This window comes from Triticum aestivum, chromosome 2A, assembly GCF_018294505.1.
Source record: "Triticum aestivum cultivar Chinese Spring chromosome 2A, IWGSC CS RefSeq v2.1, whole genome shotgun sequence".
NCBI lineage: Eukaryota > Viridiplantae > Streptophyta > Magnoliopsida > Poales > Poaceae > Triticum > Triticum aestivum.
In genome coordinates this window covers 18422450-18483397 of record NC_057797.1, presented here as the reverse complement: position 1 = coordinate 18483397, position 60948 = coordinate 18422450, and the positions used below count along the sequence as shown (strand labels likewise).

At 46.3% G+C, this 60948-nt stretch overlaps 4 protein-coding genes across 4 annotated transcripts in view; 2 read left to right on the top strand and 2 right to left on the bottom strand.

Moving 5' to 3' along the window:
- The first annotated feature begins 8403 nt into the window (after positions 1–8403).
- LOC123187053 (glyoxylate/hydroxypyruvate reductase HPR3) lies at positions 8404–10771 on the top strand. The gene is made up of 2 exons (XM_044598814.1): positions 8404–8940; positions 10108–10771. The coding sequence occupies exons 1-2, from the start codon at positions 8473–8475 to the stop codon at positions 10642–10644; spliced, it is 1005 nt and encodes a 334-aa protein (XP_044454749.1). The 5' UTR covers positions 8404–8472; the 3' UTR covers positions 10645–10771.
- Positions 10772–15491: 4720 nt separating this feature from the next.
- LOC123187051 (glyoxylate/hydroxypyruvate reductase HPR3) lies at positions 15492–17781 on the top strand. Its single transcript, XM_044598813.1, has 2 exons — positions 15492–16015; positions 16919–17781. The coding sequence occupies exons 1-2, from the start codon at positions 15560–15562 to the stop codon at positions 17453–17455; spliced, it is 993 nt and encodes a 330-aa protein (XP_044454748.1). The 5' UTR covers positions 15492–15559; the 3' UTR covers positions 17456–17781.
- Positions 17782–21345: 3564 nt separating this feature from the next.
- Positions 21346–22974, bottom strand: LOC123187050 (chalcone synthase 2). Its single transcript, XM_044598811.1, has 2 exons — positions 22690–22974; positions 21346–22589 (listed from the first exon to the last, which is right to left on the bottom strand). The coding sequence occupies exons 1-2, from the start codon at positions 22874–22876 to the stop codon at positions 21592–21594; spliced, it is 1185 nt and encodes a 394-aa protein (XP_044454746.1). The 5' UTR covers positions 22877–22974; the 3' UTR covers positions 21346–21591.
- A 35620-nt stretch (positions 22975–58594) lies between these two features.
- The window catches only part of LOC123187049 (proteoglycan 4), a 2892-nt gene continuing 538 nt past the window's right edge, over positions 58595–60948 (bottom strand). Inside the window, exons 1-2 of the mRNA XM_044598810.1 lie at positions 60824–60948; positions 58595–60718 (exon numbers count right to left, since the gene is read on the bottom strand). The exon at positions 60824–60948 is cut by the window's right edge and continues 538 nt beyond it. Coding sequence (XP_044454745.1) covers positions 58971–60718; positions 60824–60948 — 1873 coding nt within the window. The 3' untranslated portion in view covers positions 58595–58970. The remainder of the gene's footprint in view (positions 60719–60823) is intronic.

The following is a 60948-nucleotide window of genomic DNA, read 5'->3' as shown; positions in this document are numbered from 1 at the left end:
AGCTAAAAGATGGAGGAGAATCGCTCAACTAGTGAGCATGTACTCAGATTGTCTGGGTACTACAATCGCTTGAATCAAGTGGGAGTTAATCTTCCAGATAAGATAGTGATTGACAGAATTCTCTAGTCACCATCACCAAGTTAGTAGAACTTCTGTTGGGGAACGTAGTAATTTCAAAAATTTTCCTACGCACACGCAAGATCATGGTGATGCATAGCAACGAGATGAGAGTGTTGTCTACGTACCCTCGTAGACCAGCAACGGAAGCGTTGACACAACGTAGAGGAAGTAGTTGTACTTCTTCACGATCCAACCGATCCAAGTACCGAACGTACGGCACCTCCGAGTTCTGCACACGTTCAGCTCGATGACGTCCCTCGAACTCCGATCCAGCCGAGTGTTGAGGGAGAGTTTCGTCAGCACGACGGTGTGGTGACGATGATGATGTTCCACCGACGCAGGGCTTCGCCTAAGCTTCGCAACGGTATAATCGAGGTGTAATTTGGTGGAAGGGGGCACCGCACACGGCTAAGGAAAGATCTCAAGGATCAACTTGTGTGTCATGGGGTGCCCCCTGCCCCTGTATATAAAGGAGGGAAGGGGAGGGGCTGGCCGGCCAGCAAGGGGCGCGCCAGGGGGTCCTACTCCCACTAGGAGTAGGATTCCTCCCCCCCAATCCTAGTCCAACTAGGGTTTGACCAAGGGGGAAGGGAGAGAGAAGGGGGCGCCCCCTTCTCCTAATCCTAATAGGACTAGGGAAGGGGGGAAGGTGCGGCCAGCACTTGGGCCCCTTTCTCTCCTTTCCACTAAGGCCCATCAAGGCCCATTGACCCCCCGGGGGGTTCCGGTAACCCCCCGGTACTCCGGTAAAATTCCCAATTTCTCCCGGAGTGATTCCGGAGTCCAAACATAGGCTTCCAATATATCAATCTTTATGTCTCGACCATTTCGAGACTCCTCGTCACGTCCGTGATCTCATCCGGGACTCCGAACAACCTTCGGTACATCAACATCATAAAACTCATAGTAACTGTCATCGAAACGTTAAGCGTGCGGACCCTACGGGTTCGAGAACTATGTAGACATGATCAAGACACCTCTCTAGTCAATAACCAATAGCGGGACCTGGATGCCCATATTGGCTCCTACATATTCTACGAAGATCTTTATCGGTCAGACCGCATAACAACATACGTTGTTCCCTTTGTCATCGGTATGTTACTTACTCGAGATTCGATCGTCGGTATCCAATACCTAGTTCAATCTCGTTACCAGTAAGTCTCTTTACTCGTTCCGTAATACATCATCTCACAACTAACTCATTAGTTGCAGTGCTTGCAAGGCTTATGTGATGTGCATTACCGAGAGGGCCCAGAGATACCTCTCCAACTATCGGGGTGACAAATCCTAATCTCGAAATACGCCAACCCAACATCTACCTTTGGAGACACCTGTAGTACTCCTTTATAATCACCCAGTTACGTTGTGACGTTTGGTAGTACCCAAAGTGTTCCTCAGGCAAACGGGAGTTGCATAATCTCATAGTCATAGGAACATGTATAAGTTATGAAGAAAAGCACTTAGCAACAAACTATACGATCAGGTGCTATGCTAATGGAATGGGTCATGTCAATCAGATCATTCAACCAATGATGTGACCTCGTTAATCAAATAACAACTCTTTGTCCATGGTTAGGAAACATAACCATCTTTGATTAACGAGCTAGTCAAGTAGAGGCATACTAGTGACACTCTGTTTGTCTATGTATTCACACATGTATTATGTTTCCGGATAATACAATTCTAGCATGAATAATAAACATTTATCATGAAATAAGGAAATAAATAATAACTTTATTATTGCCTCTAGGGCATATTTCCTTCAACTTCGTGATGAACTATAGTATGCAAGGGATGACGAAAACGACTCCCGAGCTTTTCATGATGATGAAATCGATGAAGGTAGAAATCAAGAAAAACATCAAGTGTTGATGGTTAACGAGACCACTAGTTTCAAGAAAAGGGCAAAGGGAAGAAGAGGAACTTCAAGAAGAACGGCAAGCGAGTTGCTGCTCAAGTGAAGAAGCTCAAGTCTGGTCCTAAGCCTGAGACTAAGTGCTTCTACTGCAAAGGGACTGGTCACTGGAAGCGGAACTACCCCAAGTGATTGGCGGATAAGAAGGATGGCAAAGTGAACATAAGTATATTTGATATACATGATTATTGATGTGTACTTTACTAGTGTTTATAGCAACCCCTCAGTATTTGATACTGGTTCAGTTGCTAAGAGTAGTAACTCGAAACGGGAGTTGCAGAATAAACAGAGACTAGTTAAGGGTGAAGTGACGATGTGTGTTGGAAGTGGTTCCAAGATTGATATGATCATCATCACACTCTCCCTATACTTTCGGGATTAGTGTTAAAACTAAATAAGTGTTATTTGGTGTTTGCGTTGAGCATGAATATGATTTGATCATGTTTATTGCAATACAATTATTCATTTAAGTTAGAGAACAATTGTTGTTCTGTTTATATGAATAAAACCTTCTATGGTTATACACACCAACGAAATGGTTCGTTGAATCTCGATCGTAGTGATACACATATTCATAATATTGAAGCCAAAAGGATGCAAAGTTAATAATGATAGTGCAACTTGTTTGTGGCACTACTGTTTAAGTCATATTGGTGTAAAGCGCATAAAGAAACTCCATGCAGATTGAATTTTGGAATCACTTGATTATGAATCACTTGATGCTTGCGAACCATGCCTCATGGGCAAGATGACTAAAACGTCCTTCTCCGAAACAATGGAGCGAGCAACAGATTTGTTGGAAATCATACATACTGATGTATGTGGTCCGATGAATATTAAGGCTCGCGACAAGTATCATTATTTTCTGACCTTCACAGATGATTTGAGCAGATATGGGTATATCTGCTTGATGAAACATAAGTCTGAAACATTTGAAAAGTTCAAAGAATTTCAGAGTGAAGTGGAAAATCATTGTGACAAGAAGATAAGGTTTCTACGATCTGATCGCGGAGACAAATATTTGAGTTACGAGTTTGGTCTTCAATTAAAACAATGTGGAATAGTTTCACAAACTCATGCCACCTGGAACACCACAGCATAATGGTGTGTCCGAACGTCATAACCGTACTTTATTGGATATAGTACAATCTATGATGTTTCTTACCGATTTACCAATATCGTTTTGGGATCATGTATTAGAGACAACTGCATTCACGTTAAAAGGGGCACCATCTAAGTCCGTTGAGACGACACAATATGAACTATGGTTTGGCAAGAAACCAAAGTTGTCGTTTCTTAAAGTTTGGAGTTGCGATGCTTATGTGAAAAGGTTTCATCATGATAAGCTCGAACCAAATCGGAGAAATGCGTCTTCATAGGACACCCAAAGGAGATTGTTGGGTACACCTTCTATCACAGATCCGAAGGCAAAATCGTTGCTAAAGATGGATCCTTTCTAGAGAAGGAGTTTTCTCTCGAAAGAAGTGAGTGGGAGGAAAGTAGAAAACTTGATAAGGTAATTGTACCATCTCCCTTATTGGAAAGTAGTTCATCACAGAAATCTGTTCTTGTGACTACTACACCAATTAGTGAGGAAGCTAATGATGATGATCATGTAACTTCAGATCAAGTTACTACTGAATCTCGTAGGTAAACCAGAGTAAGATCCGCACCAGAGTGGTACGGTAATCCTGCTCTGGAAGTCATGTTACTAGACCATGACGAACTTGCGAACTATGAGGAAGCGATGGTGAGCCCAGATTCCGCAAAATGGCTTGGAAGCCATGAAATCTGAGATGGGATCCATGTATAAGAACAAAGTGTGGACTTTGATTGACTTGCCCGATGATCGGCAAGCCATTGAGATTAAATGGATCTTCAAGAGGAAGACGGACGCTGATAGTAGTGTTACTATCTACAAAGCTGGAATTGTCGCAAAAGGTTTTCGACAAGTTCAAAGTGTTGACTACGATGAGAGTTTCTCACTCGTATCTATGCTTAAGTCTGTCCGACTCATGTTAGCAATTGCCGCATTTTATGAAATCTGGCAAATGGATAACAAAACTGCATTCCTTAATGGATTTTTTAAAGAAGAGTTGTATATGATGCAACCAGAAAGTTTTGTCAATCCTAAAGGTGTTAACAAAATATGCAAGCTCCAGCGATCCATCTATGGACTGGTGCAAGCATCTCGGAGTTGGAATACACGCTTTGATAAGATTGATCAAAGCATATAGTTTTATACAGACTTGCGGTGAAGCCTGTATTTACAAGAAAGTGAGTGGGAGCACTACAACATTTCTGATAAGTATATGTGAGTGACATATTGTTGATCGGAAATAATGTAGAATTATTCTGTAAAGCATAAAGGGGTGTTTGAAAGGAGTTTTTCAAAGAAAGACCTCGGTAAAGCTGCTTACATATTGAGCATCAAGATCTATAGAGATAGATCAAGACGCTTGATAAGTTTTTTCAATGAGTACATACCTTGACTGAAGTAGTTCAAAATGGAACAGTCAAAGAAAGAGTTCTTGCCTGTGTTACAAGGTGTGAAATTGAGTAAGACTCAAAGCCCGACCACGGCAGAAGATAGAAAGAGAATGAAAGGCATTCCCTATGCCTCAGCCATAGGTTCTATAAAGTATGCCATGCTATGTACCAGATCTATTGTATACCCTACACTATGTTTAGCAAGGGAGTACAATAGTGATCTAGGAGTAGATCACTGGACAGCGGTCAAAAATTATCCTTAGTGGAATAAGGATATGTTTCTCGATTATGGACGTGACAGAAAGGTTCGCCGTAAAGGGTTACGTCGATGCAAGTTTTGACACTGATCTGGATGACTCTAAGTCTCGATCTAGATACATATTGAAAGTGGGAGCAATTAGCTAGAGTAGCTCTGTGCGGAGCATTGTAGACATAGAATTCGCAAAATACTTACGGATCTGTATGTGACAGACCCGTTGACTAAGATTCTCTCAGAAGCAAAACATGATCACACCTTAGTACTCTTTGGGTGTTAATCACATAGCGATGTGAACTAGATTACTGAATCTAGTTAACCCTTTGGGTGTTGGTCACATGTCGATGTGAACTATGGGTGTTAATCACATGATGATGTGAACTATCGATGTTAATCACATGGTGATGTGATCTAGATTATTGACTCTAGTGCAAGTGGGAGACTGAAGGAAATATGCCCTAGAGGCAATAATGAAGTTATTATTTATTTCCTTATTTCATGATAAATGTTTATTATTCATGCTAGAATTGTATTAACCAGAAACATAATACATGTGTGAATACATAGACAAACAGAGTGTCACTAGTATGCCTCTACTTGACTAGCTCGTTAATCAAAGATGGTTATGTTTCCTAACCATGGACAAAGGAGCTGTCATTTGATTAACGAGGTCACATCATTGGTTGAATGATCTGATTGACATGACCCATTCCATTAGCTTAGCACACGATCGTTTAGTATGTTTCTATTGCTTTCTTCATGACTTATACATGTTCCTTTGACTATGAGATTATGCAACTCCCGTTTGCCGAAGGAACACTTTGGGTGCTACCAAACGTCACAACGTAACTGGGTGATTATAAAGGAGTACTACAGGTGTCTCCAAAGGTAGATGTTGGGTTGGCGTATTTCGAGATTAGGATTTGTCACTCCGATTGTCGGAGAGGTATCTCTGGGCCCTCTCGGTAATGCACATCACATAAGCCTTGCAAGCACTGCAACTAATGTGTTAGTTGTGAGATGATGTATTACGGAACGAGTAAAGAGACTTACCGGTAACGAGATTGAACTAGGTATTGGATACCGACGATCGAATCTCGGGTAAGTAACATACCGATGACAAAGGGAACAAACGTATGTTGTTATGCGGTCTGACCGATAAAGATCTTCGTAGAATATGTAGGAGCCAATATGGGCATCCAGGTCCCGCTATTGGTTATTGACCGGAGACGTGTCTCGGTCATGTCTACATTGTTCTCGAACCATAGGGTCCGCACGCTTAAGGTTTCGATGACGGTTATATTATGAGTTTGTGTATTTTGATGTACCGAAGGAGTTCGGAGTCCCGGATGAGATCGGGGACATGACGAGGAGTCTCGAAATGGTCGAGATGTAAAGATCGGTATATTGGACGACTATATTCGGACATCGGAAAGGTTCTGAGTGGTTCGGGTATTTTCGGAGGTACCAGGGAGTTACGGGAATACGGGGAAAAGTATTGGGCCTTAGTGGGAAGGAGTCAGGAGGTGGCGCGCGCCCCTTCCAAGCCCAGTCCGAATTGGACAAGGGGTTTGGGGGCGCAGCCCCCTCTCCCTTCCTTCCCCTCTTTCCCCCCTTGACCTAGTTGGACTAGGAAAGGTGGAATCCTACTCCCGGTGGGAGTAGGACTCCCCTTGGCGCGCCCAAACAAGGCCGACCGCCCCCTCCCCCTTGCTCCTTTATATACGGGGGCAAGGGGGCACCCCATGACACACAAGTTGATCCTTGAGATCTCTCCTTAGCCGTGTGCGGTGCCTCCTTCCACCATATTCCACCTCGGTCATATCGTTGCGGTGCTTAGGCGAAGCCCTGCGATAGTAGAACATCAAGATCGTCACCACGCCGTCGTGCTGACGGAACTCTCTCCTCGGAGCTTTGCTGGATCGGAGCCCGAGGAGCGTCACCGAGCTGTACGTGTGCCAAGAACTCGGGGGCGCCGGAGTAACGGCGCCGGGATCGGTTGGATCGCGAGGAGAACGTATGACTACTTCCTCTACGTTGTGATCGCTTCCGCTTCAGGTCTACAAGGGTATGTAGACAACACTCTCCCCCTCGTTGCTATGCATCACCATGATCTTGCGTGTGCGTAGGAAATTTTTTGAAATTACTACGTTCCCCAACAACCTCAGCTACGATCTTGTGCCCATGGCAGGATCTGGTAGATAGTCAGGCTTCTCAGCCTTTTTCATTTGTAGATGTCTGTACTCAGACATGTTAAGCTTCCGCATGTGCTTTGACTTGTATGCTCTGAATGTTGGGTCATGAGACCATGCTTGTAATATCTGGCTCTTCCGAGCCTAATGAATAAATACTTGAGTCGTAGAGTCTTGTTGTGATGCCATGTTGTATTTACACATATCGAGCATATTGTGTGTATGATTGAAATGCTTGGTATGTGTGGGATCCGACTATCTAGTTGTTTATCCTTGGCAGCCTTTCATATGGGGAAATGTAAGTCTAGTGCTTTTGAGCGATAGTAGTCCGCTACAGCCCGGTTCACCGGAGTCCTGCTAGCCCAGCACTACTGCTCGGAACACTTGACTAGCCGGCATGTGTTTCACGTCGTTCCTGTGTCTGTCCCTTGGGGGAAATGTCACGCGCTGTTATCCGGAGTCCTGCCTAGCCTGCTACAGCCCGGGTTACCGGAGTCCTGTTAGCCCAGCGCTACAGCCCGGATAAATACGTTGATGACCGACATGCTCGATGTGATTCATGTATGCCTGTCCTCATGGGTTAGCGCCGCTTTGGGTTCACGACTAGCCATGTCGGCCCGGGTTCTCTGTCATATGGATGCTAGCGACACTATCATATACGTGAGCCAAAAGGCGCAAACGGTCCCGGGCCAGGTAAGGTGGCACCCGTGGGAGTACCGTGCGTGAGGCCGCAAAGTGATATGATGTGTTACATGCTGGATCGATGTGACTTAGGATCGGGGTCCTGACACTGGGAGACTCCACTGTGGATTTTGGCGGCTTTCACTTCAGTCCATTGTCTTTGATGATGTGATGCAATCTATGGACTGTGGCTTGACGCACAGGGTTGTTGGTGTAGAATTGTGGTGGGATTTCAAGCCTAACACACTTGTAATTGCTAGGATCACGGAAAAGTGATGGAGACAACACATGATTGATTTCAATCGCAACCACAGCCCCCCACATCTCTGCAGCAACCGTTCCACTCATCGCCTGGGCCTCCTCCTATTGGAGTGACGGGTAGATGCCAAGGGTTCGTGGTGGGAATGAGCGGTGCGCCTCCTAGATCCGCCAGACAACAAAGGGTGCCCCCGTGACGGCGGATGAGCCGCGCGTGCAAGGCTCCGGCGCAATCACCCAAAGAGGAATGTGCAGTGGTGAGATGTAGTGAGGACGTGTGATGGGAAATGGAGACGACAGACGAGGAGGGAGCGTCGGCCAGTGGGTGGAGGAAGTAGGCTGCGTTGCGGTTCGTTCAACCAGCACCTCCCCTCCGCGAAGGCGTGCGTGCTGCCGATGTGGCGGGTGAACGTGCGCCAAGATTCGTGTTTTTGATCCATCGGCCATAGGTTAGTTCGTTGGGAATGTCAAAAGAAAACTGACGTTCTGCAGATAACATTTTCGTTTCTTTTTTTGTTACCTGCGGAACAGACCGAAGAGGAAGCTTCCAACTCTCAGCTATGGCGTCGGCCGGCGGCAGCCTGCTGGTCCTCCCGGCCGTCCTCCACCTCCGCCGGTCAGACGCCGACTTCACCGCCGCGCTGCGCGAGCGGTTCCGCGTCCTCGACTTCTTCGCCTCCGGCCAGCCCCTCCCGGCGTTCCTCGCCGCGGCCGCGGCCGCGCCGGAGCCCCCGCGCGCCGCGGTCGTCGTGGGCGGCGGCTCCGTGCGCGTGGACGCCTCGTTCCTCGACGCCGTCCCGTCCCTCCGCTGCGTCGTCAGCACGGGGGCCGGCGTCGACCACATCGACCTCGACGAGTGCGCGCGCCGCGGCGTCGCCGTCGCCAACTCCGGGGAGGTCTACTCCACCGACGTCGCCGACTACGCCGTCGGCTTGCTGCTCGACGTGCTCCGGCGCGTGTCGGCGGCGGAGCGGTACGTCCGGCGCGGGTCCTGGCCGGCGCAGGGCGACTATCCCCTCGGATCCAAGGTCCAGTTCTTGACTTCTTGGCCTGTTGAGCTTAGGCATACCTTGACACTATTTTGTTTCTGATTCCTCCAAATGTTCTTAGGCAAAACTATCTTGGTAGAAATTAACCTGTCTGAGAGGAATTCAGAGATAATATAGTGTCAATGATTTGGATTGAATTCAGATTCTCAAATGTGGCAAATTAACCTCCTTTGCCAGTTGCTGAAGGAGAAGGATGAACAAAGCTTTAACCTTGTGGAGTTTACATCTGGGTGAGCAAATTAAAACAAGCATTATATTGTGGCTGAGCAGACCGTCCACAAACTGAACTAGGGGTTGACAATGGGCATTTGTTGTTACTCATCTCAGATCCACTTCCATTTTGTCACTTTCTGAAGGTTAATATCAACATCACAAACCCAACAGTTAGCTATCCTGTTGACATCCTAATATTTCCAATACGAAATCAACCCAAATCCATTGCATAGGTCTGTAACACATCATCATCATCGGTCCAAACCGCTGCAGAGTCTGAACTGAATATTTCAGAAGGCGTCGGCAGCAGCACCCTTGCTGCTTAACCGCTTCTATGACTCTACTCCCTCCGTAAATAAATATAAGAACATTTAGAACACTAAAGTAGTGATCTAAACGCTCTTATATTTCTTTACAGAGGGAGTACACATTAGGAAACTCAGGGTGGAAATCAAGGGCGATTACAATGTAATGCGAGAGAGAAAGAGGGAATGCCTCTCTAGTCTTAATTAGCAATATAATGCTACAAGCGTCATATGAGTATATATCGATTAGACATTGGAGTACGAATTACACAAACTCCTTGTCATATATCCAGGCACTGAATTAGCCAGCATATTCATCCTGTTATGAATTGAAGGTTGCATTCTTCTGTATGTTCTCTGCTCGGTTGATCTCATTTCCTTATTTTTTTTGTAGCCTAAGTCCTACTAGTGTGCAACACTGCTACTGCTACTGCTTCCGCCAGCTCCATATTGACTTATGTTTTAGTGATTGCGTCCACTATCCGTGCACTTCTTTGTACTCTCCTCATTCAGTAATTGGCACCATGTATGTCTATGGCTCGAAGGCATGTTTTTCCCTTTTCTTATTCCTTTTTTGGCACTAATAAAAACTAAAACAATATTTTTTGTGTTATTTTGATGATATCAGCTTGGTGGCAAGCGTGTTGGCATCATCGGCTTGGGGAACATCGGCTCACGGATTGCAAAGAGGCTTGAAGCTTTCGGCTGCATCATCCACTACAACTCGAGGAAACCAAAGGATTCAATATCTTACAAGTACTTCGGAAATGTTCACGATCTTGCTGCTGAATCCGACGTGCTCATTGTCGCATGTGCACTAAACAAGGCGACGCGGCACATCGTGAACAAGGATGTGCTGGAGGCCCTAGGAAAGGGCGGTGTGGTCATCAACATCGGCCGAGGAGCAAACATCGACGAGGCGGAACTGGTCATTGCACTCAGGGAGGGAAAGATTGCAGGCGCGGGCTTTGACGTCTTCGAGCACGAGCCCAAGGTGCCAGCAGAGCTGTTCTCCATGGACAATGTGGTCCTGTCACATCACGTGGCGGTGTTTACGGAGGAGTCCAGGTCGGACCTGCGCGCACACACCGTGGGCAACCTTGAAGCCTTCTTCTCCGGTCAGCCGTTGCTCACTCCAGTGGATGCTGATTCTCTAGTGCAGTGAACGCAGATCACTCATATCAGATATATTCAAAGTGATGTAGTACAGATTGCCACAAGTCCCTGTATAAACAAAACACGTAAATCAGGGAGAAGATATTCCATGGAAAAGTACAAATGATTCAGCACCAGGAAACTAAGCAAAGACCATACAAGTCTTTGAATTTGCTAATACTCCCTCTGGTCACCAATATAGGACGTTTTAGATTGACCATACAAGTCTCTAAAACGTCTTGTATTTATTAACAGAGGAAGTAGTATATATAAAGATTAATAACCCCCCCCCCCCCCCCCCTCCAACACACACACACACAGATGCTACTACTTGTATATCTCATCTTTCTCTCTAGATCTCTTTTCTTGAATAGTAATAAAAATTATATATTGGGTTGCTTGTGTTGATTGCGGTGTCCCATTTCCTAAATAAACTTTGACATATCCTGTGTTTTATAACCAAAATCATATGTTGCATTTGGCTCATAATGTATTTTATAACCTTCATTTGTTTTTGTTAGTTTCTGAGTTGTGACTAAAATATGCCTAGCATAAATATATGATACATCCGTAAAACATTTTATGAAAAAATATTTTTTTAAATGTTTAAATCCTTGTTTTTAACAAAAGTATAACACTTTCAGCATTGTGGCGTGCTGGTGGTGGTGCTGCTAGCGGACCAATATATAATTTTGTTAAAAATTGGGGTCCCTGTGTCCCTAGGGTAATAAGAGCATCTCTAGTAGAACCCTCAAACCCTTAAATGTAAAATCAGTTTTAAGGGTTGAGAATTGCCCAGTTTTGACACTTTTACGGGTTGAAAAACAGAGGCAAAGACTAGAACCTTCAAACCAAACCCTTATATCGGAATATTCCGTTCTAAGGGTTGGGTTTGAGGGTTCTAGTCTTTGACCCAACCCCAACCCTTAAAACTGTCATTTCATATATCACACATTTCATCACATTTCATCATATGACATATCACAAATTCAATCACATTTGACATAAAACAATAATCATTCTAGTTATTATTACAGCACCGAATAAAACAATAATCATTCAAATTATTACAACAATTGTTCGAATCAAATAGGACATAGAAAAGTAAAACAAAGATACATCATGGGCCAGTACGCCGTCCATCCAACTGCCAGTGGTGCTCAACTAGATCATCTCGGAGACGACCATGAGTGCTTGCATCCTCAATCTCACGATGTGCTTCAAGAAAGGCGTGTATGCGAGAAGGGTTTCTTTCCGGTTGCACACGCGTACCAACATTGTCATAGAAACAAGGGAGGTTTAACCCTCTCTCATCCTCTAGGATCATGTTGTGTAGAATCACACAACATTTCATGATGTTCACCAAGGTTTTCTTGTCCCAAAACCGAGCTGGACCCCGAACTATGGCAAACCTTGCTTGTAAAACACCAAAAGCTCTCTCAATATCTTTGCGGGCTGCCTCTTGTGCCTTGGTGAAATGAGCCTCTTTTCTTGTTAAGTGCACCAAATTTTTCTCCTTGATGGACTTCACAAGAGTTGCCCATTCGGGATAAATGCCATCGGTGAGATAGTATCCCATTGAATACTCATTGTTCATGATTTTGTAGTTGCAAGCTGGAGCATCCCCAGAAATTAATCTTTTGAACAATGGAGATCTATTGAGGACATTGATATCATTGAGTGTTCCCGGCAACCCAAAGAATGCATGCCAAATCCATGTGTCCTCCGATGCTACGGCCTCAAGCACAATGGTAGCATCACGGCTTTTACCGCAATACATTCCATGCCATGCCTTTGGGCAATTTTTCCACCGCCAATGCATGCAATCAAGACTACCAAGCATCCCCGGCCATCCCCTTTTTTCATTCATTTCCATTAATCTCTTTGTATCTTCCTCGTTTGGTGCCCGAAGATACTTCTCACCATACAACCGGATGACCAACTTGGCAAACCTACGGACGGACTCCGTGGTTGTATCTTCCCCAATGCGAAGATACTCGTCGGTATAATCCGCGGGTATGCCATAAGCGAGTACCCGCATTGCCGCCGATATCTTTTGATATGCACTAAACCCCATGATACCGGCGGCGGATCTACGACGCGTAAAGTAATAGGAGGCAGCCTCACAATCGTTGACAATCTTCACAAACAAACTACGACGCATTCGGTACCTTCTGCGAAAGAGACGAGCAGGGTATGTAGGTACCTCCGCGAAGTAGTCTTGCATCAAATGCTCGTGTCCGAGAGCACGGTTCCGGTAGATGGTGAGTCGCCCCATCGTCGACCCTCTCCTCTGATCCATAAGTTTCACGCGATCTTCAAACGCTTGCACATCGACGAGGAGGCTCATCATCTCAACGTCGTCGTCTTGCAACAACTCGTCAATGTCCGAATCGTCGGATGACGACCAATCCGACGCATCGGACAACGAATCCATGTCGACGTTGTTCAACACCATCTACAATGTGAGTGCCAAAATGTAAAAATGAAGCAAAAAGCAAAAATGTAAAAATGTAAGAAAAAAGCTAAAATGAAAACCTGGGCGGGGCGGCGGAGGGCCGGCTTCGCGGCGGCGCTGGGAGGGGCGGCCGGGGCGGGGCGGCAGCGCTCAGAGGGGCGGGGCGGCGGGCGGGGCGGGCGGAGGCGGGCGGGGCGGGGCGGGGGCGGGCGGAGGCGGGCGGGGCGGGGCGAGGCGGGCGGGCGGGGGCGGGCGGAGGCGGGCGGGGGCGGCGGCCGGGGGCGGGCGGAGGCGGGCGGGGCGGCGGGCGGAGGCGGCGGGCGGGGCGGGCGGGAGCGGCGGAGGGCGGGCCGGGCGGGCGGAGGGCGGCCGGCGCGGCGGCGGAGGGCGGCCGGGGCGGGCGGAGGCGGCGGCGGGCGGGCCGGCGGCGGCGGATCGAGGGCGGGCGGGCGGAGGGCGGGAGGAAAATCCTTCCCGCGCTCGGAGGGAAATGGAGTGCAGGTCGGGGGGAGAAACTCCCCCAACCCTCACTTCTACAGGCTGCTGTTGCGTTTGAGGGTTGGACCTCTAAAAAAATTTACGGGTTTAAGGTTTTAAGGGTTCTAGTCTACGACGTTTTTCGAACGAAAACTGTAAAAAAGCGGTTATTTTTAAGGGTTTGGGGGTTTGAGGGCTCTACTAAACTTGCTCTAAATCCGGCTCATCTGGTGGTGCTGCTGCTAGCGGACCAATATATAATTTTGTTAAAAATTGGGGTCCCGGTGTCCCTGGGGTAATAAATCCAGCTCATCTGGTGGTGCTGCTAGCGGCGAGCATGGGCATTGCCAGTGGCGGGGACTCCATCGACCAGCATCGGTGGCGTTCAAGGTGGCAATGTGGTGTGCCCTTATGGGATTTCCATGTTCCTATAAACTGGTACTCCCTCCGTTTTTATTTAGTTCGCATATTAGTTTTGGTCAAAGTCAAGCTTTACAAACTTTGACCAAGCTTATAAACAAAAATATTAAAATATACAATAACAAATCAACAACATTAGATTTATTATTGAATGTACTTTCACATTGTATAGACTTATTATAATAAATGTCTATATTGTTTTCTATAAACTTGATCAAACTTTACGAAGTTTGACTTCAGTCAACTCTAATACGCAGAGTAAATAAAAACGGAGGGAGTACAAAACTCAACTGACAAAAGAGAGTTGTGACTCTTCGAGGGCGAGGATTTCTCGCTCAAAAATATGTAAATGCCAATTGGGGGGTGAATTGGTGGACTCATGATCAGGCAAAGGATGAAGGTTAGGTGGTTGCTGCTCAAGCAGCAGATTCTAAACCCCGCCTGGTTCTGCCCCTTCGCAGTGAAGCACTGTCATTTCAGAAATAATTGTAGGATAAGTTTTGCAAATTGCTTCTGGTTCATTGCTCAAGGAGAACAATGGTAGAGTGATATGTTACCAAGTATCAACACAAGAAAAAAAAAAGCAGTATTAATGGATTCTTGCCATCACTGAGAGCTAACTGAGCTGTAGGCCTTCAAGGTAAGGGGTGGACCAAGATTGTATACCCAACAGCTGCATGGGATCTAAAGGGCTTGGTTGGAAAGTAAGGATAGGATGATTGGTGGTTGGATAGGGGTCTTTCCCGCATGATAGGGCATGATAGGCCTGACTCTTCCCGTCTGATAGATACCCACTTCCTGTCTACCCTCATCCTACATACTGCCTTTGCCATAAGGTTCATGCTTGAAGACAGGCAATTGGCATCTTAAATTTTGACATCACGGAGAGCGTAGATACCCAGAGTTCTCGGTCTATATAGGCTTTAAGAAAAAAGAAAAAGGATAAGTAAGCTCAAGCATTTTGTGCTAAAGGATGCTCCTGCCAATCAAAATTATTTTGTGCAAATGTTATTTTTTTTGAAAAAAGTGTTTCCATTGTCACACCCGAATGATACACACAATTTTTTAGAAAAAGCTCAAGCATTTTGACCTGTGCAAAAAAAAAACAACAATGTTACACTTATTTTTGGCTTTTTCATCGACGAAGCGGTACTACCTCGTTTCGCATAAAAATTGCCAACCATGCTTGTAACACTAACAAGAACATCCACAAGAGAAATCAGAATTTTTTTAATTCTGTTAGTATTTATTTTACATATATTGTTTATCAGAGAGCATATGCACCGGTGGCCCAAAACGGTCATCCGGCAACTAAGCCGTATCACACACAGTTGCTTATAAAGGATATAAACAAAGCTTAGCCTTTGTGGAGTGTAGTTAAAAGTTTTGAACTCTTTTTTTTTTTTTGAGAGAAATGAAAGTTTTGAAGTTTAGTACTAGGTCGTATTACTCGCAAAAAAAAAAAAGTTTAGTAGGTCTTGAAAAAGAAAGATAAACAGAAAAGGAGTGACCGAGTGAGGTGCCCACCGTGGCTTTGCTATCAGTGGTTGCAGCTCTCAAGCTCGCAACCATGGCGGCAGCCGGCGGCAAGCCGCACGTCCTGCTGCTCCGCCCCGTGGACGCGCCCTTCGCCGCCGCGCTGCGCGACCGCTTCCGCGTCCTCGACCTGCACGCGCCGGGCCAGGCCCTCCCGGCCCTGGCCTTCGTCGCCGCGTCCGCCGCCGTGCCGGAGCCCCCGCGCGCCACGGTCATCTCGGGCGGCGTGCGCGTGGACGCCGCGTTCCTCGACGCCGCCCCCTCCCTCCGCTGCGTCGTCAGCACGGCCGCCGGGCTCGACCACATCGACCTGGCCGAGTGCGCGCGCCGCGGCGTCGCCGTCGCCAACTCCGGGGAGGTCTACTCCGCCGACGTCGCCGACTACGCCGTCGGCCTGCTGCTCGACGTGCTCCGGCGCGTGTCGGCGTCCGAGCGGTACGTCCGGCGCGGGTCCTGGCCGGCGCAGGGGGATTATCCTCTTGGATCTAAGGTCCGGTTCTTTGCTTACTACTGTATAAATTTCTCCGCTGTTAATAATCTCCAGCAGCAACCAATCCAAATTCATTTCTTCGTGCAATCGCATAGCAGATCTGTGCTCCATATTGTCATCATCAGTACGCAAACCAACATGCTAAATGATGGCAGTTAACTTGCAAAATGTGGCAAATGCAGTTGTTGCAGACAGTAATTTGAATGGTTTCAGAAGGCGTTTGGAAGCAGCATCCTTGCTCTTCTTAACCGCTTCTATGATTGCCGGCAGATAGAGGAAGGGTTAGGAAGAAGAAGGATGCACACTTTCGTCCTCAGTGCATAACAGAGAATATTTATCATCTAAAGATCAGCGTTTTAAAAGATTCTCTCTAGTTAAGATTCTGTTATGGATCAGCAACCACAAGAATACATGAATTTCACGAGGTACTTAAATTTTCCACATGGAAGTCCCCCGTTGGGAGGAAATTCCACCAAAATTAACAATGTTATAAAAGGACCGGGCAAGGAAGATATCAGCAGGTTCATATAACCAAATCGGCTTATCTGACATATCGGGCAGGGTAATGTTCTGTACTCCACATGCTCACTAGTCTCTCATCAACACATCTACAATACAATTTCAAATTCACAGCATCCCATGCCTGGGCCAAAGAATTGTTTACCTTTTCTTATTATTACTATTCTGTATCATCTGTACCAATTGATGTGCGGCACTGCTACCGCTGCTCCATAATTCCATACGTTTTAGTGATTGCATCCAGAATTTGCGCACATCTTCACACTCTCATCAGTCATTCAGTATTGACGTGTTTGGCTATGGCGCAAAGGCATGTTTTTCCTATTCCTTTGGCACTAATAAAAAAATTAAATAATATTGTTTGTGTTATTTTGCTGGTCTCAGCTTGGTGGCAAGCGTGTTGGCATCATTGGCTTGGGGAACATCGGCTCACGGATTGCAAAGAGGCTTGAAGCTTTCGGCTGCGTCATCCACTACAACTCGAGAAAACCAAAGGATTCAGTCTCTTACAAATACTTCCCAAATGTCCATGATCTTGCTGCTGAATCTGACGTGCTCGTTGTCGCATGCGCACTGAACAAGGCGACACGGCACATTGTGAACAAGGATGTGCTGGAGGCCCTAGGAAAGGACGGTGTGGTCATCAACATCGGCCGAGGAGCAAACATCGACGAGGCAGAACTGGTCATTGCACTCAGGGAGGGGAAGATAGCGGGCGCGGGCCTTGACGTCTTTGAGCACGAGCCAAAGGTGCCGGCAGAGCTGTTCTCCATGGAGAATGTGGTTCTGTCACGCCACGTGGCGGTGTTGACGGAGGAGTCCAGGTCGGACCTGCGAGCGCACACCATTGGCAACCTTGAAGCCTTCTTCTCCGGTCAGCCATTGCTCACTCCAGTGCATGTTGAATCTCTAGCGCAGTGAGCGCAAGTTAGCAAAACTGCACCACAACTTTTGTTGGGTGCGGAGTATGTGCAGATGTGTGACACCTAACGGTGCCTGCTGCTCCATTTACACGGAGACGCATTGCAGGAGCTGAGATACCAGTGAGGTCTCTGCTCACCATGAAAAAAGAGAAGTTCAGAACATAGATGAACATGCAAGGCAAACCACTGCAGAAATCAGAAATAGTGCCAACAAAAGTAATGGAGTTGCTTCTTCTAGTACTACTCTCTGTTTGGCCTTCTGTTGCCGTTGTACACTTTTTTTCACGTGAACATTCAGAACACAAGAAGGAAATTTGTGCAGCATTCCGCTGGCTGGTGAAGTCATGAGCATATTATTGCTGCAGATTGCACTTCATTCAGGCCGATTAATCACAAGAGCACCACGGTGGATGACGGCAGACCAATTTTATACAATCAATCAATGATTTTCTTGTTTCAGAGCTGCGCGGGGCTGAGCAATGGCTCCCCTGCGAAGAAGGCTTCGAGGTTTGCGGCGACAAGCTCGATCGTGTCGCGGATGGACTCCGGCGTGGCCACACCTAGGACGTTGATAGGCTCTCTCTCAAGGTGCGATTGCATGACAAGAGTGGAGTATATCTTATTGTTTCTTTTCCATAAAATATCTCACTATTTTAGCCTATTTATTACTCCCTCTATAAACAAATATAAGAGCGTTTAGATCACTAAAGTAGTGTTCTAAACGCTCTTATATTTCTTTACGGAGGGAGTACTGATTCTTCGTCAAATGTGGCAAAGAAATGCCATCAGGTGTGTTTTCACAGAGGTCGCCATCACATGCCAACGCCAACACACGCGTAGCGCCGCCGCCAACACTTCTAGTACAAACCACATACGGTAGAATACAATGCAAACTTAACAGTGGTAGATTTTTTTTCATGGCCAAGATAAATGGAGAACGAGTGATCATGCGCTGGCCTATGAGCATGATCATTCTCTCTTTATAATCGAAGAGCATGATCATTCTCTCTTTATAATCGAAGAGCATGATCATTCTTTATAATCGGTGAGCACGATGGCGCTCGCCGTGTTCTCGACTGGCGAAATTGCAGGTTTGTATGGTGCTTGATTCTTTTGGGCCTCACCGTGGTCTGTGATAGGCTCTCAAATTTGATTGTTTGACAAAACTGGAGTATATCTTATTATTTCCATTTGGTGCCGTTACTCAACGGTTTTCTTGTTGAGGTCTATTCCGTAGGGTTAGTCAAATTGGATCAATGTTTGATTCCTAGGTTTCATCATAAACGTAATTGGTTACTTTCAATCATGTGAATCAATAGTTCATACTATATACCACAACGATCTCAACAACAACACAGGGTATATGTAGCACAGAGGAAAGAAAAGCGCCTACTCTTCTAGTATTACAAACCTCATACAGCAGAATACAGTGCAAACTTAGGCAGTAGTAGATTATTTCAGGACGAAGATAAATGGAGAATGAATGATCATGCACTGGCCTAGGCAGTGATGGGGACGCTATGGAGGACGACCGTTACTACCACGCACGACTGGGCCGGCCCACCAGGCGCTAGGCCACTTGCCATTCAAAGGAAGACCTAAAAATCGTGGAAAAAAGGGCAAGTTCGCTCGTTACCTCGTCCTTCCGACTACACAGTCTGCCAATCCACTACGCTGCCCATTGGTGTTTAAAATAGCACAAAGTATATATAAGAACACACTAGGCTGGTGCTGAAAACCAATCCATCGACCCATCAATCTCTCAAGAAGTAGTTCGTTTTATTCGCACCCGATCTAGCGACCTCTCGAATAATAAAGCTTGTAAAAAAACATGGTCGACCAACTAGACAGTACATGTTTTTTATAGTTAGATGAAGGGAAATAGCCTTTATGACTTCAACTTTCAAAAACGGAAACAACTTGGCATGATACCTTTAATTGGTCATATAAGCTCATGGAAAAAATTGGTGTCATTTGACGATGCCAAAAAATGTGCTCCCAAACGGAGACCTCTGTCCTACCCGAACGCACTCCATTGAACATGATATTTTTTTGGGACATTCATGGAATGACCTCAACTTTTTTCCAGTAGGTGGGCATGCCGAAGGTAGGCATCTGTGCTAGGTTTGAAGAAAAAAGTATTTTAAATCATAATTTATGTAGTTACGTAAAACCGTTATTTAAATTTTCCCTATTTTTACGAGCAACAATGGGCTGGCCTAGTCGGTCAGCCTCCTGTGAAAAAGTATTTAATTCGTGAACATTTTTTCAAATCAATGAACTTTTCAATTTTGCAATTTTTTATCAAATTCGTGAATTTTTCAAATTGATTAACTAATTTCAGTTTCGCGAACCTTTTCATCCTTGGAGCTAGGGCTAGGCATAAAAATTTAATATGCGTCTGATTTTATGATCATGTATGGCGTACAAAATTTCATTGAACTTAATTCCCTGAGAGAGAGAGAGAGAGAGAGAGAGAGAGAGAGAGAGAGAGAGAGAGAGAGAGAGAGAGAGAGAGAGAGATAAACAGACGAAAATTCATTTCTGCACCCGAGCTCATCTGCACCCGCGCCGACGAAAAAAATCAAAACAAATACTAAAAAAGTTAAGAAAAATTCCAAATAAAATTTGTGTGGTACAAAATTTGATGCGTGAGGCACGCGAGTATAAATTAAGGGTTTGTTTGTGAGTAGTGTGTTTTGGTGCCCAGGCTCATCTACACCCGGTTAGAAAAAAAATCGTAAAAAATTAAAAACAAATTCAACAATTCGAAATAAAATTTATGTGGTAGACAATTTGATGCGTGAGGCCCGCTCCAAATTTCAAGTCATTTGGAGATATGAGCAGCTCTCAGCAAAAAAAACAAATCAAGGGTGTGTAAAAATATTTACTGTTTATGTACTCTTTTGGCCCGATTTGTCTTTTTTGCTGAGAACTGCTCATATGTCCAAATGACTTAAAATTTAGAGCGGTCCTCACGCATCAAATTGTATACCACATAAATTTTATTTCGAATTGTTGGATTTGTTTTGATTTTTTTACGAATTTTTTTCTAACCAGGTGTAGATGAGTCTGGGCACCAAAACACACTACTCACAAACAAACCCTTAATTTATACTCGCGTGATTTTTAGAAGGAAATGTAATTTCCGCTGGACAGCTTTAGGAAACAAATCGGAATCAATTCTGTTTGTTACGTGCAAACTACCTATGGGAAGCCACGTTGTCAAGTCAAATCCAACCAGCCAAAGCTTTCTCATCCAACGATGGTGGCTGGCCTAGCGCTTTCCGAAAGAAAAGTAGGCTGAGAAATTAACTATAATAAGACTAAAAGAAATAACCAACACAACAAGTGTGTTGTCCTAGTTGGTTACCGTGGGTGGAAGTAAAATCAAGAGGTTTTGAGTTCAAATCCTACATACTACATGTACTTTTTGAATTTAAAAATAAAAATAAAAAATAATACTTTTTGAATTTAAAAATAAAAATAAAAAATAAAATTAGTTTTGAATTTAAAAATAAAAATAAAAAATAAAATTAGCCAGGCAGGGATTTGGATTGGTTGTGTACGTCTACGCTAGTACGTGACCATACCGCCCTTATACGGTTTGTGAGGGGGGTCTACCGAAGCAAGCCTCCACAATTAAATATACCTGTTGTTGATTTATATTTTTGTGCCTTAATAACCCTTTGTGTTTCGGCTAGATAAGTTTTAGTATTTGACAAAACATGCTCAACAATTAAATATACCTATAAATTTCATGTATAAATAAGTTGTAACTCCCCCGCAAAAAAAAAGTTGTAACTTCTTGATCATTTGGTATATCATTTACAATATTTCTGGAATGCGTAAACCAAGAGATAACTAAGTTTCAAGAGGAGGTATACCTGTAATAAATTCAATAATGTATAAGCCAATAGATAACTGATACATCGAAGTTTCAAGAGTAGGTATATCATTTGGTGCTTGCGGTAATTTGTTCTGCAGATCTGAATCTCTAAGTATAAAAAAATAACCCCTTCCAGTACAAACCACACACGGTAGAATACGGTGCAAACTTGGGTGTAGCAGCAGCAGTAGCAGTAGAGTTTTCCATGACGAAGATAAATGGAGAACGAGTGATCATGCGTTGGCCTAGGCAGTGATGGGGACGCTATGGAGGACGACCGTCTCCACGGTGAGACCGGGGCCGAAGCCGAAGAGAACGCCCCAGTCCATTCCCTCGCCGGTTGTGGTGTGGCCATCCTCGGCGGAGCGTTTGCGCATTTCGTCCATGATGAAGAGCACACATGCGCTTGACATGTTGCCATATTCGGAGAGGACATGCCTGGTGGCGCGCATCCGTTCCTTGTTCAGGTTTACCTTGGCCTCCACCATGTCAAGGATTGCTGGCCCGCCGGGGTGTGCCATCCAAAAGACGGAGTTCCAATCATCGATGCCCAATGGCTTGAAGGCGTCCTCTAGGGCGCGCTCAATGTTCTTGGAGATGAGCCCGGGCACATCCTTGAGGAGGTGGAAGGTGAGGCCGACCTCCCGTAGGTGGCCGTCGATGGCACCCTCTGAGTCCGGCAGAATCGTCTGGCTCGCGGACACCAGCTGGAACAGGGGGCGCTCGACGGACTCATCGGGGTCTGCGCCGACGATCACCGCGGCCGCACCGTCTCCGAAGAGCGCCTGACCCACCAGCGAGTCGAGGTGGGACTCGTGCGGGCCGCGGAAGGTCACCGCGGTGATCTCGGAGCAGACCACCAGCACGCGCGCGCCGCGGTTGTTCTCGGCGAGGTCCTTGGCGAGGCGAAGCACGGTGCCGCCGGCGAAGCAGCCCTGCTGGTACATCATGAGGCGCTTCACGGAGGGGCGCAGGCCGAGCATCTTGGTGAGCTGGTAGTCGGCGCCCGGCATGTCGACGCCGGAGGTGGTGCAGAAGACAAGGTGGGTGATCTTGGACCGCGGCTGGCCCCACTCCTTGATCGCCTTTTGTGCCGCCGCCTTGCCGAGCTTGGGGACCTCGACGACGACGATGTCCTGGCGCGCGTCGAGGGACGGCGCCATGTAGGCGCACATGTTGGGGTTGTCCTGCAGGATCTCCTCCGTCAGGTGCATGTACCTCTTCCTGATCTGGGACTTGTCACCTGAGATGAAATGAAGCATTGTTTGTCTGTTAGGTGTCTTGTCCGTCCGAGAAAAGGCAGGAGAAGAAGAATGGAATGGAATGGAATTGATTGAGCTTACACATCCTCTTGAACTTTTCCTTGAGGTCGGTCATGTGGTCGCTCTTGGTGATCTTGAAGTAGTAGTCCGGGTAGTCGGCCTGGTACACGCAGTTGGCCGGCGTCGCGGTGCCGATGGCGAGCACCGTGGCCGGCCCCTCCGCCCGCTGCGCCTTCCTCACCTCCTCCACCGTCATCGTCGCCGCCATTGATCTTCACCCAAGTGGGAGAAGTGACAAGTCGGCGACTAGCTAGCTCAACAGTGGCGGGCTGGAGGCGAAGATGAGTGTGACAGATCGATGCTGGCCGTACTGGTTTGGTGTGGTGATACGAGTGTGGGAAAGGGATATATACTCGGCGGGAAGGGTTGGTAAGGGAAACGGGGAGAAGTGATTTGGTCAGGTGGACGGGCAGACGGAGGGCCACGAATTCCACTCATTCCGGGGCAGGAGATGCATGGATGGCGCGTGCGACACGTACGTCTACCGTCCGCCCAAGTGGGGGTTTGTTGGGTCGCGTGGCTTTGCGCCTCCCCGGTTGCACGCACGCACATATACGTACGAGTGGATGCATCCATATCAGCTGCGTTTCCAAAACGCGCGTGCGTACGGCGGCACGGCACGGCACGAATCCATCCATCCTCCATTTGGGAAAAGAAAAAAGAGACGAGAAATCGCGCTGTCACAAGCCATCGTTCAATCGTCTTCTTCTTCTTTCCGCGCGATGAAAGGGAATCCATCCAATCGTTTCTATCAGCCTTTTTTTTTTCCTTTTCGTCAGGACAACGATAACTGCCATACGTATGGGCGTTAAGGGGTCTACCCACATGTTTTGTGTGGTGTCTAAAAAGACCAGCCCATACGTCTACGTGTGGGCAAAATAATTAGTGCCCACACGCCTCTTTTTTCCTTTGCAGTTTCTCTCACACGTCTACGTGTGGGCAAAATGCATAACGCTCACACGACCTCTCTCAGCCACCTACCTCACGGTCCCACACGTGCAGCGTGACAGTCAACACGCGTCCCCGCAGTTGCCATGTTTCGGACCCTCTTCAATGTCCGTTTACCTGCAGTTGCCATGTCGGACAACTACAGTTGCCATGGTTGGTCAACTGCAGTTGCCATCTTAGGTCAAGTCGGACAACTACAGTTGCCATGGTTGGTCAACTGCAGTTGCCATCTTAGGTCAAGTGCCAGATGCCATTTTGGACAACTACAGCTGTTGACATGTATGGTCTGGTTTACTATTGTTGCCATGAGTTGAAAACTTTAGAGGTTGCCACCTACTAACACTAAGCAGTTGTCATGTATGGTCTGGTTTACTACAATTGCCATGATTTGAAAACCTTAGGAGTTGCCACCTATTAACACTAGACAGTTGTCGTGTGGCGCTACAAAGAGACATGGCAAAACAACATGTTTGGGTAAAAGAGAGAGTTGCCATCTGCTTACAAGCACACTAGGGCAGTTGCCATGTACCCCGCAAAACATATGGCAACTGACATGTTCGGCTAAAAAAGAAAGAAAGTCGCCATCTGCTTACAAGCACACTAGGGCAGTTGCCATGTGTTGGAATATTAGCACTTTTCCGACTAATCTAATCCATGAGTAAATAATAAACATGGCATAAAAGGTATGCATCTCATAGCAATACCTAAGCATACTAGCATGTACAGAACATAGAATCGAACCTTCTATGAGCAGCACATATACGGCTAGCATAAGTACGAGTAAACGAGGGATGAACAAATCATACCCTCCGGTTGGCCAGGCCCACGCGGCGGCGGCAGCAGCAGCCTCGGCGTCGTCCGTGGCCTTCTTCTTAGCGGCGGCGTCGTCGGCCATGGTGTCGACGCAGAGGAAGTAGTGGAAGCAGAGGCGACGGAGTTGGGGACGGACCGGGAGTAGTCGCGTCGAGACGCTCCCCAAAAACCTTATTGCCGTTCTCCCGGGCAGGATCTCGAACAACAGGGTTCCGGAGGCACCTGCTCTCCCGCCCAACCGTGCATGCAGTCGTCGGGATGGGATCGCCGGAAACGGCACAGAGAGAGGAACAGTAGATGACGGCTAGGGTTGTACGAGAGGGAGTGAGTGAACTGAGTTAGGGTTCACTCCACTGGCCAGCACCTTCTTATATAGGCCGTCAGGTAGATGGCCTGGGATTGGCCCACGACCGAGTCCGCGAACAACCCACGGTCCAACGTCTCGGACAGTGGCGCATTCGCAAGCGACTGTTAATTAATACGATATTAATTAACCATTCCTGGGCGGCAAAAATAAGTGTCGGTGTCAAAACCGGCGGATCTCGGGTAGGGGGTCCCGAACTGTGCGTCAAGGTCGGATGGTAATAGGAGACAAGGGACACTTTTCTTTACCCAGGTTCGGGCCCTCTCGATGGAGGTAAAACCCTACTCCTGCTAGATTAATATTGATGATATGGGTAGTACAAGAGTAGATCTACCACGAGATCAAGGAGGCTAAACCCTAGAAGCTAGCCTATGGGTATGATTGTGTATGATGATGGTTGTCCTACGGACTACAACCCTCCGGTTTATATAGACACCGGATAGGGTTAGGGTTACACAGGATCGGTTACATCGGTAGGAGATCTTGAATACCCGCACGCCTAGCTTGCCTTCCACGCCAAGGAAAGAATCTTACGGACACGGGACGAAGTCTTCAATCTTGTATCTTCATAGTCCTGGAGTCCGACTGAAGGTATAGTCCGGCTATCCGAACACCCCCTAATCCAGGACTCCCTTAGTAGCCCCTGAACCAGGCTTCAATGACGACGAGTCCGGCGCGTAAATTGTCTTCGGCATTGCAAGGCGGGTTCCTCCTCCAAGTTCTTCAAGAAGATAATAAACACCAAGAATAGTGTCCGGCTCTGCAAAACAAGTTTCCACGTATTGCCATATAGAGAATAATACAAACACAAATCAAATCTGCTGACGTATTCCGGAGTACGTCATAACACCGCGGCCAAGCCTTCTGTATGGATTATTTTTCGCTGTTCCACCTCGGCGCGTTCAACGAGGCGGTTTCCTTGGCACGTCTTGTCAAAGCAGAGATCATGTGCCCCTTTTAACGGGATTCTCATTAATACGGACGTGGGTAACCCAACCGCGCCATTTACCACGGCGCTTGAAAGGCAAGTGAGTTTTATGAGGTAGGTGGGGACGCACAATCGCATCCGCCTATATAAGGGGATAAAGATCCACCTTTTTACCTACGCCTTCTTCCTCCTTTGCCCATCCATCTCGCGCACTCAAGCTCTAGCGCCCAAGTCCGCTCTTCCCTCCTCAACCTTCTCCAGCAATGTCCGGAGCGGGAGGCAAGTGGATGGTGTCCTCCGTCACGGAGGCTCAAGTGAAAAGGCTCAGGAAGGCCGGATATCTATCCAAGGACATCCCGCACCGGCTTCCTGAGGCAGGGCAGCTTCTTTCCACCCCAAGGCCCAATGAGAGGGTAGTTTTTCTTCCCCATTTCCTCCGCGGACTGGGTTTTCCACTCCACCCTTTTGTCCGGGGGCTCATGTTCTACTACGGCCTGGATTTCCACGATCTGGCCCCGAACTTCGTCCTCAATGTCTCAGCGTTTATCGTCGTGTGTGAGGCCTTTCTCCGCATCCGCCTCCATTTCGGCCTCTGGCTCAAGACCTTCAACGTCAAGCCCAAGGTGGTGTCCGGCACTCATGCGGAGTGCGGAGGAGCTATGGTTGGCAAGATGGCCAGCGTCCTCTGGTTCGATGGCTCCCTTGTGGAGTCCCTAAAGGGGTGGCAAGCTGGGTGGTTTTACATCACCGAGCCACGCGATCCGAAATGGGTCGCGGCCCCCGAGTTCCGATCCGGACCCCCCACGCGGCTCATGTCCTGAAAAGAGACGGGCCTATCGTGGGGCAACGAAGAAGAAGTGACCGGATTGCAAACTTGCATCCAGTCCCTGGTGAACAAGCCAATCCGGCTTGTCAGCATCATCCAGGTTATGCTCGTCCACCGGATCCTCCCGTGTCAAGAACGGGATTTTATTCTGTGGGAATTCGACCCGACACGGCACCAAACCCTCAATAGGCTTTTCGACACGACGTATGAAGACGTCTGGAAGGTGCTGACCAAAGGTGCCGAGTGTCCCACATCCGCATCCGAGGATTGCGGATACAGCTCGCAGCGCGACGCTCGCGAGGTAAGCCATCCGTACCTTTGACAGGTTCGATAAGCTTTTCTTTACATATTGACTTCATGCGGGATCCAAACTCCCTTTACCTTTGACAGGCGTGGCTGAAGATAGCCGGACCAATCAACTGTCCGGCTCCCCTGCTCGAAGACCAAGCCCCAGCTCTCCTAGAGAAGCTGTTGGCTCCGGCGCCTTATGTGGTGCCGGAGAAGAAGGTCAAGAAGAAGAAGACCACCGGGACTCGAAAGAGTTCCCGCAACGTGGTGGTGTCGAGCTCGTCATCTGGCGAGTCTGCGACGCCCTCCTCTCGTGAAAACGAGGAGGAGGAGCAAGGAAGCTCTCCCCCCCCCCCCCAGTGAGGGGAGAAAAGAAGAGCAAGGCCACCCCAACGGGGGAGGCCGAGGGGTCGAGGAAAAGGAAGACCCCTCCGCCGGACTACTCCCACGACGCCGAAGAGGGCGGGCAGGAGTGGCCGGACAGAACCAAGCGTCCGGCGATATCGTAAGTAATTACATACCAGAGTGACTCATAGTATTTCCAAGTGCGCAACTTACCCTAATGTCGAACGTATTTTATGCAGCCCGCCCCGGGCCGAACTCGATGATTCGTCGGGCGGCTCCCTGGATTCGTCGGACATAAACTCTGTTCCGCCAGCGGTCTCCCCCAGCAGGGCGGACGACGCCGAAGTGGCGCCCCGTCAAACAGGGCAGGAGGAGGTGGTTCTGGAGGAGCCGCAAGGCAATCCTCAGGACCCCAGGAGAAAAGGGGATGAAACCCCCCAGGGCTCCAAGTCCGGCTTTGTGCCGGACACCACGCCGGACTCAACAGTCCAGGTACGCGGTAGGCGAACTCCTCCCAAGAGGAGTAAGCCATCTGAGCCGACGACCTCTGTCCAACCAGAGGCGCCGGACAATCTGCTGGCGGTGCTTGAGGGCGCCATCATCGACGAGGAGCACCGTACTGTTATGAGTACGGTAATCAAAAGGGTTCAGTCCGTCCCGCCAAGAGCGGACTGACTGAAGCTTGCGCTAGCCTTCTAACAGGCTTCCGGGTAAATAGAAAATGTGTTAAATTATTTACCGCATAGACAGTAAATTTGGTCAGTTGGACGGGAGGATGGAGGGCCACGAATGCCGGGGGCAGGAAATGGGTGCGCATGTGACACGCCTACCGTCCGGCCAAGCGGGAGTTAGTTGGGTCGCTTGGCTTGGCGGCTCTCCAGTTGCACGCACTCGTGTGCTTTGTTCTGTCCAGACAGTTGCACCGACCCGTGCTTGACCGGCTCACCTACTACGTACCACAGCTATAGTAGGACTCGTGTGACCAGGGGCCGTCAGCATCACCAACAGAATGACAATTGTATCTCTTGATGGCTCCACAGGATTTCAAGGTTCTACTGGTGAGGCGATCAGCAAACGGAGGGGGCCATCTTTTTACTAGCTATAGTCCTATATATAGACATGGTGTTAGTCATGAGTTGTGTACCTTGTTCCTCCAGATTTTATTCTTAGCATTGTGTCCTCTGAGATTCCAAACTTGGTTGAATAAATGAAGTAGACGTTGATCCTCAAAAGAAAAATGACAATTGTTCGATATTTGCTCTAGCGCTTTCTAGACCCCGCTATGATTCTGAGTTAGGGCAACTTCAATGCGACTCACCAAATCGACCTCAAATGTTAGGTTCCAACACTTTCAGCCATCCAGCACGTACGGCTTGCCTAAATTGTTCGGATCTCGGACATCCGAACTCGCGCAACCGACATGAAATTTAGGGGAGGATTGGGAGAGTCTGAAAGTCCGTCGCGTCGAACACCGACAAAACAGTTTGCAGAACAAACTCTACATATGTGATTAGTGTGACTAGCTCGTAGAATGGAATTTAGATCCGTAAACTAGAAAAGAAAGTAGACATGTAGGGCTAGATTATGAAAAAAACGGTTTTAGGTTTGTCATACCGAGTCGATCGCTGGGCTGCTCGCTGTACCAACACTAGTAGAAAAGGGGGCTATGGTCCAGGCCGGGGCAGCCCATTAGTCCCGGTTCAGTCTAGAACCGGGACTAATGGGGGCATTGGTCCCGGTTCGTGAGCCCAGGGGGCCGGCCGGGCCACGTGGGCCATTGGTCCCGGTTCATCAGGACCTTTTGGTCCCGGTTGGTGGGACGAACCGGGACCAATGGGCCTGGCTCCTGGCCCACCACCATTGGTCCCGGTTGGTGGCCTGAACCGGGACCAAAGGGCCACCTTTAGTCCCGGGTCATGCCACCAACCGGGACTAAATTTAATGGCACTAGTAAAGTTAATCACAAACATGAGATTCATACAAATTTCAAAGAATTCAAATTATAACTATTCTAATTTGAAAACTAGAATCACTAACAGAAAGTTTTTAATTTTTGTGACCTAAAAGAAAAAAGAAATCACTAAAAAAGTATAAGTATTTAGTTCTAAGTAAAAACGAAAAACTAATGGCACTAGTAAAGTTAATCACAAACATGAGATTCACACAAATGTCAAAGAATTCAAATTATAACTATTCTAATTTGAAAACTAGAATCACTAATAGAAAGTTTATAATTTTTGTGACCTAAAAGAAAAAAGAAATCACTAAAAAACTATAAGTATTTAGTTCTAAGTAGAAACGAAAAACTAATGGCACTAGTAAAGTTAATCACAAACATGAGATTCACACAAATTTCAAAGAATTCCAATTATAACTATTCTAATTTGAAAACTAGAATCACTAACAGAAAGTTTGTAATTTTTGTGACCTAAAAGAAAAAAGAAATCACTAAAAAACTATAAGTATTTAGTTCTAAGTAGAAACGAAAAACTAATGGCACTAGTAAAGTTAATCACAAACATGAGATTCACACAAATTTCAAAGAATTCAAATTATAACTATTCTAATTTGAAAACTAGAATCACTAACAGAAAGTTTATAATTTTTGTGACCTAAAAGAAAAAAGAAATCACTAAAAAACTATAAGTATTTAGTTCTAAGTAGAAACGAAAAACTAATGGCACTAGTAAAGTTAATCACAAACATGAGATTCACACAAATTTCAAAGAATTCAAATTATAACTATTCTTATTTCAAAACTAGAATCACTAACAGAAAGTTTATAATTTTTGTGACCTAAAAGAAAAAAGAAATTACTGAAAAAAGGAAAAAAAGATGCCACCTACTGGGCCACCACGGCCTGAATACAACTAGAAACCCATCCGTGGGCCAGGATTCAGGCCCGCAGAAGGCCCAGTAGGCCCACAGGCATAGCGGTGCGAGATTAGGCCCATAGGCCTGCAATTCCAAGGAGTTGGATGCAGATGGCGAGGCTGCGCTTATAAACTGGTGTGGCCGCTCCTCAGCTAGTGAGGTGGGACTAAACATCCCACCGCACCGCGGCTTTGGCAGGTGCAGGATATTGGTCCCGGTTCGTGGCATCAACCGGGACCAATGCCTCCCTTTAGTCTCGGTTGGTGCCACCAACCGGGACCAAAGGCCTCTGCCTATATAAGCAGCACTCGTGAAATTTTGGTTCAGTTCGTTCTTCCCCGCTCGCCCGACGCCGCCAGGCTGCCCGGCCGCCGTGTCCGCCTCGTCGTCGCCGTCGTCACCCCCGCGCCGCCCCGTCGTCGCCGTCGTCGCCCCGCGCCGCCCCGTCGTCGCCCCGCGCCGCCCCGATCGACGCCGTCGCCGCCTCCCGCCCCGCGCCACCCCGATCGATCGACGCCGTCGCCGCCTCCCGCCCCGCGACGCCGCCCCGACCCGCCCCGCCCCTGCCCCGCGCCGCTCCTCGCCGTCGCCGTCCCCGTCGCCGTCCCCAACACCGTCGCCGTGAGATTTTGTTAATTGATGTTACTAGTAGTTAATTGAGTTAGATTTTGTTAGATTTTTTTGTAGTTCATAGATTTTTTGTTAGATGTGTAGTAATTTAGATGTGTAGTTCATAGATTTTTCTGTTAGATTTTTTTTCATATTGTGTAATTAATTTGTTCATATTGTGTTAGATTTATTTGTGATTTTTTCTGTTGTAATTTAGATTTATTAATGATTTTTTTGTTCATAGTATTTTCTTTGTCAATTTATTGTGTATGTATAGGAAAATTGTGAATGATATATGTCATTTATGAATATGTTCATATTTAGAATAGAGGAAAAAGGAAAAAATAAGAATAAAAAGTGTTTAATATAATTAGTTAGAAAAATAATAGAACTATAGTTAAACTAGTTTATTTTTAGTAAGTCGTACTATTTTATTTTATTTATAGTAAGTGCTTCATATATAGTTGAACTAGCTAGTTGATTTAATAAACTACTTTATTTAACTATTCATAGTAAGTAGTTCTCGTGATTACTAATATTGATCTATTTATAGTAACTAGTTTATCTTTTTGTTCCTACATTTTTAGCAAGTTGATTTAATAGTTGAACTAACTAGAACTATAGTTAAACTAATTGATTTAATAGTTGAACTAACTACATTTTTAGCAAGTTTATTTATAGTAAGTGCTTCATATATAGTTGAACTAACTAGAACTATTAATAGAACTAGTTTATTTTTTTAGTTAAAGCAATTATTCCCGCATCGACGTGGACGATGCCTATCCCGCATCCTCGTCGTCGAGTCGGGGGCGGACAACACCTGCTTGACCAGATGGGCCATGTCCAGGACTGGGCTCCGCCGGGGTGGTACTGGGAGGCGCTACCTTTCGGGGGGCGTAGCTTGGTTAGGAGCCAGCCCGTCGTTGACCCGATCCTTGTTTGGTGGCGGTCGCGTGGGCCAGTGACGGTGCCGAGGCTTCCGGACACCGCGGAGGTGGTACGTCACCGTGTCAGCGAGGAGGACCAGCACGTCCGTCGGTACATGGTTGCGTTGGAGGGCAGGTTCGAGAATACCTGGCAGGTTCTTCAGGGATCTCACTGGAGCTATGATCCTGTGATGGTTCCTTCCCTTTCACTACTAGAAATCCCCGGATTTCCGACGGTGAAATTTAATAGCCGAGGGGCCGTCGGCTATTTTAATAATAACCGACGGTAGCATTAATGACCGACGGTTATCCCCTACTCATAGTTATAACTAGCTATAACCGACGGTAGAGTAAAAATACCTGACGGTGAAATTCCAACCCTCGGCTATCCTATGTAATGCCCGACGGGTCTTACAAATACCTAACGGGTTTGGCTCTACCGACGGTTATCTAATTTAATACCCGACGGTGAAGTGTAAAAAACGACGGTACAAAAACAACTCTCGGCCATGAGTGAAGATGGCCGACGGGACATACGATACTCTCGGATATTTGACAAGATACGTGAGGGGCAATAGCAATAACCGACGGTGAACGTTCACTGTCGGCGATATGTTTCAGTGGACAATGGGAATAAACATATTGATCGATCGACGCTTTTTTCCACGTCATTGAATTGTGAAGAACTTTATTAGATTCTAACACATGCATGGCTAGTGGATGTAAATGGTTGTTGAGTTAAACCATTGATTAATGCGTAGAATGTGTATTTCTACAGCAATTTTACAGATGGCGAAGACCAACACATGTGGTATTTTTTAGGCCGACTAATTATGTGTTTTGACATTTTTCAAGGCAGACAGTCTTTTATGTCTAGGCCTACAAGAGTAGGTCATCTCTAGGGACCAACGACTGGAGGAGGGCAGCGCGACTTGGGCGTGGTTGGTGGCGGCTGAGGGAGTCCTGAATTAGGGGGTCCTCGGACAGCCGGACTGTTGGACTATGAAGATACAAGATTGAAGACTTTGTCCCGTGCCCGGATGGGACTCTCCTTGGCGTGGAAGGCAAGCTTGGCAATACGGATATGTAGATCTCCTCCCTTGTAACCGACTCTGTGTAACCCTAACCCCCTCCGGTGTCTATATAAACCGGAGAGTTTAGTCCGTAGGACAACAACAATCATACCATAGGCTAGCTTATAGGGTTTAGCCTCTACGATCTCGTGGTAGATCAACTCTTGTAATACTCATATCATCAAGATCAATCAAGCAGGAAGTAGGGTATTACCTCCATCGAGAGGGCCCGAACCTGGGTAAACATTGTGTCCCCCGCCTCCTGTTACCATCCGCCTTAGACGCACAGTTCAGGACCCCCTACCCGAGATCCGCCGGTTTTGACACCGACAGCGGCGGCCATGTGCGGGTTGGATCCCGGGGCCGCAGCCTGTGAGGCCCAAATCGTCCTCAATTGCACATCACTGAGATGCCCATGTCGAAGGAGGAGTTTCTCCGGCAATCTGATGGCTTTGACTATGATTCCTGCTCGGTTCAGAGATGGTGAAGAATGTGTTTGGGATCCTTCCTAAATGGCTCATCCGGCATGGCGCGGTGGGGTGGCAGCTCTCCCTCCAAGCTCTAGTGGTGGTGCACTGGCTAGAGCGTCAGGGCTTCGCGGTGGGTGGTCGCTGGATCTGGGCCGCTAGATTTGGGGCTTTGAAGGTGGTCTGGCAGATGCGCACTTGTCGGTTGGAGTCTCTTGGGGTGGATCTGGGTGAAGATCTTGTCTTCGGCCAGTGGCCGAAGTTGGGGATGGCGACTTACTAACTTCGTTTCCTTCTTGAAGGCATTATCATGGTGAAGTTCCCAACTTCTCCCTCTACCTCCGGGGGAATTCCTTGATCAGTTGATCGGATGATGGCAGCGCTCTTGTGTCGTTACCCCCTTTTCATCGTCATTCTTGGAGGTATGCAGCGACTCGAGGGATGAGTGGAACGTTTTTGCGATGGAGTGGCATTACAGGTGATGCATCGATGGCGTGGAGTCTCGTCGCCGTGGCGCAAAAGGCTCTCAGTGGCGGTTGTGTCAGGCTGGACGAGCGTAAGGAGGTGGCGTTGTCTGGCGTCGTGGCAGCATTCACGACAAGCCTGGCAAGGTCAATGTGTCAGTACCTGTTCTAAAGATGGATCGGCGAAAGCCGGTGGTGGCAGTCTCTTGAGCGTGCGTAAGCGGTGCCCGCTGAGAGTCCGCTTGACCAGTTTGTGCCCCCGACTTGATGTTGGGAGGCTTGGTTTACTCCTCCGATTTTAGATGTTGGGTTTTGATGTGATGTCTGGGCATGCGACCCTGACCATGTGCACCTTTATCAAGTTGATAGGAGTATCGACGGATGTTGCTAGCAAGGTGGCTTCAGACTTATTGATGTATTTCTTTGTAAGATTTCAATGAATAATTGGTAAAATAGATGTGTGCATCGCCCGATGCAGAGGCTGGGGTCATCCTTCTTTTTTTAAAGTGCACTTTGGCAGCCCCATCCACCTATTATTGAGTTGGATGTATTTTGGCAGCACAAATGAATAATTAGTAAAATAGATGTATTTTCGTAAGTGTGTCTTTTCTCAGGTATACATTTTAAGTATTTTTTATGTTGCATTTTTAAGTGTTGTCAAGATGCGCGGGTGAAAGGTTCAATCCACACACACACGCGAAGATTTTTTAAACAAAAAAAGACACGCGCGCGAAATGAAAAAAACATTGAAATAGCTCAACTTCCTCTAACCACTCCCTGGGCCGTCGTGAACCTCGCCACCGCCCAGCTTAGCCTCATCCATTCTACATCACCTATGACCGGGGAGCCTTGAGCCATTCTCCACCCAGATCCCGTCTCTCAGCCGTTCTGGCAGCGGCCGAAAGCACTCGGCAAGTTACGGTGCTAGGTCAGTGCCTCCTTTATCTGTCTCCCCTGGACTTCCTCTCTCACCTCGCCTTAATCTCTTATTTTTATTTTCTTCGTGCAGCAAAGTATGGCGAGCGGTGGTGGCGGGAAACGGCGAGTGGTTGCGCATGGTTTTGTGGGAGTGGTGGTGGTGGCGGCAAACGGCGAGCGGCAGCGGCACGGGGTGAAGGGCTAGCGGGGGTTGGGGGTCCAGGGCTGATGGCCGAGCGGCGGGGCGTGCTAATGAGCGACCGGCACCGTGGGCTGATGTTCTGCGCTGATCAGTTCTCTAGTGAACAGCCGCCCGGCCCGAGGCAAGGTCTTCTCCCCACCTAGCCACAAGTTTGATCCTTCCGTATCACCATAATGAAATCCCATCCATCTCCTTTTTTTAATTCATACATGCTGGAGTACATATGTTTCCATTCATCTGGATTTTTCTACGAATCATTGTCCAAGCAGATCGCTCGTTTCAAAAATTGTCCAAGCAGATCCGGTCCACCAGTGAGATCGCCAAATTCTGGTAGTTGTACGTACCACCTCTTTGGTTCCATCGTACCAATTACTCGCCACTAATAATACTAGTACTTATCTGCAATCTAAGGTTTCAACCTAAGTTAATCTAGTCTGATTGATTCTGAATGTCAAATCCTTGCTAGCTAGGATGTCAAATATGTACGAGTCACAGAACTATGCTTGCAAAACAACTACGTACAAACAAGGGAATAGTACTAGCTTAGCTTCGTACAACTACTTGTTCCCTAGAAGATATTCTTTGATCTTGTGCGTGTGTTATGTTTGTTGGGCTGGTGCATACCCGAGACATGTGTGTGTAGGTCAGGGGGGGAAGATAGAAGGGGGAAACGGGAAAATTCGAATCTGAGCCTGAGCTCATCTGCACCTGCGCTCACGAAAAAAATCAAAATAAATACTAAACAAATTCAAAAAATTCCAAAAAAAATTAGGGTGGTAGACAATTTGATGCGTGAGGTACGCCTCAATTTTTAAAACATTTTGACTTCTATGTAGCTCTCAGCAAAAAAGACAAATCGGAGGTCTGTAAAAATGTGTACTGTTCATATACCGTTCTGGTCTGATTTGTCTTTTTTGCTGAGAGCAGCAGACAAGTCTAAATGTTTTGAAAATTGGAGCGTACCTCACGCATCAAATTGTCTACCACCCTAATTGTTTTTGGAATTTTTTGAATTTTTCTGAATTTTTTACGAATTGTTTTTTGAACGGGTGCAGATGCACCCGGGCACCGAAACGCCGCTCTGGGGGGGAACGCATCAATTGTGCATAAAAGGTGCAAAACAATACAGTCGTTTTATTTTTCTTGTTCATGTTGACTTTTCAGTTTCTATTCGCAGGATGTATGGTTGAAAAAGGATTGAAATATTTGTGTGACACTAATAATTCTTACTAAGATGTGATTTCTATATCAATGTGATGATTCCCGAACAAGTAAGTTTGTTCCCTCTAGCTCAATTAAATTTCAGCCCATTATATCATTGTTCATCTCTCTTATAACTAGTCTTATAACTTCTTAGGTATTGGGAAGTAATATTGGAGATAAATCGAGTTGTGATAATGCTCATGATACTAATGATGACGATGGTATCTATGGCAATATGGGAGATTATATATATGGTGAGGAGCCTTATGATCAATACGATGATAATGGTGATGAGTCTGATGATCTTCGAGTCATGCAACAAAGTGAAGTTATGAAGTTCGTCGACAATTAGCTTATGCGAAACGCTTGGACCATTATATCTTAGTTACCATTTTGTTTTGCATTGGACACTTCTTAGATGCATCACTATGGTCATTGTAATATTGATTCAACTCATTAGACATGTTATACTTTTTGATGTTATGTTGAATATAATATATTTTCTTTGGTCATTTGTAGTTGTGTGATTATGAGATGTATTTGAAATGCCAATATTTTGAAATACTATCATCGTGAATCACAATTTCTTGGTATACAACAACCCTCGATGCAACCAATTTGTAAGGGTGACATATTTCCTACGGTGCAACAAACATCTTGGGTAAGCAATATATCCACGGGAACTTCAAAACGTTGGTGAATATATGAATTGATGGTGCTGGCAACCTATCAACTAAAAGAATCCCCGAAGGGTTCTATGGACCCTGGGTAATCATACTAATTGATGGTTTGCCACACCTCTCGGTTACAAATAACCTTGACAGTCAAATATACCGTCGATTATTAGGAAAATTGACGGGAAGCAATAACCGCAGGAAAATCAATATCCGACGGGAACCGTCGGCTATAAGCGTCGTCCAGCTTCTGATGACGAAATTATGTCTAACGGTTCACCGTCGGCCTATTACCGTAGGAAACAATTTTATCCGACGGTACTGTCGGCTATAAGTGTAATGGCTGACGAAGCAAGGCCGACGGGAGATAGCCGACGGTGACCCATCGGTCATTACAGTATCCGACGGTGAAGTTAGATATCCGACGGTGATTGGACCCTCGACTATTATGGAAAATCTAGTAGTGTTTGGGTGTCCACCGCCCGCGCCGATACCCGTCGGGCGCTACGGTTCTAGCTGTACTAGCGATATGTATGATATATAGTATTCGACGTGTATTAGTGATAATACTCGATGTACGGACACATGGAGATGATATAGTTTTTCTTATAATTGAAGGCATGCTAATTTAAATACTACTTATTGAATGCTCAAATTGTAGAGCAATATGCAAGGCATATATATGCATATGATTAGTTGAATAATAATGATCTAATTTAGTCTTTGAATTATGAACGTATAGGAAATGTCATCATCGGACGACGAAAGTCTCCCGGGGGAGTGCGACTGGTGCCACGACGATCGAGGTGAGTGTGACAGGCCTCACCTGGACGATGGTCGGCGCTTCAGCATTAAGCTCGAGGAGACCTTCGAAGTTGAAACGGTACGCAACGACGACAAGTGTTTTTTTTCATAACTAAGCATGACTTCAACTATTTCAACGTGTAATTTTCATCTTTTACAATTCGAGTATAGTTGATCCCATGCCATGCAAGACGCTATGTCTTGGAGAGGATGGATTTTGAAGACCATGAAAATTTTGAAACGAAGAAAATTCACCTAAGGACCCATCATGATGTGGATTTTGAAGTAAAGTTGTATAATGCTGAGAGCGTATCCCATTTTGGTTGCAAAAATTGGGAAGCATTTTGCAAATTGTGGTTTTGATGAGGGTATGCTTGTCACTATGGATCTTGGTAATCCTGAAATCGAGCAAGACAATATGGACATTTGGGTCCTTGTTGATACTCCTCCAGTTCTACCGCTATGTAAGTTTCTCAAACATAGTTAATTATTAATAGAACTTATATTGTTCATTTCAAAATAGTTGACAACTTATTTCCATTGACAGCTTATTTTGGAGTATCAAAGAATGTGCAGAATATGGTAGATAGAACTTACTACACTGATGGCTCTGAGTTAACTTACAAGGAGAAAACTCATCTGGTTGGATTTTGTAATGATATTGAGAATTACAATATCTACAATCGAACTCCTGAACATTATGGTCAATACGTGCCACTAGTGCACGTACTGAACTATGGTAACTACCATGGAGATACCCTGGTAAGTTTTTTTACTATTACGACATCTGTGCATCTTTTTGCATACTTCTAAAACTAGTACATCATTGCTAACTACGAAGTTATTACTATGTTTTTCAACAGCTTATACCAGAGGATTGTGTGCCTCATTTGATGTATCAGAATGGCGGCAGCGTTCATGTTTTGAACATATATCCAGGTCATCCTACGAATCTCAACTGTCCATACCGGATTTCTAAAAGAAGTGGAGATATGACAATCAAAGGATGGAAAAAATGTATGGACAGTCGTAAGGAGCTTCTTGGAAGCAAAAGGAAGCGAGGCGCAAGAATTGGAGACAGGATGATCTCCATTCTTCATAATAGAGATTCAGGGTCTATATTGTTTTATGCTATTTTACCTTAAGTGTGTTTAGGTCCGATCCTCCTGATACTGATGTTCATGTGCTAAGAACAATTATGTAGAGTTGGGTTCGATGACTATGAGGATGATGATCGTATGACTTATTATTAATAACGAGTAGAAGTTATATGATGATGCTTGATTAATTAGCTAGTAGGACTTGTTATTATATATGATGATGTATATGCGAGCATGCATGAGTTATTTTATATATATATATATATATATATATATATATATATATATATATATATATATATATATATATATATATATATATATATATATATATATATATATATATGCAGGTGAAATGAACATATGTAGGCCTTGCAAGGACTACATATAAGAGAGGACAGTTCTCTCTATTAGCTAGCTAATAACAACCTAAAAATAACCCCCTAAACTCCTAAAACAGCCCCTTTTTTTTTAAAAAAAAACCTCCTGCTGACGCGTGGAAGCTTTTTGGTCCCGGTTTTTGTCATCAACCGGGACCAAAGGCCCCCCTGCCTGGGCTGCCGGCTGCGGCCATGTGGAGGCCCATCTGTCCCGGTTCTGGTTTGAGCCGGGACTAAAGGGTGAGGGTATTAGTAACGACCCTTTAGTCCCGGTTCAGGAATCGGGCCTAAAGGCCCTTATGAACCGGGACAAAAGGACATTTTTCTACTAGTGCAAATCTGGACAGATTCCCTACTCTGAAATAGCAGCTCGGAGATGACCTCGGTGATGGAGATTGGCTGCATGGATTTGATAGAACTTTTAGGGAGAAGTTGATGGCATCCTATGAGTCAGATTAGAAAGGTTTCATGGTGTTAAAAAAATGTGAAATCAAGGGGTAGCAGTAGATTACAAACTAAAGGTTTGAAATCAAAGGGAATCTTGCCGGAATGGGGTCTCCATAGATTGGACGGCACGGGAGTTTGCACTGTTGGATCGCCCTCAAATTTTACAGAAGCAATTTCACTGTTGGATCTTCAAGAAGAAGTTCGAGTTGACGGGAATAGATGGACTACGGACAGTTTCCTGCTGTCTTGCAGATTCCGCACGAACAACTTTGTTGCGGCTTTGGGTGGCTCGTGAGCTATAGTTTCGTTGGTGTTGAGACTTGGTGTGTAGGAGTAGTATTTATAAGGGTCCTAGGTCGGTTGGGGCTGCCATAGGTCGACTAGAATTGTACAGAGATCGAGTTTCTCTCTTGTATTCGAAACAATGCTGGAATCCGAGTTTGACACAAGTTGGTTTGTATTTGGTTACCCAAAGGAACCTCCCGGGGCCAAGAAAGCGTGTTGGAGCAGAGGTAAAAATATTTGGCTAGCCTTGGGTCATTGGGCTTGAGCCCGGATGAAACTTAAAGTGAGTTTGGATCGTCGGTTTAGAGAAAAAGATTGGTAAGAGAGCTTGTTTTTGAGTAGCTGGTGGATAGGAGTCCAAGTAACCCCTAACTCAAATACTAGTGCACTTTAAATGAACTTGACCCAAGAGAAGGAAATGCAAAAGATAAAATAAATTGTTCAACCATTTTTTTAATCCATGTGAAAAAAAAATCCTAGCTTACATAGTAGCGATAACAAGGCTAGGGTTTGAAAAAGTGGTATGTTACATATTCCTTCCTTTGCCTTTGCTAACTCTTGCCCTTTCCTATCCATCTTCTGCCGGCAACCGTGACTACGCACCATTCACCCCCCCCCCCCCCTCCCGCATGATGTCGGATACAGATGAGGTCAGGCATAGTGAGAAGACGGGGTAGACTATGACTGCTCTGCTCATGATAGCCAGCGACGACAATGGGCATATGGCAAGGGACCTCATGTTTGACGCCATTACCGTCAACTATATGACACCTCCAGAGGTTATGTGTACTAGGTCGCCAACCCACTTCGGAAAAGCATGGCACGCTCTGTTGATCAATTATCTTTCTCTTTTTGTCTCCTCGACCTTTTTAGTTGGTTTTCTTCCAATAAATTGGTTGTTTCAAATTTTTTCTAGGACTTTAGATATATAATAACCTGCCAAAAAAACATGTTTAAAAAATTAATATTTATTTAAAAACATGTTCAGAACATGTTTAAAAAATGTTAAGTCTGTATTTCAAAATGTTCTTTCTGCATTAGAATTCTTTATAGTATATTAAGGAAACGTTCAATGCATATTACAAAAATAATCAATGTGTATTAAAATGTTCAATGTATATTACAAAAATGTTCACCGTATAATATTAAAAATCAATTTATATCTTAAAACATAGAAATTAGTATAGAAAATAATAAGAGGTAAGACGTGGAAAAAGAAAATACCGAAATAAAAACTATACTAAAAGGCTTAAAATCGAAAAAAAGAAAACTCCTAGAAAAAATCTAAACAAAAACTCATATCTATATCTATATCTACATCTATATCTATATCTATATCTATACCTAATAATAAAGGGGCTATTGCTTCTGGCGGTACGTCATGGAAATTGCCTCCAAAGTTGCAAAATATTACCCACCGATACCATGTATTACTGATAAATAATGTTTCACAAAGGAGAATCCCCACCAGGGCCGGCCCATGCAGCAGGAACCTTCTATACTGCGCTCTGCACACTGGGAGAAAACACAACGTGCATGTTTGTGCCGGCATATGTCCAGGCCGCCTGTTTTTTTATTTTTTGTTTCCCTTTTCCATCTTCCTTTTTTCTACTTAAAATAATTTGGGACTTGGAAAAAGTTCCAAAACATAACCAAATGCGAATTTTAGAAAAATATGTTCAATAATTCATAAATGTTAGTGGATTGAGGAAATGTTCGTGATTTTTAAAAACTGTTCGCAATGTTGAAAACAAACGTTCAGGAAATTTAAAACAATTCGTGATTTTTAAAATAGTTTTTGTCTTTTTAGGGGGAAAATGTTTATGTCTTAAAAAATGGTAATGAAATTGCCCAAAATTTTGCCAACTCAAAAAATGTTCATGAATTGAAAAATGACCTAAAAATTCAAAAACTGTTCATCACTTACAAAATAGTTTAATGATTCATAAAATGCTCGCTGATTCAAAAAATGATCATGCATGTCAAACAATGTTTGTTAAATAAAAAAATTGTGAATTTCAAAAATAATTCCACCAATTTCCAAAAAACTATTCATCGATTCTAGAAATGTTCGCCTATTCAAGAAAAATGTTTTTGAAATTGTTCAGAAATTTTAGTTTTCTTTCGCATACAGAATAAAACGATCATGAATTAAAAAATGTTCATGATTTTAGAAAATGTTGAAATCTCTAAAAATGTTCACGAAATTCAAAAATGTTCGACATGTCAGATATGTTCATGAGTTTAAAAAAATGTGCATGATTTTCAAAAACTGTAAATGATTTCAATAAAATAAGAGTGATAATGTATCTCAGTGATGCAGTAAAATGTGGCATAGCCATCGGAGATAATGATTTTTTGCTCCCGTTGTCACGCAAGAGCCGTTTTGCCATAATAAAAAAAGGCCATTGCTTCTTACGGTACGTCATGGAGATTGCCCCCAAATATACAAATATTACCCACCAATGTCACCTGCGATAGAAAACATTTCACACTGAGGAATCCCCGCCTGGGCCCGTCAATGCAGTAGGGACCTCCTAGACAGCGTTCTGCATGCTGAGAGAGACGCATCCCATGTCCAGGCGACGATGTCCGGGCGGCCTGTTTTGTTAACTTTTTTTGTTTTTTTTTTACTTTTTTTCATTTAAGTTATTTGGCACATTGAAAAAGTTCTTAAAATGAAAATAATGATAATTTTGCAATGAAATATTTAGTACTACATCATAAAATGTTTGTGGATTAAGAAGTTTGCTTATTAAAAAATGTTTGACATTTTGAAAATAAATGTTCGGCAAATCAGAAATATTTTCTAAAAAGTTTATGTATTAAAAAATGTTAATGAAATTTTTAAAAATTGCCAATTCAAAAAATGTTCATGAATTCAAAAAAATTCAAAAAATTAAAGAATTGTTCCTGACTTACAGTATAGTTTAATCATTCGAAAAATGTTCACTGATTCAAGAAATGATCATGGATTTTAAAAAATGTTCGTTCAATCAAATAAATATTGGTGAATTTTAGAAAATATTCCTCCAAGTTTCAAACAATGTTCGACTATTCTAGAAATGTTCGCCAATTCAATAAAATTGTTTTAAAAAAGTTCACAATTTTTTAATAAAATGATTGCAAATAGTATAAAATATTCATGAATTCAAAACTAAATCTTGCTTTTAGAAAATGTTCTAAAATCTAGACAGTGTTCATGAATATATAAAATATTCACGTTTTCAAACATTTTCATAAGTTTAAAAAAATGTTCATGATTTCACGAAATTGAAAGTGATAGTGTATCTCGGTAACGCAGCAAAATGTGATCATGGTGACTGGAGATTATGATTCTTTTTCTCCCGTTACAACGCACAGGCCCTTTTGCTAGTAAGAAAAAGAAAACACAAAAACCAATGTGCGACCCGCAGAGAAAACCAAGAATTGGACGGGCCGATTGATCCCACCCGCGAGCGTAGCCTCAAGTAGTGGACGAGAGGTCATCCACTAAAAAAAAGGTTGGCGAGAGGTCCTAAATGGCGTGCTTAGCGCCAGTTTGTGCTACCCGTGCTTGAAGAAGATGCCTCGGCAGCTAGCCCACCAATTCTTTGATCGGGAACACGACGCTCAAACGGTCAACTCATCGATCCAACTATCTAAACAAACTGATCGATTGAGCGGAACTTTTAAAGGCAGTCGTTCACTTACTCGCTTCTGGTTACTCGGTTGACCGGTTGACTATCTCAATGTTGACCTTAACTTTTGAAAAAATTCATCAATGTTAACAAAATAACAAAATTGCTATTTTAAATGAGTTATGAAAATAATTCATCGATTTGAAAAAGTTCATCTATTTTCGGAAAGTAAGCTTGGAAGAAGATTGTCCTTTAGTTTTTCGCCCCTTTGCCCTAGGATTCATTAACCCTCTTTCTTTCTGGAAAAAAATTCAGTGATTTTGGAAAAAAAGATGTCACACTTTTTTTAAAAAGTGCACAAACTAGAAAATATTTGCGGATTTTGGAAAGAGTTCATAAAAAGTGAAAAATAGTTGTGGATTTGGAAAAAGTTTAACTATTTCAAAACAAAGTGACGATTGAAAAAAATCATGGGTTTAAAAAAAAACTAAAAGATTGTTCGACCGCTCCGAAGAATTGAAAAATAAAGACCGGCTGGAAACTTCCGGAAGCTTCCCAAGACCGAACACCGAACTGTAATAGATACCTTTAATATGGGCCGGCCCACAGATAAAAAAGATAATAGAGTGCGCCCGTTTCGCCAGCAACTTTAACCGGCGGAACATGCGCCAAATAGGATCAGAGCTAGTTGACCGAAAATTTTATATATCTCTTTAAGCGATCTGGAGCGTAGCATCGCCTCAAGCGAGCGTACATTGGGCCAGTGAACATAGTTTTAGGTTCATTTCATTTTCTCCTTTTTAGCTTTTGTATACATTTCAAAAAATATTATGAAGATATAATGAATATTTCGTAAATTAATTTACTTCGGAATTTCATTATGCATTTAAAAATGTTACATGGTGTATAAAATTTGTTCGCACAACTTTTCATAAAATGTTGATAGCACTTAAAATATACCGGAAATCTTATGAAATGTTCATGTGTTAAAATGTTTATACATTGTAAAAAGAAATTTCCTTGTAGTTAAAAAAAATATTTAGTACAATTCAAAAAAAAACATGACACTGTAAAAAAAGTTCATGCCTTTCAAAATATATTCGTTATATGATGTAAAAAAACTGTTTGCGTAGTTTAAAAAAATGTGCCATTTAAAAAATGTTAAACATCTATTTAAAAAATGTTCAACATATCTACCCCCTCCACCCGTTTAAACAGGGAAAAACGACCCACCGGACATGTTATTTAGCTAATTAACTGCCCCGTGACGTAGGAATTAATATCTTTTCTCCCACATGGTGTGTATGGCCCCACCAATCAAATTTCTGCATGCATTAGCCAATCGCTGGCATGTGAGATTTTAATCGGGGCTGGCGATCTGTTTGTTGAGATCCGGTTGGCCAAAATGTCTCCGTGAAACTGCTCCAATTTCCATGCTATTTATCTTGTTATGTCAGATGAAAAAATAGGCCCTCTAAAAATGGATGGAGGGAGTATTTGAATAAATGTACATCAGTTATTTGAACAATGTTCAGCTTGTATCAAAAAAAAAGTTCCACGAGTATATGAGAAACGGACAATGTGTACTCAAAAGTTGGAGATGTGTTGAAGAAAGGAAAGAAAAATAACTGGAAGGAAAACTGAAGAAAACCAGCGCTACGAAAAACGAATAATTGGGCCGGGCCACTGTGGAGCGCTCTAGGCTACGGCAGCTGGCTCATGGCCCCCGAGCGCGCAGGCGAGAAGCAGCAAGTGCTGGTACGGCACCGGCGGCAGGCAGGCGTACAAATGACCAGACGTATAGTACTAGGAGTACTACGTATGTGGCCAATAGATAGGTAGGCAGGCGAGTGAATGAGGCTATGGTGCTGGACAAAATACTATAGGAGTAATTGCTTCTGTTTGGCGCTGCCTGCCTGCCGCTCACAACATTATTAACACGCCTTTAATTCAATTCAATTCAATTCAATTCGAGTGATGTTGGTTTGGCACTTTGGAATTCAGTGCATGCAGTGCGTCCGATTCGTGGTGCTCGCGCGAGAATATTATTATAGCTACGCACAGGCTCCTTCAGTTCCGGTCTCCCTAGTGACTAGTGACTGACCCTGAATGCGTTCGCGAATCTCATCACAGGACTGCTTACTCTAGTAGTCTAGTGCTACTGCTACGTATTCCCGAGCTTAGCCAGACCTGCAAGGCTGCAACATAGCACAGGAGTATCGTACGGTGTACTTCCTGTCTCCACGGTCGATCTGGCATGCATGCATGCATGCAAGAGAGACGGTCCACATGCACGTACCTAGTACGTGCGTGCGCATGCACGGTCGAGACTCATTACATCGGGGTCGGTCCCGTGACGGTCGATGTGGATATTTGAATTCGTATTCGGGACTGTGCGTGTAGCTCCCTCGATCGGTCCGGTCCGGTCCGTACGCGGGTTTCTCCTGCGTCGTTCTCGCTCGCCTGTCGCCGCCGGCCAGCTAGCCGCCCTCCCCGACACGGGAACGGGAGCAGCCGAGCCACGTCGTGCTTGTCGGAGAGACGTACGTACGCGTACCTGCCGCCGGGTCCAGCACTGCGCGTCGAATGCATGCCACATTTCACTGCGCCGAATACGCCATGCATCTACCCACTGCATGCACTCTCTCTCTCATTCTGAGTGCATCGGTCGTCCTGACTGACTGGCCAGTCCCATTATTTCCATTCATTCACCTTGCTGTACACGCGTCTTCGCCAACAGATCATCTGTGACATCCACCATCGCTTATTGCCTATTGGTGTAGTATATGCGTGCGCCCAGCGCGCCGGTGCTTGCTTTCTCATCGCACAAATTAACTCCACCTCTTCTGTCTGATCGATGCCGCCGTCGTAGTAGCCTCGTTCAAACTTGGAGGAGCACCAGGCCAGTTGACTGGCGCCCGGCCGGCTGCGGGATGCATGTGAGCAGCGTATGCAGGTGCGTACGTACAGGGCCTGGGGTTGCTGGCAGCGTATCAATGACTGCTCACTCGTGCATGGGAGGCCTGGTCGAAAAGGCATGCATGGCCTTGCTCGAAAAGTCACATGCAGGAATTCATGTCAATCGTCGTTTTCATGCACGTGTCGGGTTCATTTTTCACGAGTCGCACCGCACTCCCCGTCGATCGTGTACTGCTGGCATTGACATACTAGTGTGCTACGTACTCCTCTCTCTCTCTCTCTCTCTCTCTCTCTCTCTCTCTCTCTCTCTCTCTCTCTCTAATCCAGCGGGCACCCACGTCGCTTTGGCGAGTCCCTCCGCCGCGTCAACCGTCCCGTCGGCGTCCATCGCATGCATATCCCGTCGGCCTGCGCACAACTGCCGGCCGGGCTCTTTCTTTCTGTCCCTTTTCCGTCGCATGGAGGCCGACTTTGTTGCCTAGCCGGTTCCTATCTACAGTAGCTATAAAGTTCAAAAGAAAACCAAAAAAAAGCGAGAATCGGAATATGTACACATCCTGACATGCAAGCACGTGAATGCGCGCCATGCACGTACGTACGAGTGCACGACACACTGACTGGATGGGGTCATGTACCATACTGTCTGCGTGCATGCATCCATATCCATGCTGCATGCATGCATCCAGTATGTAGTACGTGCCTTCTTGTCTGCGCGCATGCATCCATATCCACGCCGCCACGTACCCCTACGTACGTACTACGTTTGCTACAGCTTCCCTGACAATAATATTTTGTGACAAAGCGTGGATGTGTGCATGCATGTACAGGCGACAATGCGGACACGGATGGACGTAGTAGACACGGACACGCACAGTACTGTATGTACTACGAGTAGCAGATACATACGGCTGCGACGAAGCATATATATAAATATACATACGTACACTACGTACATATTACAACATGTACGCCACACTTTGAAGTTTGAATTGTTCGCGCCTGGCTCGCTGGCTCTCTGATGATTAATGAGTGGATTGCTGGTGGGCCGGCGGCGCACGTACAGCCCGTGGGTGCGATATCTCCCGGAGTTATCATCATGTGCACTCTACGTACTCACATGCCGGCCGCAGACTCTACCTAGCTCCTCGGTAGTCACATCATCATCTACTCAGAAAACAAAATGGTACACTACTGAAAAGAACTAACGGCTTTGCTAAAAATCAGTCGACTGAGACTTCGCGAAGTCTCAGTCGATACTACAATCCGTTTGATCTTGCATTGAGATTTGTGCAAACAACTTTTTTTTAGTTTTTTTTCTTCTTGCATACTATATTGTTTGACTGAGACTTCGCGAAGTCTCAGTCGACTGAGACCTAGACAAACCCAAAGACTAAATGGTAGTCACATCATCAACGTAACCAGGTTGCCAATCATAAAAGCTGAGTGGATTTCTGAGGCAATTTGGCCCGACCCCGATTTTATTTGAAAAGACTGCCCAAAAGTTCCAAAAAAATCAGAAAATTTTGTCCGCCAACGATTTTTTTGTTGTTGTTGAGTTGTTTCTTGGGTTAGTAACTACTCAATTTTCTTCGGGTACATATAGATGTACTCTATGTATCAGTAAAATCTCATTAAATAATCCAATAATTTGTAGGCTACACAAAAGAGATAAATTTTTAGCCAAAACAACACAAAATAAGTCCACTTAGATCCATGTACTTGTCCATTTTGAGTACAAAAAGTGTGGGTGCGTGTGTTAATAGGATGATTGTACGTGTGCGTGTTATGAACGCCCGTACCTGTGTTGTGTTTCTCAAACGTCTTTTCGTCACTGGCTGCACATCCTTTCTAGGGTGCTAATTGCGCATCGTTCATGTTCCAGCTCTCAAGACGCGCGGACCTACGTCCAGCTCAGGGGGAGCCGCCGCCCCCGCCCTTGGACTAAACTCTGAAGAGGAAAACTTAGTGCGCTTGGGATGGAAGAAACTTGCTATATTCCAACCGTCCACTACAACCACTAAGGGCATCTCCAAACAGGACCCTCAAACCTCCCGCATGCAAGCATCTGGACCGAGCTGTCCGGAGTCCGGACGCAGTTTGCCATCCAATGCAATCCCGCATCGGTCCCCCGACGCATCAGGACGTCCATGTTTTCGCAAACCGGAGACAAACAAAGGGAGGCTTTGCGGGAATCCGAACATCTGTCTGACCAATCAAAAGGCACCACGTACCATTTCTACTCCGCGCCCACCCAGGACAGCTAAATTCATTGTGCTAATTGTGACGGATAGCTAGCATTTTGGCGGAAGGTAGTACTGCTTAGTATGTTTCATTTCGCGGAAGGTAGTGCTGCTTAGTATGTTTCATTTCTGCAAATTAAGTGGCCATTTGGTGGAAGGTGCTTTATTTATGCACTAGTTGGAGTTAGGGCTGCAAGAAAAGCTATAGGCTCGTGAGCCGCTCGAGATTTACTCGAAAATAAACGAGCTGAGTTTGAAAACTTTATGTAACTCGACTGAGAAACGAGCCGATCTTGAGCCAATACTAGCACACTCGATTTTAGCTATTATAGCTCGACATGATACCATTATGTTAAATGATCATGTCATATATTAAATGGAAATAAGATCATTTATTACCATATAAGTCGTCCATGATTTTTCTCTAGTTTATTTACCAAGAATATGGAAGTTTAGTTAAGTGCAAAGAAGATTTAAGCCCTATTTCTTTCAAAAAAGTTTTAGGGCTTATTATGTCTTTGGACAATAATTTGTTTTCCCAATTATATGTCTATCACGAATCATTATCTTATTTGGATACTAGACTTTCGAATGCGCGAGAGTAAGTCTAACTACTTTGAAGAAATTTATATTATCACCATCTTTATTGGAGTAATATTTTTTTAGTGCTTTCTTATGTCGTGTTGAGCCTTATCTAGTTGGGATAATCACCATAGATTTATGATTTTTACCATCTCATTTTGCTCGAAACTAGCTCGTGATCGACTAGAGATAGTTACAAGCTGAGCACGAGTCATGTTCTACCGCTCGGCTTTGAGCTTCACTCAGTTTGAACTCGCTTGACTTTTCATATGATTTGAGCTGAGCCAACTCCAATTCATTCGAACTCGACTCGTTTGCAGCCCTAGTTGGAGTTCATTTAGCCGAAGTAGCACTTTCTGCCATGTGCTTGGTGCTTAGTAGCATGATTTAGCCGACTAGATTTGGCGGGAGCTACGGAAGCACTATGATTAGTGTTCTTCCGCCAAACTAAAAGCTACTATATCTTGTATTTTTAAGCTAATAGAGGCGTTCATTTACAGTATATGGTTGAATGGCCAGCTCCCGTATCTGTTTCCGGACATCAGTCCGGACCGATTTTTGGACAAATACCATTGTCCGTTTGCGCGTCTGCGTTTGAGATGCCCTAAACCCCACTCTCGACATCCATACTTGGACTCTGGCGACTAAAAACCGTCGAGACCGGCATGCGGCTAGGGGTTCGCCGCAACAGTAGAAGGGGAGCACCAAAAATAGAAGAAGCATGCCTTTCATAAAAGAAAGAACAAGAAGAAACGGAAGAGCTCACTTGGCCCGCCGAATCTCAATGCTGATGCCACGGCTCGGACAGCGGCACAGCGTCGTCGCCGCCACACGCCCACGCGCGCCACAACACCACTCGACCACACAGATATTCACCAAGTAACAGAATACTTGATAGTAGCTATAGTAAATCATTAGCGCATATGCATCCGATCGATATACCCTGTGGTCTCAGCTGTGACCACGCATCAGATTAAGTAATCGTACGCCATGTGCAGACGCATCCAATGGCCCATGCATTTTGATTTTCAAACCACGCTCCCTGATTCAAATCGCTAACGTATATATACCTGACACAAACAAATTGCCCTACACGGCCCCGGACGGACCGATAGATCTGATCTACCAACATTGATTAATCTGCCGCCAGCACAGTCGGTAGTACCCCTGGTAGTTCGAATAACTAAATTCACCGACACTTGTTGCATGCATTTTGTTTTTGTTTCTCATTTCCTTTGCGACCGATGGAAACAAAACTGGCACCCATTGTGTTTTTTGTTTCTCTTTTTGTATAACGAGAAGAAAACGAGACGGTAAAATGTACACTTATTACTGTGAAATGGATAAGGAGGGAGATGAGGATTAATCCTGCTGTGGTCACGGCGGCAGCGTGCAGCCACCACTGCTGGGGTCTGGCTGCATGTCATGTCAGGAAGATTCGGAGTGTGCATCAATTTCAGCGCGTCCAATGGGGGCTCAAAACGTCACCGTGATTCCCTATCCGCTGGTAATCACCTCGGTAACGCGGATTAGCAGCAATTAATTACCGCAGTAGTTAAACCGTCTGTCGAGACCGACTGGCGTGCATATGGCATATGCCCGCATCGCATCGACATGGGGATTAATTACCGGATTAACTACAACCATAGTAAATAATAAGAGATCCATGTATCAGTGGACGGCATGCATCCATGGTCATGCAAGGATGGAGATGTACGCACATGTGAGCCCCATTTGGTTTGGCTTGCTCCTTGGCAGTTTCATCGTCCGGTCGTCCGTCGTGCCGTCATCTTCTTCCTCGGAAATGCAGAGTGCTTTCGACAAAGTAAAAGGAGATGCAAATGAAAATACGCTGCGCAGGAGCAAAGGGCAGATGATTCCCTCCTTTCCGACTCCCAAAGCGAGCCTTATGGGAGAGTCCGAAAGAGTTCAGATAAGAGGAGAAACAAACATGGACTATCATCATAACCCTTTCCTTGTCCCTGACTGCGTGCCTGGCCGACGTTTGGGAGTAGTACTAATTTTCACTTCGCATAGTCGCATGCATGCACGCATGGGCCGGTGGAAGTGCTCCAAGGCTTTGCTATTTATCAGTCGCTTGGAATTCCAAATTACGTTACTAATTATGCATGTGGATGCGGTGCTGCTAGCAGGAAGGATCGCCATCAGTCTCACTGCATGATAACAACTTTCTCCTGTTGCATTGTCTCTCCGACCAAAAGCTCGATGTCCATCACCCATCCACCTCAACCCCATTACCCAATGCTTACAATCTACAGTGACTCTGTTCTCTGCTCTCAAGTCTGAAGAAACAGGCTTCCCCTTCCCCTGCTCTGCTCAGGTGGTGTGCTGCAAACTATGAAATCCAGGGGTCCGGGTTTCCCGGTCGCACTCACTCTTCTGTGGTTTGCCAGAGATCGCTCTCTCCAGCTCCGTCTCAAAACTTTCAAAACCCAGCAGCAGCGGCAAGCAACAGCTCGTGGCAAAAGACACAAATTTGACCTCGGGATGAAACTATTTCACAAACTAAACTGTTTTTAAAAATATTTCACCTGGCTGACCTCTAATGCAACGCCTAACACTCAGGCAGCACACATGTGCAGCGCCCGACTGCTAGGCGTTGCACTATATTATGCAGAGCCTAGCTGTAAGGAGCTGCACAGTAGAGTGTAGCGTCTAACTGTCATGCTCTGCACAAAAAGGTCAGCGGTGTGAAATATTTTCAAAAACAATTTAGTTTTTAAAATACTTTCGCTCAGAGGTTAAATTTGTAAATTTTGCCCACACTCACGGGCGTACTGGCTTAGGCATCACCTCAGTCTCTTTCCATCAATCCATCAAGATAGATTGATCGGAATGAAGTGGTACTCGCGGAGCCGCTCCGTGCCGGCCACGCGCAGGGGCTAGGGGCGTCCCAGGCATCGGCTGCATGTCCATGGTGCAGTGCCTCATCGTCGCCCCCGGGCCGGCGTGCCGGAGAATGAAGCTACTACATACGCGTCTCAAGCATACAGGTGCACTCGGAAATGAACCCCCGAGCTAAGGCTAGCCAGACTGCATGCAACACACGTACAAGTGCGGGGCACGCCATGGTCGATCTGGCATGCACGCACGTCCTGCGTTACGTAGGGTCGAGGCTCCATCCGTTTGGATCCTCTGGCGATGGAGGTGGACATTTGAATTCGTATTCGGCATGATGATCAAGTGAAGTGGATGAGAAGTATGCATGGTATGACTTGCTGCGATCGGCCCGGTCCGTACGTAGTACTAGGTGGGTTTCTCCTCCGTCGTTTTCGCTGGCCGGCCGGTCGGCTTCCCCGACACGGGGGGGCTAGCCCAGCCACATTGTGCTTGTCAGAGAGACGTACACGTCCTGGGCAGGGCTGGCCGGGAGTCCGGGACCAGTGCTGTGCTGCATGCAAATGCATGCGGCATTTTACTACAACTGCTTGCCAATGCCATGCACCTATCGACAACATCTACTCCCTCCGTTCCTAAATATTTGTCTTTCTAGAGGTTTAAACAAGTGACTACATACGGAGCAAAATGAATGAATCTACACTTTAAAATACGGCTTTGCTAAAAATCAGTCGACTGAGACTTCGCGAAGCCTAAGTCGATACTACAATCCGTTGATCTTGCATTGAGATTTGTGCAAACAATTTTTTTCCAGTTTTTTTTTTCTTCTTGCATACTATATTGCTTGACTGAGACTTCGCGAAGTCTCAGTTGACTGAGACCTAGACAAACCCTTTAAAATATGTCCATATACATCCGTATGTGGTAATCATTTGAAACCTCTAGAAAGACAAATATTTAGGAACGGAGGTAGTAGTATATTACAAACGAATCATGATTTACCGGCCCGGCCCCGGCGGGGCAGGTCCATTACGTCCATTCATTCACCTTGCTGTACATACATCCGTCGGTGGATCGACCGTGCGCGTCTCCGCTAATGCAATGTCCACTCGTGCGTGGGCCCCACAAGTAAAACGGTGACATGCGGCGGATCAGTCTATTGGTAACGTCGAGCCATATTGCACCCCTGGCCGCCTTCCCAAAGTCTTCGCTTCTGAAGTCCACCTCATTGTTTTCCCCGCAAGGAAATGAAAATGAACTGCACCTCTCTCACCTTAAGCTTCTTCCTCCGTCTGTCTGATTGGATCCTCTCCTTGTGTGTCGATCGATGCTGCCGGCATCATTCGTAGAGATAAGCCTGATGTAGATGTAGATGTGCGTTGCCGTGCTTGGTCCAGGTGTTTCAGCTCCAATGCGGTTGGAGTATGTTGGTGCCCTGGCTAGCAGGAGTGCATGCCTGGTTGACTCGGGCCGGATGCATGGCAACGACGTGCGCAGGTACGTAGAGTAGTCGTAGCGTAGCATCGCTGGCAGCATGCCAACGATGTCAAGACTTACTCTACTCATGCATGGGAGTCCGGCCAGGGCCACGTCGAAAAGGAGGGCAGGAAGCTAACCAGGAATGGAAGCCCAGGCACATGCATGCATGCATCCATGGCTCTCCTCAAAACATCACGAGCAACACAGACACGGCCGGTATTCCATCCATCGCTTCGTCCTCCTTCAGTTCACGGGTGGCCACGTTTCTAGCGTAGCCGTCCATACATGCATCTATTGAAATTGGTTGAAAGCGAGAGAGAGAAACGAAAGGAAGGGAGGAGACCTACCCAAGTGTTATGTCTAGCTCGGAGCGGAAGTCTACCCAAGTGTGGCCAGCTCAAAAAGCCGCCCGGTGCAGTATCCGGTAGCAAGCCACGACGTACTACTATGTCGTTTCGGCTTGTCCCTCCGCATCGACCGACCCGGCCCGTCTATCACGAGTCGCGGTCAGCGCACTATTAGTTGCCGGGGTTCAATCCGTTCCGTCGACGTTGCATTTTCTCTCGCACGGGCATGCACCTTTGCCGCCTAGCTAGTCCCTTTTAAATTTTATAAAAAAACGAACAAAGCGAGAATCGAAAAGCATTTGTACGTGGTACGCTCGAGTGCACCACACACACGCACGCATCCACGTGCGGGCCCTGTCTTCCGTGAAACGATTTACTTGTCATAAAAATGGATAGAAATGAGTGTATCTATAAAAATGAAATACATTTAGATACATACATTTCTTGGACAAGTATTACCGGACGGAGGGAGTATTTGGTGGCAAAGCATCCACGCGACAACGCAACGCATGCATGGACGAACGCACGGGCGGCGTCGACTATGCGTGCGGCCGGGGGTCGTGGAAGCTGTACGAAGCTAACACATGCGTACGGCTGCGACCACGCATGTAAATGTACGTCACGCCACGCCACGCCTCCAAGTTTGAATAGGTCGAGCCTAGCTCGATTGGCTCACCCGATCGAGTATAAGCATGTGCAGTCTCACCACGCCTAAACTAAAATTAAGTAATCGGCCAATGGACCCACCAAAACCGTACGGCACGTGCAGACGCGTCCACTGGTCGCATGCATTTCTATTTTCCGATCACGCACTCCGATTCAAGTACCCAACGTATACCTGACACAAACAAATCTACTATCTCCCGGACGGATCTAATCTAATCTACCCACATTGATAGCGACTGTGTACCGGCGGCATGAAAACAGCGCGTCCGTCCTCATTTGTTTCTCTTTTCCTTTGCTACCGATGTGAGCAAAACATCACTCGTTGCGATTCTTGCAACTGTGAAATCTTTTCAAGAATGAAAAAAACAGAGAGACGATGGTAAATTGTAGGAGTACAGTTATTACTGTAAAGAAGATAAGGATGAAGAAAAGGGATTCCTCTAGTAGTGAGTGGCAGGGGCGGAGCCAACGTAGAAGCGTTGGGTTCAAGTGAACCCAACGACTTTTGCCTCGTACGTGCATGTAGGTACGTGGTTGCCTGACCTGAACCCAGTAAAAAATCCTGCCTGACCCCATCAAATAGCGCGAGGGCCATGTGAACAGCTAACCAAAGGGCCAGCCCCAATAAAAGCTAAGCAAAGGGCCAAAAGCCCACAAAGGAGTCAATGTGCCCAGGCGGCCAGGCCTAAACCGTGATTAGCAGGCCCCTTGTGATTACTCACGTAACGCAGCCACACGCAAGCCTCGTCGTCTCTTCGTTTTCCAAATCGCATCTCTTCTCTCGTCTGTTCGTGTTGTTCGGCGCCTCGCCGCTGCACGCCGGCGGCAAGCAGGCCTCTAGCTGCAACACTTGTAGCCCAAAATTTGAGGTAATTAGATTACATTATCACATCTCCTCATCTACTCGCTCTTATATATGTCCTATCTAGCTAATAGCCTATTAGTACGAATGTACAATAGTAATTTTTTGCCCTAGTTTTTTTTCCTGTGGACTTTGATTGATCTAGGCTATGGAGGGGTATTATTCGAAGAAAACTGAGTCACCAGATCCGCTTAATGATACACGCACATCAAGGTCACCCATTAGACGTAAGCAAAGTGCATCACGTCAGTGTAACTAGTCTCCTGAAACCTACTATTCGCATAGAAATTAACTTAGATGAGTTGCCTTCTGGTCAGGCTGATCGAAAAGGATTGCAGAGTACACAAGCAATCCAAAGAAGCAAGATGCTATTAGGCTCCAATATTTAACGAGGGGACCTTACAGGCCACCGCTTAATTTTGATTACCCGTAGGGGGAGATTGGAGATACTCAACGGAGATCTAATCTAGATTGGTTTGATGAATATGGTCGTTTGCTTGAGTATAGTGACAGGGTGCATAAGGCCTTTTGTTTGTGCTGCCTTTTCAGAGATTACAATGAGGGACAAGCTGGAAGTGATGCATTTGTAATTAGTGATAAGGGCTGGAACAAGAAAAGCAGACTAGATACTCATCTGAGTAAAAGTAATGTTAATAGCTTTCATAATCTAGCAATAAAAAGATGTGATGCCTTGATGAATCAAGATCAATCAATTCAGGTTGCTATCGATAAGCAAACTGTTCTTACAAGAAAGCAAAACTGAGTATGACTTAGTGCTTCGTTTGATTCGGTTTAAAATGAAGAGATGCTTTTCAGCTATGAATGTTGTCAAGAAAAAGTTGCGGTATAAAATGGGTGACCAGTTCATGAGTGACTCTCTAATTTAGTATATTCAGAAAGATACATTTTCTACCATTAGTAATGATGCAGTGTTTAATCTTTTTAAGGTGATGAACAATCGAAAGGGGTCACTCTAAAAGTGAGTGACTTTACAAACTTCAATTGCTTGATGGTACTTATTTTAAACTTGTCAAACTAATTAACTTTCATTTTTTCAATGTTTCAAGAAGATGAGAAGCTAAACCTGGAGCTACAAAGTTATTTGATACTACTCTATTATTTATAATATGTAGATACGTGTTTTCACAATTTATCAAACCGGTATGTTTTGCACTCTTCAATTCTTTAATACAACACAATATGTGATATGTGATACTATATTTGCTTTCTAGTATATTGTTTATGGGTCCTATAATTTTGTTGCAATTAGACTTTAATGTTCATAAGTTAGTATCAAGTTCTCATAAAGAGTGAATGAGTGAACCCAATGGTCAAATTTCCTGGCTCCGCCCCTGGTGAGTGGTCACGGCGGCAGCATTCATCCACTGGGGGTTGGGGCTGGGGCTGGGGCTGGGTGCATCATGTCAGGAAGATTCGGACATTGCATCAATTTCGGTGCGGCCAATGGGGGCTCAAAACGTCACCATGATGCCATATCCGCTGGCAATAATCACCTCGGCAGCAGCAGTTAATTACTGGCTTCGTCTCCGGTAATTAAACCGCCTGTCGAGCGCGCATGTGGCATGGGGATTAATTACCGCATTAACTATGGCAGGGTTCTTGGAGGATTTAATCTTGCTATAAAATAGATAGTACATGGATGAGTGGACAGCATGCATATGCATGCACGGGAGATGAGGTGTAGTACGTGTACATGTGAGCGCCATTTCGTTTGGCCTGGCCTTTGGTGGTATCGTCCGTCCGTCCGTCCGTCATGCCGTCGTCTTCTTCCTCCGAAATGCAAAGTGCTTTCGAATGTATGTGGCACGTACGTACACGTATAGAGCAGATGATTCCCTCCTTTCCGAGTCCCAAAGCGAGCCTTATGGGGGTGTCCGAAAGAGTTCGGGTAAAGAGACAAACTTGGACTATCATCATAACCCCTTTCCTTCTCTCCAACAGCATGCCTGGCCAACTTTTAGTAGTGTCATGATTTTTACTCACACATGCAGGCATGTACGAGCAGGTGGTGCTACTCCAAGTACGCATGCATGTTTGTCATTATTCATTATTGAATTGTCCTTTTCATACTTCTTAGCTGAATTTCATCTTAAACTTGAAATTTTGCACGCTCAAATATAGAGCATCACCTCTCCAGCACGTTATATTTCTTTCATTTTATGTAGAAACTTTGAAACACAATTTGCAATTGGTTTTCACTGGTTTCCACTGGATATATAATAGTATGACTTATTTATATTGAAAGTATATACTACCGTGCATCTATTATATCCACACTAATTTCCATTTCGATTCGCACCTTCTTCCTCAACCTCAACCGACACAAAGGGAGTAAAAATCCAGCCAAATTATGAGAGAAAAACACATTCAGATATTTCATAAAGTATACAGTATACTGCACTTATTCCCTTACACAATCCAGCCAAACTAATGTGCTTGAATCCAAAATATGACCGCCTGGGATGTACGTTGTGCACCGGCCGAGGCAAACACAAAGGAGACAGAAGCATGACACCAAATGGGGTGTGTACTATGTGGGACAGAAACAAACAGTTTGAAGCGGTGTGTGCAGTACACATTGCCACAAGTCCCTAGCTAAACTAAACACATCCAAATCAGGGAAAAGACATTCCATGGAAAAGTACAAATGATTCAGCATCAGCTAGCAAACCAAGCAAGAAACAATATCTCTCTGCTTTTCACAGTCCTTGAGTCTGCTGCCTGTGCATTTTATAACCAGGGCTAACACCATTTCCCCACAAAGATGCTGACCCTTTGCAACACCCACACACTCTCTCTGTCTCTCTCCGTTTCAGTTTGAAACAATATAAAAATGATGCTGCAGGTGCAGGTACTGATGGGATAGTTAATATACTACTGCTGAGATTACCGGTGAGATTTGAAAGCAAGCATGCATGCTGATCCAGGACTAGTTCAGTGTGTAGTAGTACTAGTACTAATGTTGATACTCCTACTTGATGCTCCCTGCCTCTTTTGTCTGTCCCTACCAGCACAAGGCACCACTGCTGCCCACATTATGATGTCCAATGCTGGCCGTTGAGATCTACATTCAAAACTCCAATCGCATGCATGCATGCATGCAGGGATCTAGCATATGCATCAGCAAATTGTGTCCACATCCTAGGCGATGGTACTACAGCATCATCAATCCAATACTTTTATGGTGTTTTTCAAGCTGCAGTTTGAGTTCTTGGATCAACATGAAATCTTCATTTGAGCATACCCACCTCATTCCATGCAAGATAAACATTCTTGTGGTTGTTGTGACATTTTCGCAAAGTTCCACATTCTTCACTCAAATATTTTCGGTTCGTCGACGCGCAAGTGTGGGTGGCCAATATCGGCGAGGTTTCGTACAGAAGGAAAATGAGAGAAGGGAATGTATCATCGTGCTGTTGATCAAAATTACAAGATGAGATTGATCGCTCATTATGTACACCTGAAATCTCAAATCTAAAAGAGAAAAAAAAAGAGGGAAAGAAAGTAATTATAGTAACTCATCCAGAATTACTCCTACTACCAGGAGTAGTAAAACCCATGCGCACGCACACCAAGGCTTAGCCACCCGTCGTCATCGCGGCCGTCGAACAGTGATCTGAGGGAGCCGCAGCGGCGGTCGGTTGGTACGGCCGCCCTGCCGCGGAGCGTACGCCCGCCCGCCGCATGGGTGTCAGCGCCCGCCCGTCCCCCGCTGATTCCGTTGGGATCCGGCGACGTCACCCGGCGTCACGCCTGCCCCAACGGCTAGCTACCTCGGCGCACGTGCCGGCGACCGCGACCAGGACGACGGAGGGAGAGATTCCCTGAGGAGCGCGTCCAGGACCAGCTCGGCCACGTCCTCCGCCACGTCGCCGGCCTCCTCCGCCACCGCCGGGTGCCGCGCCAGCCCGCGCACGCTCGCCGAGTCCAGGTCCAGTGCCACCAGCGCGTCGATGTCGCCCACCACCCTGCAGTCCGCCGCCGGGAACGCCTTCACCGTGCTCCACAGCTTGGATAGCAGCGCCGGCCCGTGCGGTCTTGTTGCGGAGGAGGGGCCGTTGTCGTCGGGGTGGAGGAGGTTGGTGAGGATTTCTTGCGTGAGGTGGAAGAGGAGCTTCCGGTTCCACCGGTGCCGGAGCGGACCCTTGCGGTGGTCGTCGGAGTCGTCCGCCGGGAGGTCCAGCTCCAGGAGATGGAACACGATCGGGTCCACCGGGGATGACATGGAGTGGCCCTTGAACGGCCGGTGCGGCGGCGGCACTGCGCGCATGAACCCGCCACGCTCCAGCACCGTCCGCAGGTAGCCGTACTCGGGGTCGTCCTCCAGCGACGACGACGACGACGATGTGGACGCCACAGCGGGAGGAAGTAATCTGCGGCGGTGGTGCTGGTCGACGACGCGCGCGTGTGAGCTCGCCGCCGGCGCGGTGGCTCCTGCGACTGCGGAGGGAGACGACGGTGGTGCCGCCTTTTCAATCGTTGTCTCGGCTGGCGGCTTCTTCACCCGCGTCGCGAAGCGCTCGCACCCGTCCGGTGGCCGCTTGCACTGGACGGCCTGCGGCGACAGCGGCGCCGCTCTGGCCGGCGTCGTCGGAATTGGATGATCCGGTGGCGGTGGCGGAGGAGGCGGGCGTGTTGGCTTCGCGCGCATCGGTGGCGGGGGCGGTGGGAGCCTCGGGGCGTGTGGCTGCTGCTGCTGATCGGCTTGTGCTTTCGCCTGCGGCGTCGGCGGCGCGGTCGGTGTGACGATGGAAGCTGCCGGTGCTGGAACTTGGACCACCACCATCTTCTTGTCCTCCACCGCAAACGGAATCGCGTTCTCCTTGTCGTTGCAGCCCGCTCTCGCCGTCGTCGGCTTCTGCTTGCCGCCGGACTTGCGGTTGGTGACGGTCTCCTTGGCCTGCCTGACGATCTCGCGGGCGTGCTCCTTGGCGTCCCTCCGGCGGTGCCCCACGGCGTCCCCGTCCCTCCTATCCTTCTTCTTCTTGGCCGACGTCGGCGAGGTGGGCATGGACATGTACTGCGCCGCCCTGTCGAGCACGTTCTCCTTGAGCACCTGCAACGACAGCCGCGGGCGGTCCACCACGTCCCACGCGGAGGCCGTCCTGGCCGACGACGCGGACGCGCGCGGCGTGTCCGGGAGCGACCTGGCGTCGCCGGCGCCGACGTTGCAGCTGAGGCTCCGCAGCGGCTGCCGGTTCATGGACTCCGGGATGACCCGCTTCTTCTTCTCCTTGACGGCCGCCGCCGACGCCCTGGGATTGCCGCCGCTCTTCTTGAGGCCCGGCGACGGCGAGCAAGCGTCGTCGGGGAGGCCGTCGATGCCCATGAGTCGCGCGACGAGGCTGGGCGTGCGCGGGGTCCCGGCCTCGGACGGCGGCGCGGTGGCCCTGCTGCCGGTGCTCCGCCTCCCGGCCACCGCCAGCGCGTCGAAGGCCGGCTCCACCTGCACGCCGATCTGGATGTCCCGCAGCTGGTCGGCGTCCAGCTCCAGGCTGTTCCTCGGCGCCTCCAGCCCTGCATTTGCAGTCGCATATGTCAAATGGAACCACTCCCCATGGACTGCTAGCTCTCTGCACTCAGTTGCAATTGCAATTGCATCAGTTTAATTGACGTACGTACCTTTCTCGTGCGGCGAGGGAGAAGGAGAGCTGAGCTTGTGGGAGCTGGAAACGACGGCGGCGCCGGCGCCAGCGGAGTCGTTGGAAGCGGAGGAGGGAGGGCGGCCGACGCAGCCGGCGCCGGGG

Coding starts and splice junctions, on each gene's coding strand:
- LOC123187050 (XM_044598811.1), bottom strand. CDS start 22,876: ATGGCGGCGACGATGACGGTGGAGGAGGTGAGGAAGGCGCAGCGGGCG. Junction 22,590..22,689: donor GGAAAAGTTCAAGAGGATGT/GTAAGCTCAATC, acceptor ATTTCATCTCAG/GTGACAAGTCCCAGATCAGG.
- LOC123187051 (XM_044598813.1), top strand. CDS start 15,560: ATGGCGGCAGCCGGCGGCAAGCCGCACGTCCTGCTGCTCCGCCCCGTG. Junction 16,016..16,918: donor ATTATCCTCTTGGATCTAAG/GTCCGGTTCTTT, acceptor TGCTGGTCTCAG/CTTGGTGGCAAGCGTGTTGG.
- LOC123187053 (XM_044598814.1), top strand. CDS start 8,473: ATGGCGTCGGCCGGCGGCAGCCTGCTGGTCCTCCCGGCCGTCCTCCAC. Junction 8,941..10,107: donor ACTATCCCCTCGGATCCAAG/GTCCAGTTCTTG, acceptor TGATGATATCAG/CTTGGTGGCAAGCGTGTTGG.